At 38.2% G+C, this 50,528-nt stretch overlaps 1 protein-coding gene across 1 annotated transcript; it reads right to left on the reverse strand.

The window, feature by feature from the left end:
- Positions 1-791: 791 nt before the first annotated feature.
- tbx15 (T-box transcription factor 15) lies at positions 792-48,575 on the reverse strand. The gene is made up of 8 exons (XM_047369569.1): positions 48,067-48,575; positions 40,298-40,505; positions 35,001-35,102; positions 25,248-25,419; positions 14,039-14,206; positions 13,724-13,788; positions 8,062-8,159; positions 792-3,941 (listed from the first exon to the last, which is right to left on the reverse strand). Exons 1-8 carry the CDS (start codon positions 48,251-48,253, stop codon positions 3,109-3,111), a joined length of 1,833 nt encoding a protein of 610 aa, XP_047225525.1. The 5' UTR covers positions 48,254-48,575; the 3' UTR covers positions 792-3,108.
- Positions 48,576-50,528: the final 1,953 nt, after the last annotated feature.

The raw sequence follows: 50,528 nt of genomic DNA on the forward strand, positions 1-50,528 counted from the left end.
ATAAGAAAAACTTTTCACTAAACTATCAGTAGAATATACAAATCATGCCCCTGGTGGGTATGAATCGATACATAGTCTGTATGAAATGTCCAGTGGTAGCCTGCACCATTTCATACCAGAAAAAGTCAGGTTTGAAATGAAACTGCAGTTTTCACGCAGTGCACTGCTACGAGGGTAAACATGTGAATGGTAAATGATGTTATTGCTGCTGTGATTCTTCTTCTGAGTTTTAAAAGGAACCAACAAGGCAAGTGAGAGATACATTACTGTCACCAACCGAAGGGAAGTATAGACAGGAATGAACTGTTCTTTGGGTTATGTGAGAGTTTTGTGACATCGTCAAGTCAATACTGGAATATGACAGTTGTCTGCCACATAAAAATATTATGGCTGTATTATTGTGAATAGTTTAATATAGCACTTTTCTGCTGTCTACAGTCAGCTGTCGCACTCCTTAAAGGTTTTCTGATAGCACACATTTTATACTTTATTCAAATAATGATTAGAGACAAGTTCTTTTTATTAATTCATGAGAGAAGCAACCTTTTGTGTTATAAATCCTATGAGCAGCAGTTCCTGCTTTTTTCTGTCTTCTTCTTTTCTCTCCTCAATGTAAACAAGCATGTTTTGCATTTAAACTGCAGTTTGCAACAGTTTCTGCAAATGGCCTATATGTGCAATTTATAACTGCATAGAGAGAAATGTTTCTGTTGGAAAAAAGAGAATAAAGAGACAAATGTTGTGTTTAAGTAAAAATATTCTGCTAACAAATAAGAGAGAAAACCAATCTGTATACATGAAATAAACGTTTATTTGAGTTTCTTCATGTGCTTGGCACTTGTATTTACAAGGAATCCAAAATGCCTCAAAAAAGAATAACTTCGCTAATTCCTGTTTGCACACATTTTAACAACAGATGGGTAAAATTGCTATACTGGTCAACTCTTAAATACACATCTTAGTACACACCACAACATACTTTACTCTCCTATAGTATTGCTTATTGTTCAACATTTCACACAACAACTTTTTTAAGCTTATAATATTGATTGCATTTGCCATCTCCTCTTTTATATATAATACAGTGAAGAAGTATTTATCTCCTGACACATTTTTTCTGTTTTTCCTTTTTTGCCACACTTAAATGTGTCTAATTGTAATTCAGGCCAGTATTTTCTGAGTGAAGGTAAAATGCAGTTTTTCTATGCTTTTCTTCACTAAAACAATAAAAGATATCCATGGGCCTACATGAAAACATAATTGCCCCCTAAACCTAACAACTGTTAATCCACCCCTGGTGGAAACTACTGCCATCAAGCATCAGATAACTGACAATAAGTGTTTTGTATCACTGTAGAGGAGTTTTGGCCCACTCTTCCACACAGAATTGTTTTATTTAGCTACTTTGAAGAGTTTTAAATCAATCTCTTTAGGGTCATGCCACAGCATCTTAATCGAATTTAAGTCCAGGCTTTGACTAGACCACTCCAATACCTTTCCAAGACTAATTGTTTTATGTTGTTTTAAGTCATTCACAGGTGAAATTGATGGTGCGTTTTGGGATACTGGCTTGCTGCATTTTCCAACTGCCCTTAAGCTAAGGTCATAAACTGATCTATGGATGCCATTTTTTCCCAGAATCTTTCTTGTTGTTGAATCATGAACACTGACATTAATTGAGACGAATGAGGCTTGTAGTGCTCTAAATTATGTTCTGAGTGTTCTTGGCAGACTCATCAATGCGCTCTTGGACTAGTCGACCGGTTCCTCCTGGGAAGGTTTACTGGTTTTCCATGTTTTCTCCATGTTTGGATAATGACTCTCATTTATAATCTGCGACCCAAACGCGGGTAAGCGGAAGACTGGATGGATGGATGGATGGATGGATGGATGGATGGATGGATGGCAACTCACTCTAGTTTGTTGGAGTCTCCCAAGGCTTTGTAAACTTTCTCAGACTGATCAATAATTATGTTTTTTATCTGTTCTTAAATTTATTTAGAGCAGGAGATAATCTGTTTCTTTTGGAGATCTTTAGTCTACTTCATGTTGTCAGACAGGTTCTTTTTGAGTCATTTCCTCATTCTATGGATCTGGCAGGAATCCGCCCTGCTGGTGGCTTTGGGAATTCAACCCAGTTGTCATGGTTAATCACAGTTAATTCATGATTTTCACACAGGACCAGGCTGGTTTGGATGCTTTTTTCGCCTAATAATTGAAATCCTAATTTGAACATCTTTTTTGTATTGACTCAGGCTTTCTTTGTCTGATGTGATCTGAAACATTTAGGTGTGATAAAACAGCAAAGCAGAAAGAAATACAAATACTTTTCCACTATATGCATATATATCTCATAAATCCCACAAACAATGGGAAATTTCCAGTTTTTACAGAAAACAGTTAGATGAAGTTGCATGGTGGAGTCCTGTTCTCACATCTACTATACAGTAAACAGAACTGGCTCTGTTTTCCTGGGTAAGCAGCCTCCTCTGCATCCAAGTTCTTCACCTCCTGCATCGACGTGGAGCAATGAGTCATTCACTGATATTGTCCAGTTGACCCTTTCATTCTGTCCAAAACCTCAGACCACGACAGAGTGCCACTGACCCTTTGACATTCCTCAACAAAAATGGCATTGAAGTAAAAACCTCTGGATGTCACTGAGGATTCTTTGGATGCAGCATGGCAGTGCAAACTGATGACCTTTGAGTTCCTACAAATCAAGAATGAGTCAGTCGAAGGAGCTGTTTCTATTATTGCACCATAACATATAAACATCTCTTTTGGACCAGAGCTCCTGGACTCCCTTTTGTTCTTCATACACTAATCCGAATTTGCCATCAAACAGTAAGAACATTGAGCTGCTTTCAATGTGTTTTCTTTATCAATATAAAAATAATTAAATATACGTTTTTACGTGTTATGTATTGCTTTTTGAGTGGTAGGGTGTTTTTTTTTTTTTTTACTAAAAAGTCTTACTCAACTCTGTCTGAACATGTTAATGTAAAAATGGTTAAACCACACCACCAACACTCACTGACTGCAGCTTTTCTTTTCACCTGATATTATTTCAGCAACATGGAACAGATTAAGGGAGGATCAAAGTTTTTACACCATGTGCATGGACATTTGAGAAGAGGAGCTATACTGACGTCCATCGCATGAGCTGCTGCCCTGCTGGCTGCTTGTAGTGTTGCCGATCATGTGCACAGTGTCCATGCTTCCGTTGGGTAGGTACTGGCGCTCAGCAAAGGCCCCTGCAGGAGCGGAGGAGCAGAGCAACCCTCCTTGGGGCTTATCTGGGCTGGCAGCCAGGCGAGGAGAGGTGGGGAAGTTGTATCCATATAGGTTGTAGGGGTTGTGGAGGGAGAAAGCATTGTAAGATCCCTGCTGCACGTGGTGGTGGCTGCCACTGAACATGTGAGTGGAGGAAGAAGACGACCCCGATGAAGAGGATGAGGCAGAACTGGAGCTTCCTCCAGCCTGCATCACATACTGAAGCTGAGAGGCTGGGAAAGAGCCAAGCTGACTGCCATAGGCGTCCATCTTGCCGCTGGTGCTGCTGCCACTTCCACCGCCAGTTAAGGAACCATGAGTGCTGCCCTGCATGCCTGCAGCAATCAGGGAGGAAGTCCTCTGTGGCAAGAAGGAGTCAGATGGCTGGGCAGAAGCCACAGCTCCCCCTGTAGCCTGGAGACGGCCGTAAGAACTGTCAGCCAGGCCACCGTAGCCTTGCAGAGCAGCCATGTTACTACGAGCACAGGCAGGGTACTCTGATAAGCCCAAGTTGCAAAGCTGACTTTCTCTGCAGCCAACATTAAAGGTATTCGGGGCCAGGTGGAAGGCTGGCGGGGAGCAGGATGGGGACAGGAGGTGTGCTGCACTGGATGGAGAAGGTGTTCCCGTGCTGGAGGTGGTGGGAGAAGTCCCTGTGCTGCCACCTGGAAAATAATATGCAGATTGAGTAGCTAGGTGAATGTGTGTTTGTGTATGAGTTTGAATGAAGAACTGGTTAAATTGTCAGAAACAATGAAAAGGGTTCATGAATCTGAACCATGAATCTGGAAGAAATATTATGAGGTCACAACAAATAATAAATGAGACAAACTTTCCAAAAACTCAAACATTATGTAGTTTCCATCTTTAAATCCAAGGTTAAGGAAAATGTAATCATTTTCTGGAAATAAATTAATTGTATGTGACATTTAACATTAAATTCTTGAAGAATGAATGTCTGCTGGCTAGATGTCCATCTTGGCCACTGTCCACCAGACAAGATAAAAGAGAAGATGATGAGCAAAGCAGAAGTGCACAATTAAACTATCATATTCCTTTACTGTATTTGAGTTAGAACAGCAATAACAATTTACGTGCATTTTACAGTAATTTGTGCACACTTTGCTCTCACTGTAAAACAACATTTGCCTACCAAAATAAAAATATTTTACTCACTGTCAAAGTGCCTCACTATGTCCCTCTATAAGTTCTGTATTTTGTCACCAAACTCCTCTAAATATAAACATTAGATCTTTTAACAAAAAGCTTTCGCTAATTTAATCAACCACATTGGTATGATTTGTTTCCAGGCTCTTTGTCTACTACACCATGACTTGCATCTTTCACTTTATGGTTCTCTTCCAAAAGGTGTATTTAAGCATCCATAAGGTTATTCCGATTCATGACACAATCAAGAAGATTTCAAATAATCAGTGTTAGAGTGCCTGACTAAATTCAACTTCCCATCATTGTTGTTAGTCTGCAGACTGTGATTTTTTGTCCAATGCTGCCCAACCAGTGGCTGCATTTTGGGCAGTCAGTTTTTAAAAATCAAGGACTGTCTGTATGTGCAAAGCCTGAATAACCGTCTGTGACAAAACCCAACTTTACAATTATGTTGACAATAAAAGAGAGACTGTATTGCCTTCTGCAGCTTCCTTTTGGCTCTGCAGCCCGCCGCCCCCATTCTTAAAGCAAAGTGCCAAGTTTGTGGAGCAGGGGAACAACTTTTCTGTATGTTTTGTCCAAAAACAATTAAATGGAATAACACTGAAATAAGCCAACTGATCAACAAGTCATATTAAAATAGAGGGGAACATACTACATTAGCCTAGCACTAAGCAAAATCCTCTGGGTGAAAACATTATCAGCAGAAAAAAGACAGGAGTGTGAATACTGTAGCTGTGTGTGCTGAGTCAAGAATATATTTAGAAACCAATGACTGAGATATGCACATCTCAGGAATGCCTTTTTAAAACATTATAGAAGCTTTCTTAAACTAGTTAACCCTGTGTTCGCACAACATATTAACGCTGTTGGACAGAAACTTCAGTTAAGACTAAATACCTGTTGCAATCAGGAAAAATAGATAGGAGACTCCAGCATCATTGGTGAGTACATTTGTAATGTATCCCATGTAATACTGAGGAAATGTAATCTATTATTTTACTTTAAAACTCTTGAGTTTTGAAACCTATACATGGAGTTCAGTTTATTAACTTTATTGTCAGATTGAGATTCTGTATCAGCAAATTCCCAATAAATGACTCAGATCAGAATTTAATAAAAAGAAATCCTGATCAGGACATCCCTAGTTAAAAGCTAGAGGGTATATAATCAGGTCGTACACATGCGCTGAGTCAGACTTATAATGTAAGCTGAACAAACACTGGATCCACCTCCACCTTTTTAAACTTTTCCTCTCAGGCTAACTGCAAGTTTTACTCTTTAAAATTGTCCTTGACACAGGATCACAAACAGGTCTGTATGCTATTTGCCTGGTCAACAGATCTGCTCCATACATATGTAAGATATACATACAGTATAACGCTGTTGGAACAGATGATAACCACAAGCCAAACAATAGCTGTGGGATATCAGTCACATACTTTTCTATTAATGAGACTCTGGCAAACGTTCCTGCTGCTGTCGGAGAAATTCAATTTGAAACTAGAATGAGGAGGAGGCATAACTAAATGATCCAGGAGTTGCTTGGCTGGGATTCTGATTTTGCACCATATGCCTTCGATAATATGACTATCCTGCTTGGCCAAGAGAGAACGATAGCATGGTGATGTCATGTTTTCCTCCAGTTAGCGGGATTCAAGGCGCTTCAGCGCAGGAGGGAGAGCAATTGATTGTTTGAAGGGAAAAGGACAATGTCTGTCGCCAAAAGGGTTGAAGGCTCCACGTGTACACACAGTTATTGCTCTTTAAATTAAAAAAATTTGGTTCTTAAAGGGTGACAAAGAGTTTACTGGCAGAGTAATAAGATTAATTAAATCCTAATTACTGCAGAGGATATTTAAGATGACAAACACATGTTAGCCTGCTCAAAGATGTGGAACATCACGTCATACTGACCTCCAGTGGTAATTTACAAAAGGTCAGTGAGAAAAAAAACAGTTGTTTCACACCGGCAAGGTCTTTGGAATGACCAATTACTAAGTCCAGTTGGCGACACTGGAGAGGTGAGAACATTAGGTGGTGCAATTGACGATGACTTTGAGCTGTCCAAAACTAGTAGTGTAATGATTTCATATAGGAGGCCTACACATGATGTGAAATGTTCAGCAGAGGCAGACAGACCTGCCAAAGAAGCAGCGTATGGCCAAGCTCAAGTGAAGGACCAGCATAGCTGATGCAGTGTGTGGTGATATATGGGGAGAAAATATGCAGAGAAAGTTTATGTTGGGATAGTGAAGTAGAAATAGGTGCATAGTACCTTTCAAAGTATTAATAATACAGTGAAGTAGTTGCGAAATTATTTATACCGACTACAGTTTGTGGTTATAATGTGAAAAAATGTGGAAAATAATAAAATTTGTTCCATGTTACAACCATGAACTTCTATCCGTTGTGTTGGAATTCTGTGTGATAGACCTACACAAAGTGGTGCATAATTATGAAATGGAAGAAAAATTATACATGCTTTTCAATATTTTTACAAATGAATGTGTGACATAGCCAAATCTCCACCTCAAACAAGAGGTATGATAACCATGAATAAAATTTAGTCCAACCATTTGCCTTCAGACGTCACCTGGTAAGGGTCTTCTGGAGGCAGAAGACAAAAATAGAGTCCAACTGTGTGAAGCAGCATTTGATGAAGGCCTCAGAGGTTTGTTTGATAATATTAGTGATCAGCATCACATAGCAGACAGGTCAGAGATAAATATGTGCAGAATTTTAAAGCAGGGTTAGTTTATAAAACAAGATGCCACCGTTTACACATGTCATCTATAGCAGAGACATGGAAAGTGATCAAATTACCCCTGTAAAAATACCCCTGTAAAAAAAAAACTAGAATCAATCTGTTCCAAGAATATTTATGTGTTGGAATGGCCTAGTCAAAGACCAGACTTAAATCCAACAGATTTGAAAATTAATCACAGCATTTTGCAAAGAGGAATGGTCCAAAATGTCCGTGTCAAGATGAGCAAAGCTAGTAAAGACATTTGCCAAACAAATTGCAGCTTTAATTGCAATTAAAAGAGATATGGCTAAATATTGACTAAAGAGAGGCGGAATCCAAATGGTTGTTAGTTGTTAGAAATTTTGAAAACCATGTAACATTTTCCATCAACTTAGCAATTATGCACTACTTTGTTCTGATCTTTCACAAGAAAAATAAAAAAACAAAAAACATTGAAGTTTGTGGTTGTAATGTGAAACATTTTTCAAAGCAAAGCACATAAATCCCAGAATAATAAGCTTCCAGAGAGCAGTACAACTGAAGGGTTCAGTTTACAGTTCAGGTCAGGTCCAACATTGTAGAAACCAACACATTTCTACAGCTCATTCTCTGTCTTGTATCAACTATTTTTTGTTGTTGGACTGAGAAGAGAAAATATAATGACTTATGGTAATATGTCTCATCTGATGGATTTCTGACCTTCACAATAAATCACACATACATCTATTCTTTCTGTTGGAGCTGCCAATGCTCTCCTTTCTGGTTTATCCATGTGGGTAAGGGATCAGATCAAAGTCTGCCATATATTTGCCATAAAATTAAAAGTTAACTGATTTAACTGACAGAGTATTTTCATGAACCCCATATACCTTGTTGTTTTTGCATATTGGTGAAATCTTCAAATGTGAGGGTCCTCACAGGAGGTCTCCAGAAAGCATATGTCTCCATTATCGCTTCCAGGCCAGTTCTGAAAGAAAGAAGTGAAGAGAAAGATGTTTTAGGTCATACGTGTAGAACAATAATCACCTCTGCATATGTGTGATGACCAATGACATGAGAGCAGAGTGGGGGAGATTCGTATTTTTGTTGCACTGGGATTAATTTTAACATTTCATTGCTTTGTATTTACACCTCAGATTACTTTTGCTACCTTTATCATTACTGTCATAGATGGCTTTCTTCTTGCCTTTGTGTGTTCTTTAAAAAATATGCTTTGAGTGAGTTCCATACATACCTGACCACTTTGTGAGCTGTTCTGACAGAATGACATGTTTCTACTGAAGTTGATCAGGCCTTTTAAAATCCAGACGTCCTAAAGTAATAGTTTGAAAGTTTTGAAGAAGGGTTATATGAGAAGGTTATATTAGGTTACCCTCTAACCTGTATTGTAGTTGAAAATTCATTTAACCAACCTAGCTTTAATAAAAACAAAACCGTTTCGACCGTTCCATTGAGCTAATTAGTGAAATGAGTCCAGTGTCAAATATTTCATATGAATGATGTTTCATCATACATTTAGAGCACTGTCATTGAGCTTGCATTACATTGCTATTTACTGAAATGTGTATATTTATTTACAACAAACAACAAGTCACAGACATGTCTGTAATAACATATAGTTACATTGTATCTAGGGTATTTAAAGGGGGTCCTGGTCATTATGCCACTTTATTTTATACCTGACTTTTTTAGGCTGATTAAACTAACTTTCTAAAACATATTTATTATCTGTTTTGTGTACATCTGGCTTTTGTGAGTTAATTATATTTGATCTGGATTCACAATCTCTCTTGTTCTAAGAAAGTCAATGGATCTAAACAGAGTTTAGAACCAAAATATAGAGAATAAAGTGTTTTCAGACAATGAGATGTAATTAAATGAAATTACATGTCACTTGTGAGCATTTATTGACCATTTATTTCTATGATTCATGAAAATACTCGCCTGTAATGCCAAATAAATGGATACACTATGGTTTAAGTGCATGGGTATGAAATGGTTTGTTTACAGATAGAAGTAGGAAGGGATGCATATGTGCAAAATGGGGAGTAATATTTAGCTAAGAGGCAAAGTGACAGCCTTCACTGCAAACAACTATAGACTTCTCAGTAAATAACCATTTTTTAAGGCATTTTTTGCGGAAGCCAGTCAATGAGAACTCAGCCAAGGAAACCAATTAGTTGACCTCATGCCTTTAATTAATCAATAGCAGGTTACAGATTCCATAAAGATCTGGTGGCGACAATGAGAAACAACATTCCTCTAAGATTTATAGAAACACTTCCAGCTCAAACTGTCACACTTACACCCCTCGCGCCCCAGATTTTCTGAAGTCAGAGCCAATGCTATACTTCTGGATCTTACATGTCTGATTTCCTGCAAGACATCAGTCATTAAGTTCGTTGCGATTGCTCAGCCGAACAACATCCATGTCACTACACTAAAGTTATGTTAGTTGAGGCTACCGGCTGTATCTATCTGTCTGATTGATCGGTTGAGTTAACCTTTGCTTTTTGCCTCAGAATGTTGTTTGAGCAACAAAATCTAAACTCATGTAAATTTAATTGGAGTAGAGTTTATATGTTCTCTATGTGCATGCATGGGTTAGCTCCAGGTAGCAAGGTTTTGTTCTATAGTTTATAAAAATGCATGTTAGGTTGGTTTCTGACTTTAAATTGCCCTTAGTTGTGAACCTGTAGGATTGACAGTATGTGAGTGAGATTTTACCAGCTAGAAGCAGCATGGTTCATTGGTGTGATGTGGTTTTATTATTGATTTATTTTGGTCTTTTAAAATTTTTGATTTTATTATAACTTTCTGAAATACATTCGTTTTCAAGTTCATTGTTTGAATATTAATGATATGCACAGTCAGACAGTTAATCATCAGTCCAAAGCAAACACAACTGTTTTGGCAGAAAGATTTATATTTAAATTAATTTTTTAATTAATTTCAACCACAGGTTAAAACAAACAATACAAGTGGTGAGTTTGAACAGCTTTTACAGGTAATCAAATCAGCAAATGACTAATCTAACACAGTGGGTTTGCAGAAGAGGGAGGGCGATTGATGCTGTGTGAGTATTTCACAGAGCGACAGAAAAGTTAGCGGCAGCTGTCTGAGGCCGAAACTAGCAGACGAAGTGCCACAGAGAGGCAGGGAACTGAAGTCTGGTTGGAGGAAACTAGGGCCATTAAAATGGAGGAAGGTTTTTACTGTGCACATAAATCTGAGGTGACATTTCATCTTGAATCCCCACATGCCTCTCTGTCCTGCTTGATTTACCTCCCCCGCACACCGCTCAGCCTCTTCCCGGGGAAACTAGTACCCGTCAGTGTTATTTTAGGCCTACTAACTCTCAGAGCGTGGCAGCTCGTTAGTGCGCCTTGCTAATCTACCCAGCCCTCGCCATCACTGCGATCATTCATGCGCCCCAACTGCAGTGGGACCAAAACACAATAAATGAGCTGTGTCCTCCTGGCAGTCCATGAAACCCTCTCACCAGGACACAAACGAGGACACCTCTATGAGTTACTGTGGAGCCTAGCTTAAATCTATATTAGGATGTAATAAGAAATTCAGAATAATAAAAAACATTGGTGTTTAATGTGATAATTGACTGTGGGGGTTTGCCCGTTTCATTATTATGGAATTTCCACTGGATGCAGGAAAAGTGGGTAGTGTAAATACATGTACAATGATTGTTTATGTAATTCATATCCGATTCTAATATTACCTCATTAAAGTTTTAAAGTAATTTTAACAATAAAATATGTCACAGGCATTTCATGCTTAACTTTTTTCTGATAGTTTCAACTGCTGCCTTCTACTATGATATTTTCTCAGTGTTTAATGAGAGAATATATATCAGGTTCTAAAACAAACATATTGCTTAAAAAGAACAGGCGTGACTGACATTTTTGGCAAGATTGGTAAAGTTTCTTTGCTGCAACAGACTTGGCTTTTAAGCAGATTCTACAAACTTTCAGTGGAGTTGAAGTCAGTGCGTTGGGACGGACATCTAGAAAGCTGACTACAAGTCTTCTAAAACCAGTTTTGTTGTGCTTTGGACCATTGTCCCTTTTCTTGATTCTTTTTCTTTTACAATAAATAATAACCTCTGACAGAATACCTCTTACTGTTAATTAAATTATACTAAAAACAAAATCTAATTATTGAATCAAGTGTGATTCAATCTGGAATGTGCCAATTAACAAAAAAAACTAAATTACAAATCAAAACTAAAGAATAGAGAGGCACGGAGAATCTGCCAATATTCAACACGTAACTCAATTCAGTTCTTGTCCAAATAGTGAATGCACCATACTGATTCCTTTTAGTTCCATCCACGCCGACACTTTAAAATACTGAGGGAAGAAGAGTCAAATTAACTTTTCAGTACTGGCAAGGTGTTTCAAAATTGAGTCAGAGGAAGCAAACTGATGTCAGAAGATATTTAAAGCAAAACTGTCTTCTATGACATGTCAAGAAATGCCTGCACTTCATTCAGGCTGCTAGAGAGCAAGACTTACTGCACATAACTGGAAGGCTGAAAGGAGTACAGCATAACTGTTCTGCTTTAAGCCACTTTTTGTTATGGAAATGTTCACAGCCTTTTAGAAATAGCAATATTAAGTCTAGGATCTACATTCTAGGATGCATCTCTAGGATATAAACACATTGACATTTAAGTAATGCTGGCTGTGTTAACTCCTCTGATATCTAATACACGATGCTAATGATAGAGAAAAATATCAACTCTAGATCATTTTGTCTTTGTTTCAAAGTAGTAAAATCCTGTTTTAGAGCTACAACTTTCTCACACATGAGTTGATGCCTCTCCTCCTAGTTCTTAAAGATAAACTGGAATCAGCTAAAATCAGTAACGGCAGATCAAAGTTTACAAAAAAACGAACACAGACTGATTGGTGCAGCTCCTTAGAGGAAGGAACTCAAGTTCTGAGTTAGACAAGAAGTCAATCATTAAACTTTCTGAGAGGTCTATTTTGAATGGATACTAAACAAATTTACAACATGAAAATAAATTCACTTAATTATGCCAAAACAGCAGCATTAAAATCAACATTTAGAGCCGTACATTATTTGTAATTTTGATGAATAAAATTGTGTATGACTCAGAGGGTTTTTTAAATATAGCAGAAGTAGAGTGATCAGTCTTCGATCGGACAACAAATCCCAGAAGGGCTGCCGACAAGGAATCCAAATCTGCACGTGAGGATGAATTCATTTTCCCTTGCTTTTCTCTATGGACAAATATCTCACTTTCTGTTATCTTTTCATCTGTTGCTTTCCTGCAATAAAACTCTGATGCCAGTTCATAAATCATACAGTCTATTGTTTGAAAAATGAAAAAAGATGTGTCAAATATCTGTGTGCTTAATAATGCAGACCAGATGAAGGAGGCTGCTTTCATGTGAGAAGGGACTGTTGGTTTAACATCCCTCTCATTCCCTTCCTCCTCCATCACAATGATATTTATTGGTATTCAAAGACTGATGGATAACATGGCAAATCAAAAGAAAAAAGGCAGATATAAAAAACAGCGAGTCTTTTGATTTACTGTACAGTCAATATCCTCAGTAATATAATTTGTTCTCTTCTCTCCCTCTATGCTTCATGATAGAGACAATACATAGTGACAAAAACACTGATCATATGGTGTTTGATGAAGGTAGATAAAGACATCCTACACAACAAATAGAGTTTCACAATAATGCACGGCTTTCCAATTAAGTGAATCGTACAGTGTCTGCGAAGTCCAGACAGTGTTAATGTGGTGATTCATGGAAAAAATGTCTAGACGTCGAGGTCAAGGGGGATACAATTCGTTACACAAAGCTGTTGTTCTAAAAGCATTTTATAACCTAATTTTACTCTGAAACGGTTTAGATTTCTTTTTTATTGTTTCCATGAATAAAGGTTTTATAAACTGGCAGGAATTCATGGTTAAACTTTGAGGCAGACAGACTAACAGACCCAGGTGGTTATAGGGCATGGGAATGGTGGAACATCTGCCAATGTTGAACCAGGACCAATAACTTCACCTCAGTGAGCACCTGCTAAAGGGGTACAAATGACAGAGTTTTTCTGAGTGACGGCATAATTATTCTACAACTCGCTCAATTTCCTGATGCCCGTTCCTCCTTTAAACCTGTCTCCTTTTCAGTCAAATAAAGACCGAAAACTGTCGGCACTGAAAGTTTCTATTATTTAAATTACAATGCAAAAATCCATTAAAGCAAGAAAGTGGTGCTTAGTTCAAGAAGACAATATGTGGTTTGGGTTTGAGCAGCAGAACTTAATGGATCAATTTAAGAAAACATTTTTGTAGAATAAAAGGCAGGTTTTTCTTAACTGAACGCATTCCTCAAAAAACCCATTTCTGGCTGATTAAGCTAAGATTATACATATTTTTTTTGGAACATAATGTTAAAACTTTGGTATAATGAATAGGTTAAATTTATGGATGGAAGGAGTTAAAAAAGCACTCTAACAGGATTTTGTCTGTACCTGTTTCGGCCTGAGTCCCGGAATCCTTTGGCAAACGGGTTGCGATCAATCTTTAGTCTGGTGATCTGTATAAATGGCAGACAGAACAATGAATTCTCAAATTGATAAATTGAACTTAAAATTAACTTGCAGCAAGGTTCTTCTTAAGGATACGATGTATTATTAGATACATGTAAAAAATACGTAACACTGACATTTTCTTTTCTTTAAGAAATTAAATAATTAACACTTTTTAAACATATTTTTTTTACAGATCCTTGAATATGCTAAGCAAAAAACAAATTTCTTGAAATAATAAAAAATGGGTCTGTTTACCTGCTGGTTCTGGTAGGCAGTGACGGTTGTAAAGACGGTCTCAGAGAAGCTAAATGTTTTAACTCCCTCTCCACTTGGCACAGGTTTGTTAGCAGACAGTTCACTGCTGAAGTCCTTCCTGATGATGTGAACACGGGGCTGATACTTGTGCATGGAGTGGAGGATGATCTGAATGTGCAAAAAAACAAGGGATTTAAAAGCTGTGTGTTTTTCGTGTCAGCAGAGGTGATGTATTGCAGCGCAATGAATGTCTAGAGGAAATATTTCAGTAAGGGCTGAAGGCCATCTTACAGTGCTGAGAAAAAGTATGTGCTTCCTGTGAAGTTTGTTCATTTTTGTCCCTCTTAAATGTTTAATATCCTCAAATAAATGTCAATATCAGACAGAGGAATACCCTCCCTTGTTCAAAAAAGATTAACCACGTTAATGAGTTAAATCCAGTAGCCGCATCAAGACCTGATTACAGCCAGACCGGTTTAATCAAGAAATCCCTTGCACAGAACCTGTCCACAACTTGGGCTAGGCTACAAATCTCCAAGAAAAACAATCAGATCCTGATCTAAAGAAACTTGGCAACAGATGACAAACAGTCATTGACAGATGTCCATCTTGAAAGAGTTGCAAATCCATTCCAGAGAACTACGGAGTAGCTGGACAACCAACATTACTCAAAGAGCGCATTAATGACCCATTCAGGAGGTCCCAAAAAAACTCAGAAGAACATCTTAAGCACTGGAGGTATCACTAGGCTCAGTTACGGTCAGAGTTCATGATTTAACAATATTAAAGAGCCCGGGCGGAAATGTTATCCATGGAGATTTTCAAGACCAAAATTACTGCTAACAAAAAGAAGAAACAAACATACTGATGATCCCCCAGTTTTTTTTTTTATATTCTGTGGATTGACGAGACATCCTTTTGCATCTGGAAAAAACCTAACACAGCCATACATGCTTCAGGACCCAGAAGACCTGCAATAATTGATGTAACAATGAATTCTGCTTATTACCTGAAAATCCTGATGGAGAATGTCTGAACGTCAAGCACATCAAGGTTAGGTATAGCACACCAACAAGTCCATCCCTGAATGCATGCTTTCCCATCAATCGACAAAATATAACAAATTAAAATGGTTTTAGATTGGCATAGTCAAAGTCCAGACCTAAACCTGACTGTTATGCTGCTGAGCATGACGCTCTAAAACCCTCCAGTTTGGCTAAATTAAAACGATTCTGCAAAGCAGAGTGGACCAATATTCCCTCTTGTTCTTTATTAAGTTTAGGGTGCAATTGCTTTTCACATTATGCCCTGGCTCAACTGGATGGCATTTTTCCATTAGAAAACAAAATAATGAAAACAACCTTTTTTTATTTAATCAGGGTAACTTTGATCTTATAATTTGTTTAATGATCTGAAACATGTAAGTGTGACAAGAAGAAAAAAAAGAAGGAGTAAGAAGAAGTAATGGAGCAAATACTCTTTCACAGCACTTAAAATAACATTTGCCTCAATTTTACATGAAGTCCTGAAGCTCTTTACACACATTCCTTACAAACTCAGCTAGTTGTACGTGACTAAGCTTCACGCTGTCATGAAGCTCACTCGAGGATTATTTCACAGCAGAGCGGAGGCGTCAGACTATGTTGGCCCCAGCCTCGCCTCAGGGCCTCGGTCTGCTCTTGATTAATCTGATTGTGAGAAAACCTCCTCAGAGCCAAACACCCCCAGTTCTTCCCTCATCCTGCTACAATAGAGGGGGTCATTTCAAAGCAGTGCCTCAGGGGGGGAGGAAACACCTCTGAATATCAAAAATACTACACCTCCAGACCTTCAATCACACACACAGACAAACGCAAAAATTAAGACTGGGCAGCGGCACGGAGGCAAACTGATGCAAGCTTTAATCTGCAATCCTTATTTTAAAAATGCGCAGGCCCCTCCGCACTGCTCGGCACTGATTTTGTGGTCTTTTGCCATGCTCTGTCCTTGGATCACCTCTCAATCAAAATGCTGTGGGAGGAGCTGCGTTGTCTTCTTACCCAGCACAGTAGACATCGCAGAAATTGTTTTCCCGAAGAAAGAATTGTCTCCTGACTCCCCGTCTCGACTTTGGTTTCACACCATACAAGACTTTCACTTCTTGCGGACTGCTCGTCTTTGACTTGGCCAAAATTATTTTTGAAAATGGAACTCAATTTAAGTAGTCCCTCAGGAGCAAAAATGGACCTGAAAAGACTTGAGAAGATGGTTTGTTCAGGGTTGTGTGCAGTCTTAATTTTGTGCAGAACATTTAGCAATTTTCCACAGGAAAAAACTCTCGTTCTTGAACCGGTTTGGTTTGTGTGCCTTCAAGTTTTGGTGTTTTGTTGAGCTCCAACGCTTATTTCCACCAATTTTGAGAACCAAGCATGAGTCATCAACAGTGGACTTTAAACAACGTGAGGGAAATCATATTAGTGAGACAGCGGAGCTTGTTGAGCTGCACAATTTTCCTTTCTAATGCAAAAATTGAGCATCCATAAACTACAGTTAATACAGAAAAAGAGACGACGACTTCATGTAAAAACAGTGGTATGAACAAAGTTTTTATGTGCATATGTTCAGCATCTGCAGGTGTAACGGAAACGTGGTTAAACAATGCGTTTACTAATTAGGTAACTTCGGAATGCAATTGACTGCACAGGATTCTGATTACACAGAGGGTGCACACCCTGCTGTTCAGATTTTTATTTGTAAAAGTTTGTCGTTGTAATGTTACAAAATGTGAAAAAAGTTTATGAATACTTTTGCAAAACGCTATTTAGATTTCTTTCTCCCAATGACACTCAGCTTAAAAGACACAATTAGAAAAAAACCAATGAAAAAAAATCTAAACAAGAAACCAGTTTAATAAATGAGGTGAAATGGAGTAAAAGCAGATGACACACTATCTGAACTCTAAACAAATGACTCAGGGAGCAGCCAGGGGACGAAAGGCTGACAGTTGTTCAAATTAAATTAAATTAAATTAGGAAGACATGTTTTCATTTTCAGTGGAGATAATCATGTCCCTTCAGTACCCTTTAAAAAGCATTGGGGAATTAAGAACATGCATGTTCATAGAATATATTATAGTTAAAAGCAGCTAAATGACCTCAAAGATCAGTAATTAAATGAATAAATTACAGACTTTAGATGGACTGATTTAAGTTCAGCTCAGACAAGCAAAAACGTATACCATGATAATGAGGGGTATGAGTAAATTAAAGAACAAAACATGCACCAGACATCATACTGCAGAAAAACAGAAAAATGTTGCACTTCTCACAGGCCAATTACATGATTTTAAGGGGCATGGGCAGATGTTCAAAGCAGACTTTGCAGAAATATTTACTGTGCAGTTTTAAACAGTCTCACAAAACACTGCATATATGTTACAATGCAATGCATCATTAACTGTAAAGAACAAAAGAAAGCAAAAAAAGTTAAAAAGATATTGGTTAAAGTCCGGCCTGCTCCAAAGTTTTACTAGATTTTCCCATACAGCAGAGAGGCAGGAAGTATGTGACAGATGAGAGAGACAGCCATGAGGGTGATCAGTGCATTCAAGGACAAAATTTGCTTTTGGAATTAGAAAACACTAAATTAAAACTCCTGTCTGTTTAGGGTGTTTTATCTGGTAAACCACACTTACTGTTGGAATGACATAAATCCAAATCAAATGTTTTTAGTTCTAGATAAACCTTTATGATATTTTATTGCTGGCCATTTTACACACACTTTACACTACAGGAATGCATGAAACTCTTTTCACAGTTTATTGTATAGCTAAATTATAACAAGATGTTTCATACAAATATGTGAAATAAATGTTAAATTTCTGGTTCCCAACTAAAATTTATTACCATGCAGTCAGAATATTTCTAAGCATACGCACTACTGCCAAGCAGATGTTTAGAACAGTGGAAAAAACATTTTTACTCTTTGTAAATTTTTCGGAACCAAACATGACCTTATGCCCAATACCAAGCGTTGATGATAGTACCACAAAGAATGACCATTTTTCTCAGAGTTTCTCAGGATTTCCTCAGAATCCTTTCACATTTCAGGCATTTCAAAGCAATGGTTGCAATCCTCCAATCAATATGCAAACTATTTCAAAGAAGGATTCACATTAAAAAAACAAAAGTTGAATACATCTTGAAGTGCTTTTTTCTAACAGAAATCCTGCTCAACTTGCTAATCCTAAAGCTACCCAAACCAAAAACATAAACTTTTTTCAAGGATATTATTGGCTACTAGATTTATTAATTAAAATATTGGCAACTAAAATTGCCTCATTTGAAAAGATGAGCAGATTACCCTATTGGCTAACATCAATAGCTCAATTTAAAAAATTTGGTAATCAACTGATTACATTCAATATATGCACTACATGAGTCAGTAGTCTGTTGAAATTTACTGACATACTTGAAATATTAACTTTTATGTAACTGTAATAAAATTCATATCTCTATTGCACTCCCCTTCCTAATACTGTATGTATTTTGGGATCAACAGTGTTGAATTCACAGTGTTCTGATGCGTATGATTGTGTACGTTACTTGTTCTACGTCACTGTTCACTTTTTTGAATTATCAACTGACCATTCAGGAATAAAATGTTTGTGCTCTAACCAGGTCACCGAGCAGTCAAATAATTATTGGCCAAATAAATCAGAAAATAGGTCATGCTTTCAGTTTCACTTTCAGTTTCAAGTGTCCAGTCTTCTGAGATGAGTCAACCATCTGCAACGTATAGTGTGAGATTAAGTAATGGTATTATTAGGTCATTGCTGCGATATTTGAGTCAGAGTTTTGTTGTTTCTCTGGTAGTAGTGCACATGTGCTATATACTGCAGTTCATGTCAAAAGTAATAATAATGCTGAAATAATATTAATCTAATCTGTAGGTGTCCATACTGTTTTATTGCTTTTACATAAATTATGTAACTGTGTTTTTAAAATAGACTTACAGCTATTTTATACCGCACATTAAATCACAAAATTAATTATCATTATTGTGTCATATTTTAAAAACAAATAATTTTAAGCAAATTGATCGGCCAGAAAGAAAATGGCATAATAGTTGAAAGAATTTGGTGCAGTTATTTCTGCATTAATATTAAAAACAGTTATTTCAGAGTATTTTGTATCTTTGGAATTATGTTGTGAGAAAAATAGGTTGAGTCTCTTTTTTTTAAAAGTATGCGGTACAGCTGTAGTCAGTGGTTAAACTTTCAAATCTTTTTATAAAATCCCAAACTAAAGGAGACATTGTTTGACAATTTGCCTGCCAGGACATCTACAGTCATTTCTCCCCACAGACTCTGCCGTTGCAATGTCTGATGATTTATGATTTATGAAATTTACTGTATGTTGTCTGTTTCTTATGATGCAGACTTTTTATGGAACCACAATTCACAAAGAAAAGTTGAACAAGAAGTTGTGGGACTTCCCACACAGGGGGCTTCCAAATAAATTTCCTTTGGCCCCTAAACACCCACCAGGAAAAAAGAGAGTTTAAACGGAACACTGGGAGAGGAAAAGACACAGTTCTCACCCGCGACCACATGTTATATGTGATCATCTGCAGACACATGACAGAGTCAGTACCTTCTGGGAACACATAAAGCTGGGTGCTGCCATTTTGTCGCAGCGCTGGAAATGTCAGCTCATGGCGGCGTCAGAAAATAGTGTTTACCATCACTGCAGTTCCCACTAAATTATTTCCGAGACAGGGCTACATGTAGCACAGTGTACACATTTACAGTCTCTTTTACAGATGGTTTAGAACAGAATCCTTAGAGTCTAGAAAAACCTCCATTTATGTGACTTAAGTCATCATAAGTAATGTCTTTGTGCTTCTTTCCTGTCTGTCATGCCAGACAGACATGTTATAACTGATTTAATTAAAATGTATTGAAAAAGAAATCAACAATAATAATCAAGTATATCTTTACAGTCTTTAGGATACTAGTTAAAATTGCTGTAATACCTACACTACACCAGAAGGTGTCTAGAACATTGACTCTAACAACAACACCATTTAAAAGAAGCAGATCCTAAGCATGGTTAAAGCTTTGCTGGGCTAAAGATTCTCCCAAAACAGTAGTAGCTCAACTTTTCTCTGACACTTTACCATTTCCTCTCATTTACTCTTCAGCTTTCCTAAGAACCTTAATAGAAACGGAGTAAGGATAATGTGAGACATGATGAAATAGACATAAAAAATAGCTCCATTATGATTGTTGTGGTTTCTAATGGAATGCAGCAATAGGCATGTGCAAAGTGGGCATGTATGTAATAATTTTCAATCATCTCTACACGTATACACCACAAACAGTTTTCATTTATCTCCACCTTCAAATCGGTCTCATCACCAAAAAGTCAATGCAGCAGAAAATCTCCAAAATATCTGTGTTAGTGTGTACAGGGATTTAATGCACTTAGGGTAAGAGAATGATATTTGTTATTGTTTTTAGAAAAACAGTGGTTCTGAAACAATATTTTTCAGAAAAAGTCCCCAGTTAAAAGAAAATCTTGAAACAACACCCTTTTCTTTTCATGCTGTCAACCAGTACACTAAGATAATGTCATATTCCCAGCTTTATGTTTATCATCCATTCCTTCTTCTTTGTTATGTGCACCTTACCACCTACAGACCTGGCACACGTACTACAGGGTTGTGTATCACCCAGCTTCATGCAGACACTTTAGCTTCACCTAAGGTAAATTTACAAATGCAATTCACAACAAATTTAATCTCAGTGCACCCCACAAGACAAAAAGATCCAGTTCATTTTTATCCAATTCCACCCAAATTTAACTCGAATCAATGCAATTAATTTGATTACAAATCCAATCATACTAGCAAGGAAGTGGGCTCCGGGGTTTAATTCCTATTGTAGTACGTAACCGAAGTCTGATCGTATGGGGTCAGGATTTGGTGTTTCTTCAATTTGGGGAGGCACCAAATCCCTGTTACAAACACACATCTTCTGCATCGTCCATTTGTGATACAACCAACATGCATATTAATACCTAGTTAGGACAGCTTTTTAAATGACCAAGATACTGCATAATACACCGTGTTTTTAATTAGTGAAAGTCATAAAATCAAGTGAGAACTGCACTTTGACTGAGCCATTTGTTCCTTTATTACATTCTCAAGGATTGGTGTGTTTCATTATAATGCATTTCTGTGAAGTGGGCTTTTCCTGTATTTAAGGAGAGGAAGAAACCCTCCTGTTTGAAACTCCACAGCTTGAGTGCAGTCATGTCTGGTCAGTATGTGCTCCTATAATTTGGCCCAGGACTCGTTTGCATTCTGACTGCCGGAGCTTAATGTGGACACTAATGTAGCAGACCGCTTCTGAATGTAGGCGGGTCTCTCTGCTCCGACCAGACTCAGTTCGCCCACAGCTGTGTCTAGTACTACTTACTTTTAATCAGATCACAGAGGATCCTGGTATATATAAAATGTGAACAGGACCCTAATTGTCTTGGGTAACAGAGCCGTAAACTTCTGAGTTTTGCCTGATTTGACATATGAAGGCAGTAAATCAAAAAGATGATGATTTTACTTGGTGCATTACAGTTAAATACTGCACCTATGAAACCCACATTAGCCATTTAGAGCAGCCAAGAGCCACTAAGAAATGTATTTCATATGACCACCTTTGTTACTTACTCACTGCAAGCGAGGCAGTAAATCAGGCATATTGCGGTCAGACTTCAAGTTTTAGCTGTGTTGCTGCTTAAGTGAAATACAAATCAACTTCAGCTATTAATTGCCTTTACCCAAACCATTTTCTAACAAAATTATTGTGCTGTGAAGGAAATAAATACTATGTATTAAATTCTGCACACTGGTTCAAATTCCAGACTTCTAATATGTTTCCCGTATAATATGTAGACTTCAAAAAGACAGAGTGTGGGAGGGCAATATGTGGTACAGAAGAGAGAAAATCGATTTTGAACGAGTCTCATGGCTGCGTGAGTCATGAAAGCATCAAGTTCATGAAGATCCCTTTCAACTTTCCTTTCATGCAAATGCATCAAAAAAACATTTCCATCCAAGAATGGCAACACAGCTCCAGAAGAATTTCATTGCTCCAGCACCATGAAGGGATGTCAAGCTCAAAGGAAGAAAATGACAATCACAGCTTGAACATTCAAGCGCAAAGTATCTTGGGTAAAATTGGATGCTGTGGTTGACTTGGTAAAATTTTATGTAATGCTCCAAAGGTATTGAAGCCATGACATTCTTTTCCCCCCACTGGGACAGTGAATTATATTTTAACTAAACCAGAATCTGACGATTTTAACCTTAAGCTTGACCTGTCTGTCTAAAAGTCAAAAATCCTATCTTTTTACATTCACTGAGCACATAATACATAAATGTCTTCCAAATATATTCAAACTCAAGTTAGCTATTTCCACTGTGACTTGAAAGCACAGAGATATAAGAAAGTATTGAAAGTAAACTTTTTTTTGTATGACATGTTGAGACGGTCTACGATTCATTTAGAGTACGAGAGAGCGAGAGAGAGAGAACAAGACTTTAAGCAGATAACAGGAAGACTGAACAGGGTACAGCAAAGTAGCTGTAATATACGTTTTCTAACTTTTAACCCTATCGGTCATGGAACATGTTGGTTTTAAGTTGACATGTTGCAAAGCATCAATCATTCATTACAATCTCTATGGGAATACTAGCCATGTTGACTTTGCTAATCAATAATATAGGTTCCTGGACAGTTTAAAATGTCTACTTTGGAATCATTGTCTTTGGTTTAAAACATAGAAAAACTTTTTTACACCCTCTTCCTCTATTACACGTTGTGTGACTTTCCCTCTGCTCCTAGTAAATAAACCCCATGTCAGCATCATGCAGATAGAAGACATAAAAACTTGGATGACTTTAAATTTTCTGCTTCTAAATTCAAACAAGACAGAAGTTGTTTAAAGTTGTCTTTAAAAAAGAAACAGCTTAGTCAATCACTTAACCTGGATGGCATTAAATTGACCTCCGGTAATAAAGTAAAAAACCTTGGTGTTATTTTTGACCAGGACATGTCATTTAAATCCCATATTAAACAGGTTTCTTGGATTTCCTTCTTTCACCTCCGGAACATTGCCAAAATTAGAAATATCCTATCCAGGAGTGACGCTGAAAAACTAGTCCATGCATTTGTTACTTCAAGGCTGGACTATTGTAATTCTTTACTATCAGGATGTCCACAAAATGCAGTTAAAAGCCTTCAGCTGATTCAAAATGCTGCAGCAAGAGTTCTGATGAAAATTAAAAAGAGAGATCATATTTCTCCTATTTTAGCTTCTCTTCATTGGCTCCCTGTTAAATCTAGAATAGAATTTAAAATTCTCCTCCTCACATATAAAGCCCTTAATGATCTAGCTCCATCATACATCAGAGATCTGATTGTTCCATATGTTCCTAACAGAGCACTTTGTTCTCAGACTGCAGGTTTACTGGTGGTTCCTAGAGTCTCTAGAAGTAGAATGGGAGGCAGATCCTTTAGTTATCAGGCTCCTCTCCTGTGGAACCAGCTCCCACTTTTAGTCCATGAGGCAGACACCCTGTCTACTTTTAAGGCTAGGCTTAAAACTTTCTTTTTTGATAAAGCTTATAGTTAGAGTGGCTTAGGTTATCCTGAGCTATCTCTGTAGTTATGCTGCTATAGGCTTAGGCTGCTGGAGGACATAATGACCACTTTCACCCTCTTCGCTACATTCTCACACGACTCTCTAATTTTGTATTATTTGCTGTTATTTCAGCTTTAAATTTATGTTCTCTCTCTTTTCTCTTCCTAGAAGCTACACCTGGCCTGACTCTGTGTCTACCTGTGACACCTTTCTGGAGAGGGGAATCATCCAAGCTTCTTCTGGCAACAACTTAATGTTCACCTTCTACCGATGATCCACATGGCCCTGTCTTTCAGTGTTTAACCCTGTCTGTCTCCTAGACATAGCAATTGACTGAGCTTTTACTGTGACTAACTCTATATGATCTCTCTCATATTCTAAACTTGAGAACTGGCTCAGAGTTTATCTGTTTTTTCTTCCTAGATAAAACCACTAAAGGAGCTACATCCATTAAGGTTTTACTTTTCCTTCCCATAGAAAGTACTCCGGTCGTGGCAGATGGCTGCTCACGCTGAGCCTGGTTCTGTTGGAGGCTTCTTCCTGTTAAAAGGGAGTTCTTCCTCTCCACTGTCGCTACATGCATGCTCAGTATGAGGGATTACTGCAAAGTCAACGCCAGGGACTGTCCACTGTCTCTACATGCTCATCCAATAGGGGTGACTGCAACAAGTCACTGACTCATTGCAATCTGCTGGGTTTCCTTAAATAGAAATCTTTTTCAACCAATCTGAATAAATAACTGAATCTGACTGCACTGTTCTATAGTTAGGAATTAATTGGAATGTATGTACCTGAGTTGAAATCTACATGATTCGATTTCATTGACTTTGTGAAGTGCCTTGAGACGACATCTGTTGTGAATTTGTGTTGTGAAAGGAAACCTAACTTGCGACATTGCTTGGAATGTACAGGAATATGAAAAATACATAATTTTCTGAATTTTAAAGTAAAATACCTCCAATAGAAAATTAACATGGAGGGAAAAGGACTTTGAACAAAATCTGCACTTCTTGTAAAGAAAAAAAGCATTTAACATAAATTGTTCTTTTATTGCTATAATATAATCTCACACTGCAAAAGTTGCTGCAGTTTTCAAATGGTGCACTATGTTTAATTTGTGTGTAGTAGCAAGATAAAATATAGTTCCATGTCCTGACGAAGATTATCACACATCATCAAAGGAAATAGGAAGTCACAGATTATTTACTGGAGTTACTAGAGACTCTGATTAACTTGAAAAACTCAATTATGAATTAAAACTGTTTTAATTACTTTATAGTTATGGAAATTCTTTGTAAAAAAATAGTTTAAAAAAAGCAAAAACAAACTAAATATATTATTAAATAAATATACTCAAATTGTTGGTTGATTTTTTTTCCCCAAATTTGAAGCTTTTTGCACATCTTTACAAGGAGTGCCTATAAATGTGAGGGTAGCGGTACCAAAGCGATAATTCATAAATCATTATGTAAGACTAACCAGCAGATGACCTGTGAAGGTAAAAGAGAAAGCAGTTTTCTTACATGGCCCTGATCGTCCAGCTCGTTGTTGGTGAGTTTGAGCTTGTCGAAGCTGACCACCTGCCTCATCCAGGTGTCCCCTGAGGCCAGAGAGTCCGGGTGGATGTAGACCCGCGGGGGCACCGGGGAGTCAGCGTTTCCTGCTACCATCCACTTGGAGCTATGATACACATACCTGCATGAAAAACAGGAGAACCCCACTTTGAGCACCTGCATAATGACTCTGATACTAGGGACCCTGAGAAGTCTTACATCTTATTGTATTTATGTAGATGTGTGGCATAATTTTACATGAAATAAAAATCAATACAGAAAATGGATAAATCCAAAACCTTTTATATATTTTGTTGAGATATATAAAATGGTAAATAACACTCTACAACTCTTCCCATCTTCCTGTTATTCTTGTTTCTGATTATTTCAGATGATTCTCCTAATGATGTTTATGTCTCACAGAAACTTTGTGGGGGTCTAAAGCTGCCTCATCACTTCACGATTTTCAGGACTCATTTGGGGTCACTTCATGGTTGATCAGGTCCTTATGATACTTACTTTGATTGAGAAGGGCTGAAAGGCCTTTAAGCTTTTTCTTCTCAGCTAAGAAACAAACTCCAAACACTGAGTTGTGTTGCCACAATACCAACTGCAAAAACTCATCTGCTGTTTCTTCAGTCCACTTAAAATTTCCAACAAGGCCAAGATAAAGTGTCCCACATGCAGTCACACGCTCAGCTGCATAGTTTAAATTAAGCATAGCCATAATATTTGATGATGTTGTGCATGGGTTTTGGTACAATGGGGAGTTTCACCCATTAAACAGCAGGAAGAGGGAAGAAAAAAGCAGAGAGAAATATAAAAGAATGTTTTGTTAGCATTAGTTTTGCAAAAACAAAGGATTAAGGCTTTGGTTAATCCCTTCATGCAGAGGAAAATAACAAAAAAAGGAAGACAGAAAAAAGAAGCAACTAAAATGAAAAGTAAATGAATGGTAACGGAAAGCAAGCAAACAAAGGCAGCAGCGTGTCAAGAGAGAAACTCAAAGAGGTAAATACAGCAGGTAGAGAGGTAGAACAAATAAAAGGGAAAAAAAGAAGAATGGCAGAGTATGGCTGGAAATAAGTGTGGGGAGAAAGAGAGATTGAGGCGGACAGCTGTTTGCTTTTAGTTCTGGCCCTTGAGGGTGTTTTATCTGCAGCGTCTCTGCCAAAGTCATCACTCATTCCTGAAACATGGACAAGACTCTCATTTGGTCTTTTTGTAATAGCTTTCGAAGAGCAATCATGAATGTCAATGTATTTCACTCAGAATTTCTGTAATAGACCAAAACAAAGTAGTGCATAATTGTGAAGGTGAAGGAAAACGACAAACGAAAAAAAACAACAAACGAAGTTTTGAAAATCTTTTTTTACAAACAAAAACTTGAAACATGTGGCTATGGACCAAGGAATGTACCAGACAGGTCAAGGATAAAGTTGTGGAAACATTTTAGGCACAGTTATGTTATAGAACAATATCCCAATATTTGGGCATATGTGTGCTGTTCAATCCATCATCTAAACATGTAAAGTGCATGGCGCAACCTAAACATGAACATCCCCCTAAAAGCTGACAGGCCAAGCAAGGACAGAATTAATGAGAGAAGCAGCCGTGAAATCCATCATATCTCTGGAGGAGCTGTAATCATCCACAGATCTGGTGGAAAAATCTGTTTACAAGAAAACTATTATCTGTTCACTCTACAAATCTGTCCTTAATGGGGATAATACAAAGAAAGCTGTTGTTAAAAGAAAGTCAAAAAGTCCGGTTTGCAGTTTTGCACAAGTCGTGTAGGGGGCACAGCAAATATGTGGAACAAAGTACTTTGCTCAGATGAGACCAAATCTGAACTTTTAAAAACGAACCCACATGGAAAATGAAATGTGTTGCATAACACTGCACTCTCAATGAATGCAGTATCCCCATGGTGAAACAGTGGAGGCAGCATCATGTTGTGGGGATGCCTTTCTTCAGCAGAGAGAGGGAAGCTGGTCAGAGTTAAAAGGAAGATGAATGGAGCTTAATACAGGACAATCCTGCAAGAAAACCTGTTAAAAGCCACAAAGACATGAAACTGGGACAGAGGTTCACCTTCCATTAGGACAAATTGATTTTCACAAATGTTTTCCATCCAGTCTTACAGAGCGCGAGCTGTTTCTTGAGATGCAACGCTTGTGGAGCCATCCATCACACCCACCCAACCAACTAAACACCCATCCATCCATCCATTTGGGTAAAATCAAAGGATATCTTTGCAAAGCACTCTACCTACAAAATCAGTTAAGGTGGTACAACAAAAAACAAACCAGACATTTTCCAAAAGGTAGACCAGACAGTATTTTTGTGATGTGCAAATTTTCTACACATCTCACAACATTTCTCCATCAACAAATTCTGATGTATGCTTTACACCACTCAAAGACAAACATAAATGGGCGTAAACATGAGGTACATATAACCCGTGGCGACTCAGGACTGACCTCTGAGACAAAGGTTCCATTATAGCAGAACTATTTTCTCTGAGCTTCCTTTTACAGAAAGTGTTTTCGTTTTTTAGTTGCTTTTTTTGTGCTGTTTGACAAGGACTTGGGAGCAAAAGCTAAACGGATAAAGTTAGCAGTAGATCACGCTTCTGGTTTTAGATCCTTCCATTTATTTATCCATTTATGACATAATGGAAGAGCAAGCTAGCAAAAATCAATATTTAAAAAGCAATGGACGGACCATCCTGCAGATAGTGGCAGTATACAACTAATAGCTCACACAAATTTTAATTAACTGCAACACTGAGTACTGAATACAATCATTACATTTATTTCTCCCAACATGGCTATGCCATGGCAAAGGAAACGACATACAATCCACAATCCCTCTGAGTATTTCCCTCTTGCAGCAGTGGCTCATGGGAATTTAAAGGGGAAAGCCTGTTGAGTCAAGTGATGCCTTTAACACACAATGGGATTGTCATGGTGAAGTCTACTAGGACAGAACAGACTCCTTCATTTCAGCTGTGGATAGTTTTACCAGAAGCTTCAACTTCAACTGGTTCAAAAAAGCAACACTGAACGCTGCACCATGGAGCATCAGCAGCTGACCAGACTTCACTGGTTCAGGTTTTTTAATAGAAAATAATAAGGCCTTGTTTTGTTGTTTTTTGCTCATCTGACACCACTGGTGGGTGTTGCACTTCAAAGTCTTACTCTTTGAACATCCAGCAGCACCTAGCTGTGCTGCATTGCTAGCTTCTATGTAAACAAACAAGTAGATTCAATCTCCACTTTATCTTTATTTCTGTCTTTAATTGCTACAAATCTCAATTTTATTAGCATCTTTGCTTATAAAAAAATGTAGAGTTTCTCTTGTTTTAAGATGCTGAACACTTTACCTGCCACTGATAGCTCTGTAGTAATTAGTTATTAGTTATAACTAAACAAATGTGTACAGTTGTTGTCTCGAGTTGTTTTGTGAAAACAATGTGAAAAAGGTGTAGCCAGTCAGCTAAAGAATGAGCATGAGCGTCTTGCAATGATCTGCAGAGCTGAGAGCATCCACAGATGTTTGTTAATAACTAGGCTATAGTGGTGACATTATGACCCCTAGTTACCTCTTTCAAACAGTTACCAACATACATAAATCAATTTCAGAGCTTTCAATGAAACCCAAAAGCTAGGATTTACAATTTATACAAACAATCCTTTACACTTAGAATTGTTTGGTGAATTATGCAAAACAGATATGCATCCAAAATAAATCATTTCAGCTTACTCTCTTATCTGGACAGTAAACATTTAGCTTGTATGTTTTCACTGTAATGCCACACTGCTCTCTGTGACTTTTGACCTTAACACCCTTTCACAGATGCACAGACCTCAACAAAGGGTGCCAGGCGTTTCTGTAATTTCCTGTTTTGAGCGCTGTTTAGGGTTACGCTCTGCGTAGCAGGGAAAGTGTTAAGGAACGAGGAAACCCTAGCCCCAAACAGGACTGGAAATCTGATTAGTCCGCTCGCTTTCATCTTTCATATATCTGCCATCTGGCACCGGCACGATCAATAAAGATTGGACTTTATGTGACACTCTTACTGGACAGATGGGGATGAGAGAAGGAGGGGGGGGGCTTTACGACTTTTCAGCCAACACCAAACCATACAGCTGACAAAACTAAACTGAAACGCATGCTCAGATTCTCTCCCTATTACATTACCACACACACACACACACACACACACAGAAATACACACGTGTAGTTGCAACAAGTAATTGGTAAAAGCGTGTATTTGTAACACAGTTAGCCTGGCATACACTCTGGGCCAAGTTCAACCTGTTTATTGAGTTACTGTACTGACAGAGTGAGCATTCTGGGTTGAATGTTTCGCTCGGTCTCGTAAAAAAAGCCATAAAGCTTTGAGGGAACACATGTGTCAAACAATGAAGACCAACTATCCTCAATATGTTTCAGCTTTCACTTCTCACTCTCAAACCATTCTAGGCTACCACTGATATGACTAACATGAAAATTAGGTCTAAATCAGTCTTTCATTTTGGGCAATAAATTTCTCCAGGCTTCTGTATAATAATCAATTTAAAAATAAATGATCAATTTGAAATGCTTTAATGTTGGCTGATAAGTGCCAGTAGTACAAATGTAATCTGACAAATAATATTAAGGAAGGGGAGATTCACACAAACTGGATTAAAATCAATCTTTGCTAATACTTTGGATGATATGAATATTCTGATTCAATTCAATTTAATTCAAAGATACTTTATTGATCCCCGAGGGAAATTAGAATAAAGTCAGAAGAAGATGCATAAAAACAGAATCCTTGCAATGTTTTGAACTTTATTTTTACAATTCAGGGCTGTAAACCCTGACAGTCGGGATGGGAAAACCTGCTTCAGGGGGCATTCTTGTTTTTCCAACTAGGAGCTTACAAAAAGAATGCACCATTAGCCATAAGGTCTGTATAGGCAGTTAATATTAAGTGTTAAAATATATTCAGTATGAATTTTGAATTAGAAATATTGTTATTCAGATTGAATTGTCACAAATATTAATTATTCAGTAGTTCAGGTTATCCTTTTTAACCCACTCTCTGGTCTTAATGTTAGACATGAGTCACTTTAACCATTTCTTCTGGTTGAAAACCTAATCCATTATGTTGGTTCCATAATTGACCCTGTTTCATTAAATCAAACCATGCCTGGATCTGTCCCACTGTGACTCAGAGCCAGGTGGGCAAAATAACCCAAACTAGATTGTTTTTAACCCAGCAGATTTTTTAATGGTGAGAGACCTTCCAGATAAATGACATCATGGTAATAGTTTTAGTGAAAGAGTGTGTCCAGTAACACAGACTAAATTCCTGAAGAGCTGTTAATGTGTTTCCAAATGAAATAAACAACCTGTGTTTGAAAGCGTGGCTGTGATATGCTTTGTCACACACACGATTCAAGGAACTAAAATCACTGACATTTAACAATCCCAATCATATTATTCTGTATGTAAAAATAACTAATATAGGCATCTCATATGTGGTACCATGAGGCACTCCTAAAGGCAGACCATTCAAAGGGGGCCGATCCCCAATAAAGCCCAAAGACTGTGAGACACACCAGAGCCCAGCTCAGTCTTGTGGTAAATTCCCCAGCCAGGAAGAAAATCCTATTTAATTTTACAAGACCTTCCTGGCCTCTAAAAATCCTCCAAGATGTCTTGGTTTGCTGGTGGGAGAACGGGGAGCAGCGGCAGAGCAGAACGCATGCTGAACGCTCCGATGGAAACTTTGTATTTTTAAACAATGGTATGAAATAAAGGCTATAGGAGGATCAAATCAAATGATCTGATCGCAGAACTGACAGTATTATAATATCTCATGTGTTTTTAATAAGGCTTTCATTTCTGCGTGATTACTTTAAGTAAATTTGCTCTGTAGGCGACAGTAAATAAACTTTACTGTCGCACAGCAACACATGAAACAAAACCAGCTAGCTTCAGTTCCATTCTGCTGACACTTTGTTTTCCCCCCAAAACATATTTTTAAGGTTATTCGGACTAAATTACTGGTTTGGAATTTCCATCATTTTCTTAATTTAGACTTTTTCAGTTGATCCTTGAAACATTAGCTTCAGTTTTCTAAAACAACATGTAATTCCCTGTGTTTTAGAGGTAAATATAGGAATGTCAGCAATGTTCGATGACTGGCAGATCAACCAATGAAAAATCCGATTTTGTTTTCTAATTCACTAAACGCATCATTTAGTCTGTAAAGACACCAACAGCATGGATTTTAATGTTGTTTTTAAGAATATTCAAAGTTTAGGTACATCTGCTTTGATGCATACATTGAAATATCTTGTAATTGTAACCTTTATGCTTTACTAAAATAAACACAGAATGGCTCCAATTGGGGCCTCATAAGGAAGATGTAATCCAGGGCATAAGCAGTATGAATCGGCCTCAATTTTTTTTCTACTTAAGGGATGGAGGACACACCATTTAAAAGCTGTTCTTTTGAAAACTTCAAAATCTAAATCTTTCTGAAATAAAAGCTACAAAGTAAGCTACAAAGTCCTGATTGGAAACATCACCTCACAGTTTTATCAGTTCTATTAATATGCAACAGATGAAATATTCCCTTCACTTTTGCGCAGAGTTGAATTATTATCCCTGTCCAATTTTTGCATGTGTGGCGGCCCAGCATGCCAGGTATGTTTGTAATTATGGTCCTGTTTGAGTTGTTTTTGGAGCTAATGCTTTTGGCGTAGTGACCGTCCAACACAGAGACAAACCACCACAGACGTACACACTAACACTTTTGGACAGTCTAGAGAGACCAGTTAACCTAACAGTCATCTTTCTGGACTGTGGGAGGAAGCTGGAGTTCCAGGATTCAAACCGGGGACCTTTGTGCTGCAAGACAACAGTGCACATCAATCCAGCCCTTTTTTTAAAACATGAAAAATGCTACTGTAATGCTACACATTTTGGTTTGTTTTCTTATAATTTTCTGTAAATAGAGAGTGGCATTTCTTAGTAAGTCACTGAGTTTAAGACTGAGTAGCATAGAGTGCCTCTACAGTGATATCTTGTTATCACAAGACTCCGCTCCTTGCTGCAGTTCTTTGACAGTGAGTTGAACAGTTTAAAAAAGTTAGTGTTTCCTCTTCGATTTTCCATCATGCCATTCCCACAATTTAAAGACATTTTAATGAGATGCCAAAGAGAATGCTCGAGTTATTTGGGTAATTTGTTGTTCCACACTGCTGATCAGCTTGCTGAAGGAAAGCTACTATTCTTCTCCTGTCGCTTACAAGAAAGACAAACAGGGCTGTTGTGTGGAAACTACACGAGCTCCTCTAATAACGAAGGCAATGCTGGTCTAAAACTAATGTTGGGAACCTACGAGGAGCCTGTCTCTATAGTAACCGATGGCAGGGCTGAGTTAACAGCCTGACTTATTGGTCTATTAAAGTCAGCTCGTCGTACTTGTGTTACTCTATAATGGGTAGAATGAGAAAAAGGTGCAGTGATTTGTGTAATAAGCATGATTGAGCTCTTATTTAATGAAATGGATGTTTATTCTTGTGCTTGTGTCTACACTTCACAGTAGTCTATATATTTAATCAATTTAAAAGCATTATGAATAACTAGTGTTCTTTTCATATATCACCTTTTTGTTTTACATTTCTATGTAATACAATCATATATGTATTACATAGAAATGTAAAACAAAAAGGTGATATATGAAAAAGAACACTAGTTATATGTAATGCAATCATATAGGCTGCACGGTGGCGCAGTGGCTGCACGGTGGCGCAGTTGGTAGCACTGTTGCCTTGCAGTTGGTAGCACTGTTGCCTTGCAGTTGGTAGCACTGTTGCCTTGCAGTTGGTAGCACTGTTGCCTTGCAGCAAGAAGGTTCTGGGTTCAATTCCCGGCCAGGGATCTTTCTGCATGGAGTTTGCATGTTCTCCCCGTGCATGCGTGGGTTCTCACCGGGTACTCTGGCTTCCTCCCACAGTCCAAAGACATGCCTGTTAGGTTAATTGGTCACTCTAAATTGCCCTTAGGTGTGTGAACGAGTGTCTGCTTGGTTGTTTGTGTGTTGCCCTGCGTTGGACTGGCGACCTGTCCAGGGTGTACCCCGCCTCTCGCCCATAGACTGCTGGAGATAGGCACCAGCTCCCCTGCGACCCACTATGGAATAAGCGGTAGAAAATGACTGACTGACTGACAATCATATAATCAAACCTTTAATGGTATTTTCACTTCTAAAATGAAAATTTCATGCTGGCTCATGCATAACGAAGATAAAAATGGGTCCATGTCCTGCTTTGTTTTTGCACAGTTTCTGTTGATTTCAACATTTTCAATTATTGCTTCACTTACTTAGTAGTTAATATGGTTATTTGTGTATATGGACTTTTAGCTGTGTGTTGGCACTTATGATTTAATGAAAATGTAAAAAATATATATTTTTTCTATTTTCCTAGAAGTCAGGGTGTTCCAAATGTTATACCACTGCAATAAAAGAGTAAAAACAATGTTTTTTTTGTAAAAATCTTTACAAGGGATGACAATAAATGTGAAGGCAGCTGTAAACATCAGTTCAGTTGCTGTATTCAGTTAATTTGGGTTGGGGTTTTCCAGCATCTCAGAAAAATCTTTAACTAATCCATCAGTAAACTTTTGCATGTGCCTGTTTTACTTTACTTACTGCATAGAAAGTCTTTAAAAGCTATAAAAGAGAACCATGTCACCTCATGTGCTGGTGAAGTTCTTAGATTTTTCTCAGTATCGTCATTTGATCAATAAGTGCTGACTTATAACTCAACAGCAACAGCCTAAATCCGCCTCTACAGACATGAATGTTAAGAGTTATGCTGTTTGCAGGCAGCCTCTGGTTCTCCCGCTCTTCTCTGTGGGATGATGAATACATTTCAATCTCTCGTCTCTGGCTCTGACTTCAGGGAGCATTGCTGTGAGCCAAGATATCAGTCTTATAGCTTATCCAGAGAGATCCATCACACACAAGCCATTATCCAATACACACACTCTTTCACTTCACCTCACGGATGCAAATGACCATGGTGACCTCTTTCCCATTAGAACAGTAGTGAGGGGAAAAAAACCTGAAATATCTTTGTTTCATCCAAATAACGTTACGAATAACTGACATGATAAATGGTCTAAATGAGACGTGCATAACAAGGGCAGAGTGTTTGCGCTAGGACCGATGTTTTGAAAGTCATCCAGGAAAAAATCGTTGTGTGTCCAGTTATAACAGCAGCAGGGTGCAGCTCTCACCACAGAGACATGGCTGTGCAAGACGTGCATTTAATAAAACTGAAGGCTGAACTGACTAACAGACTGAAGCTGACCTGATTTTCTGCTGATCAGCAGCATCTGCAGCTCTGATGACTTTTTATGCATTAAAAATGTTTTGGGTACAGATTAATTCTGGTTGTAGCCAAAAAGCATGTGTGACAACATTAGGACCATCAATCATGGGACTCCACACTAAAGCCTAAAAGAATAAAATCTCTTTCAATGGAACAGTTGTTTGGTTGAGAAAATATCTGGTAGATTTATGAATTTAAATTTCTAGCATCATAAAGAACAATATAATTTTATGGCAGGTTTATCTCTGTGAGGTGCTGCTGTTTGGGGTGATGCTCAACAGCTCCTAATAATTGTATTTGTGCATGAGGAAGGCACCTGTATCTCTTGTTGTCCACAGGCACGATGTCCATAGCGATGTAATACTGCTGATGGGGGTCCAGGCCTGCAATTTTTACTCTCATGGCCGGAAACATCCTCCTGATGGTTACAGAAAACAACAAAGATGTCAGATGTTGTGAGGCTCACTGGCCTTAAAAGAACCTGCCACTAAAAACCAGACACAGCATGTGAAATCTGACACATTAAAAATCAAATTAAATCTAGCCTTTATTAGATGCAAACAGGGCTGAGCTTGGAAAAGCCACAACTAGATTTGTTGTCCACTCAAGTTTCTATTGCTCCTCCAAAAACCAGGACTTACTGTATGTCTTGTCCAAATGGAGATCAGCCTTACTATGCATCACTGAAAATCTATAAATACAGTCAAATCCTACATGTTCTGGGACGGAGTTTTTTCTACTGGTAAACGAATTACAGCATATCTCCTATAGAAATGATTATAGATCACAAACTGTTTTCCATTTCCATATTTAAGCATGTAATGCGTACCATATCACAAGGTTTTACATTTCTGACCACAGGGTAATTTCATGATTAACAACAGTTGTGTCGAGATCAATATCTGAGAAGAAAAAGCTTTTTTTACTTGTTAGATTGCTAAATCTTTCAATCAGAGTAGTGTTAAGCAGCTTTCTGATCAATAATCAGTTATTTACATTAGAATAAACAGCAGAATTATTGAATGATTTTGGTGCGTGTCACTAAAACTAATCACCCAAAATGTTACAGTAACTACACCAGCCTGTATGTGGGGATGTAATGCAGGCACTAAAGTAGACCAAAAAGCAAAAGACGAAGACATGGAGCTGCTCACATTGGCATGGTTAGGGTTGAGAATTAGGTTTAAAGGTGTGTCTGTGACATGATCATTTTTACATAGCTGATTGATTGATTGATTGATTGATTGATTGATTGATTGATTGATTGATTGATTGATTGATTGATTGATTGATTGATTGATTGATTGATTGATCTATAGCTCTATAGATATAAAGAACAATAAAAAAATCAGACATCATGCCACTTCATGATCACAGGTGAACAATTTTACTGTTCCAAGCATTTTCTGAAATATTCAGCTACTCCATCAGACTTTTCTCTGTTCATTAGAGATCTAACCTGATATTCACAAATTTGATACCTCACAGTAAGCATACAGAGATTATTATTGGGTACAAGATTTGGTGCAGCACATCCAGTTTTCTGTATTGTTCATCTGTTTACAGCAAAACGTTCCAGTTCTTGAAGAAAAATGCAAAAACATCATCAATTCATAGGTTAAAGAAAGTTTCAAAACTTGGATCTCAAGAGAGGAACTAGGAGATTCCAATTGGAGAAAAATAATGAGCCTTTTTTTGCAGACTTCAATGCTAAATTCATACATAAGCTTTTTATTGTATTAAACATTAAATGACAGAACACTACAGTAAAAAACAATACATAAAACAAATCTGACAAAAAAGTAAAAACTGAAAAGTATACTTCTTTTGGCATGCCTGTAAATAGACAGAATTCATTTGATTTCCATGGTTTAACTCAAAACAGTCAACGTGCAGGTGTGAGATCTATGAATCCAGAGGTTACACACCGGTATGTGTTCAACACTGAAAAAACATACTCAAATTTATTGGCACATAAAAATACAGAAGAAGCTTTAATGCAAATAATTATCTATTGCAGTAGCATAATCTTACACTATAAACTTGCAGAAAATTGCATTTATTTACATGTAAAAAAATAATTGTTTTTAACAAAATTAATTATTGGCACAATAATTGGTACCACTGCTGTCAATACTCTGTACAGCCCGCTTTTCCCAATAGGACAGCGCCTAATTGCCTTGTACCACATTTTACAAGGTGGGACCATATTGAGACAGTGATCTTTGACTGTTCCTCTCTACAAAATCTCTTTAAATGGTCCGAAGTCTGAATTCTATCTTACGCTCGACTCTCTTCAGCTCAGGCCACGGGTTTCTATCGGTTTTAGTTCTAGGTAGTGACGGTGGCTAAATAAAGCATGTCTTCTTCTTTCTAAAGGAGCAAACCACTGGAGAATGTGTGCTGTTATCAATACAGCTTGGGGACCAATTTAAATGCAGTGATGTTTAGCAAAAAGCACACATATGTGTGTGCGTATCGGGAATAAGCCATTTAATTCCCCTCCGACATTATTCTTTGAATATTCTGGATAGTTAGGCAATTAAAAAATATTTTATTTCCATTATTATTATTACTTTTATTATATTACCTTTCCGTGCTATTCCTTTCACAAGGTGTCTTACAGCTTTATATTTTAAAATTTCTGATGCATATTAATTAAAAAATAAATTTAAATTTGTTTTTATGTGCTTGTAATAATATAATATAATATAATATAATATAATATAATATAATATAATATAATATAATTTTTAAAAAATTCACTAAAAGAGGTAAAAGACAAATACTATCTGGGCATTTTCACCTTCTGTTGCGTTCTGAGATCAGGAAAGCTTTATAGAGATGTTCTGGCAATTATATCTAAAACAAAATGAAAATAATGTTTAGAACTTTGCCTGAGGAGCTGGTTATTAAATATATGATGGAAGGTGACTGTTGTGATCATCAAGGGAAACACATTTTTGCTGTAAAATCTGGACTTAACTGGAGCTGGCCCCCCAAAACTCTGCTTAGGGCCACATATAGCCTTGAGACGCCTCTGCCTTTACATTTCCGAATTTTTGAAAATTGTCTGAATGTAGATCCGCAAATTAATATTACTTCTTGATAATGCTGCACGATAAGCTCCTCTACTAAAAAGGAAAGCCATTAAAAAATAAATAAATAAATGAATAAAAACAGTCTGTGCGCCCAAAGGAAGTCAGTTCTTCTTCACTGTGTTTGCGCTTGAAATGCTGCTTTTCCCCCTTTTCATTTAAGGCTCGTAAATCGGGGCCTCCCTAACAAGAAAAAGAAAGCCGTTTTTTCCTCGCCCTCTCTGTCCTTGCCTCCTCTCTCTGCTGGATTTATGGCCTTATTATGAGCAGGCCGTGAAATACGCAGGGCAATGGTCGTGTCCGCCTCATTCACTCTGCTTCAGCGCAAACTGATTGCTGCGCTATTTATGAGCTGATTACCAATTTAATCCTAATTTATACCAGCGGCCCACGGCACTTTGTATACCACAAGCAGACACAAGTCGGGGCGTAATTTAACCCTGAGGGGCTGCAGCAGGGAGGAAGGAACAGCTTCATTTTGGTTCAACGCGGGAAAAAGACGCAGGCAGCATGGAAAAGGGGCTGATTTACAGTTATAAATTCCCTGTTACTATTACAAAGAGAGGAAACCAAATATTTATTTAAACCAGACTGGGGATGTATGCAATGCAATAAAGCCTAAAAAAAAATGAATGTTAATTCTGTAAGAATTTTAGTCTTTTTGCACAAAACCAAGCACTCTAAGAGAGCAAACAGTGTGTAGGAACAATGAGCAGAGATAAAATAGCAAACAAATAATACAGATTTTTCTTAGTAATAACATGTCAAACCGGATCTTATAAAATTTACTTTTTTCCTTCGAATTCAATTTCGCTATAAATTTTTTTAAATAATTTTTGTCAATCATATGCCAACGTTTTTACTAAAACATTTTTCCTTATGCAAGCAAACTGTTAGATATATGATAGAGAGACATCTAAAGTGATCGGTGCGCATGCAGAGAAGAGGAAATGCGCAGCGCAGCGGACACGAGGAGCGGAACGCACTGCGGGGAAAGGTCCTTCCTCCGGGGCTCGCAGGTCAACTCCTGTTCTTGCTAGGGGTATTTGGGCCGTGCGTTCAAGAGAGCGAGAACCCCCCAGAGCATGTAACCGAGTGATTCATGAAAAGCAGCTCGTTCTGCGCTCCGACTTTAAACTGCAGTGCGCACGAAGGCCCGAACAGAGAGGAGGCGAACCGCATGTGTAACACATTAACACCCAGCAGCAGAGCTCAGAGGTGACTGCGTGAGCGTCCCTTAGAAAAACAATAAAAGAAATATTAAAATACAGGGCGTGCTTGAAGTCACATCTCATGAACTTCATTATGTTTGCCAAGAACAAATAAAATAAATAACACAAAACTGTGCGTACTCGCAGTGGTGATTTTTGCATAAATGGCGCCCTGGGCTAGCCCCATTCTGTCAAATATTAAAATCTACATTTTATTGTGATATATCGATAAACTTTACAAACTAAAGAAAATGGATCTGATTTGTGTTGAGTTAGATATTTAACGATAGATTTAAACAATATTTTGAGAATACCAAGAATCCTTTTTTTTAGAAGAAAAAGCTTTAAAAATCACAAACTGTCTATTGAAGCATCTCTTGTCGGTGCAGTATAATTAACCCCACACTGTACTATGGTGCATTTTGTGCTTTTCTCATCAGTCTTATTTGGTCACAAGCACACAAAGATACTAAAAATGAGTTTTTCTTTGTTTTTGTCTGTGTTTTCACAATTGTGTTTTAAATCATATTTGTCTAGTGTGTAATCCAGCTCTGGTCTAATTACTCGGATTGGTCAAAAGCAATCACAGCTCCTTAAAAACACCAAAATAACCCTTTAATTAATGCTTTGAATGAGACACAAACTTCAGCGTCATCAGTCACCCATGGTGTACAGCCATATTTTCTTATATTGTTTACAGCATTAGAAAAATCGTGCAAAAGGCAAATAAAAAATGTATAGCTTTTTGGCACCCCTCTACTGTAGCAGCTGTTGGCAGAAAGCAATAATCCCCAAATCAAAAACTCCCACTGCAGCTTGTCTGCATTTTCTCAGTATTTCAAACAATCAGTGTCCGCATCACAAAACCTGTCATAGTTCACTGCACCAAATACGGTCAGAATTTGTATACCACTCTTAAACCAATGGCAGCAGGTAAAGTTTTGTTCCTCCTATGTAATGAAGCTGGGGGAAGGATAAGCAGTTCCCTCTTGTATCTGCAGTGACAGCAGAGCTAAGCTACTTCTTCCACAAATCAACTAAAAGAACATCAATTTGTTGTTACAAAAAAGTAAAAGGAAAACACTCAACATTTCTGTTTAATTTGTGTTAGAAAAGTAAGTCTAGGTAGATAACCAGTACCCCATGTTTTCTACAAATCAGAACATTAAGCATGGCATTAAATTATGCTTGTGTGATATAAAAATTTACTTGTTTCTGGGCTGGTCTGTGTTAGGCCCCAAGTGCTTTAAGACCCTGACAACACCCCAGGCTTTGCCATATTCAGCAGGTGAACTTCTGCCTACCTGCCCGCCTTGGTGATGATCATCTCAGTGCCGATGTCGTGGAAGCGTTTCCAGAGGTCCGCACACTGCAGCTCCACCTGAATCTCCTCCATGGAAGCCGATGGAGAGGTGTTGCAGGTGCCTGCGGCCAGGTCGGCATGTGAGCCAAAGGAGCATGACGTCCTCTCGGCCAGACCCTCTCCATCTGAGCCGGGACTCGCCTCTGAGTCTGAAAAGGAAAAAAGTAGAAAAATGATGAGGAAGGAGGCTCTGAAGCAGGGGAAATGAAAGGTTTTGCAGAGGAAACTTGGCACATGTGAGTGTGTGCTGCAGTGTTCCTCCTCAGAGTCCTCATCACCTGCAGCTCAGAGAGAAGCGGCCAAGCTTGGCTTGCTGTCTCATGGAGCGTTGATGTGGAGTCAGATGCAGAATGAATGTTGCAATAAGCTTCTGCAGTCTATGAAGAAAATTGTTATGCTTTCATTTTGGCCACACAATGAATTATTCCTATGGGGAAAGTCTGGCATATGAAATTTCCCAATGAGCGATCACTGAGGGAGAAGATTAATGAACTGACCACTTAAAAATGATCAAATGGGTAAATCAGATAAAACCTAATTTTGTAAAGACAAAGCCAGACCTACAGGAGTAGTTTCAGCCTAGCCTGCAAGGTCAATGAATAACACAGTTATCAGTCACACTGTAAAAATTATTATGGAAGGAGTTGCATAAATTCCTTATGTGTAGATGCACAGTTATGTGTTGACAGTGTGAACAACAGTGGATCGACCACACAACCTTGAGGAGACCCATCATTAAATTATGCCCTGTTTTTAAAATTCAGGAATTTTACAGTGAGTCATGTTAATCTCCTCTTAAGTCTCAGCATGAACGTCATATTACTGCTATTCCCAAAAATTTACAAATTAGTTTAAATAAAATAAAGTATGCCCGGATTAAGTTGTTATAATTATTTTGAATTAAACACTAGGTGCTTAAAATAACTTAATCTCACTATAAATCCATGCTCAAAAATTAGATATCCCAATATGCTCTACATATTCCACTACAAATGAAAGGCAGATTTCGTTCCTGCCAAAAATGGCTCTTTTTGAATGAATTTCATTTAGTAACCCTTATATATGATCTTCTTTCAAATTTAAAGCCTTATGGAGCTGAATCCCAAAATGCATCATGATTTTTCCAGCTGGGACATCAAACCTTTCCATGCACACAATATCCTCATTTGACCACCACATGCTTCATCTCATTTCACTTTTCGGAGAAATCTTTTACAACAGCTTCGCTCGTACCCAAAAAAATGAAGAGAAATGTAATAATGTATTATTTATTGCTGGTCCTGACATACAGAGGTTGGCTTGGCAGGCTGAGGAGGGTGCACACAAATACAGTCATGCAAATGCAGGAGCTGCCGAGAGACTGGACACCGTCCCGGGCGAAACCGCTGCAGTGCAGCCAAGCCCGCTGGAAAGGAGAGAAGGAAGGAAGGGAGGAGATGAAGATGAAGATGAGGGCGAGAAGAAAACAAGGAGGCGAGAAGTGGTGAGGGGTGTAATGAGCCCAGAGAGACAGGGGGGAGTCTTTCCATCATCTTCTTGTGAGCTCCTTCTTGTGTCACTGCAGCCATGGCGGACTGTCACACATGATTAGTGTCCTCTTATCTCTTTCAACTGTTCACACTCAGGCAGACAGACACTCAGCTGCCCTCCTAACACTTTGTAAACACATTTTGCTTGAGTAAAAGAGGAGGAAGGCTCTGATTCCTAAAAGTCAAGTGTACTACAGAGATGAACTCACTAGAATCCATTATTCAAACAGAGGGTCCTGTTTTAAATAGATTTGGAAGTATTTATGGGTGAGTTAAATATCTAATACGTTCTTGCATTATTTTTGTATTTATAACAACACAGAAGCAATGGCAGTTTTATAAAGTCAGAATATCTGCAGCTCGACAGCATCTACTGATGCATTTTTCTGATGAAATCATCTATAAAAAAAGTTTGTGTTTGAGTTCCATCCTTTCTTTCTGCACTGCCATGTTCTGCAGTTGCTATTATTTCTGTTCATTTCAGGTTGATAAGATTAACCATTCATTCTTGCGTTTAGATTCCTGTGTCAGATATTTTAGTTTCCTGGTGGGTCTGTTCCTACCCGTTATTCCCCTGAAGTCCTTGCTCATCTGTGTTAATCAACCTCCCTCCATCAGTTACCCTGCCCATGTTCCAAGTCATGCCCTTTTTGTAAGTCTCTTTATTATTATTATTATTATTATTATTAATAATAATAAAAACAACTCTTCTATTCACCATGCAGCTCCCTCGCTCTGCTCTGCACCTTGGTCCAACCCAAAACCAGCATTTTATGCCACCAATAGTATCTCACATTTGTCAGACACCATATGACATATCTTCAGAAGATTAGGACTCTTAGTTTGGGTTCAGTTTAAATTTAGGAACTCATAACCGAATATATACATTAAGAGATTGGAAAATTCTGGCTTTGAAATTGAATTTAATTGATTAAGTCCTCAAAGAAAAATATATAACATGTCACATGTTTCAAAGGCTGTAATATTTACCAGTGAAGAGATGAAAACAAAAAAGGATCCTTAATGGGTTTGGTTTCAGCTGAGATATGGGGTCTTAAATTGATTATAAACACTAAGAAATTCTAACATTTTAGTCAAGTCAAACATCCAGAAAAAAGGCATATCACACGCAGGAGACCTAAAATAACAATCCTTAGGAGATTAGGCTAGAATTACTCTGTAAAAAATGTTTGTTGCTTTAACTCTAAAATGGCTGTATTTGGAGCCGTTATTCAGTGTTGAACTGAAAGGGACTGGCGTCACTTTTTTTAGTGAAACTGTTTTTATTGTTTACTGTATATCCTGTTTACAGGATGCTTACCAATGCATTCTTGGAAATCTATAAATAGAACTATAACATGAGTTACAGTAATACTTTATAGCAGTTTATACTTCATTTTAATCAACAGTTAGCTTGTAAATTACTGCTGTTAGTTGAACAGTACTGATGCCTGACTGCACCTTAGTTTAACAGTAGTTTTATTTTAAAACTATAACGCCAGATCACAACAACAAACAATATACAGTTTGGTTTAGTTTCAGCCAGGCCTTCTATCAACGTGCACCTCCTTTATTTTGTAACTTTATATAAATTAGGATAATAGAAAACGTTGGCTTGAAAACAGTTTCAACAGAAAATGCAACCCTGTATGAACTGATATCTAAAGCTGGTTAAAAGAAAGTTGCTCAGGGGAATCAGCTGCACTGCAGGCTGTCAAAGAAGAATGGAGTAAATGAAGAGATTAGGCTGGAATGCCTCTTAGATACAAAGGAGAAAAGGGAGCAGGTAAAAAAGGAGCCTGATGGCTGTCCGGTCACCCTGTCATCAGGCTGGAGGACCTGTCCAAAGACACTCAGCAGCCACACGCACACAGAGATCCAAACCAAACGTCAGCCCAGCAGAGAGACAAACGTGGCTGCAGATGCATCTGTTTCACAATGCTTCAGGTTGAGCATCTGATCTGAAGTCAGTCAGTTCATTTTCACTCTACTATCACCCAGCATCCAGTTTCAGGTTTAGCTTTCATTTTGCGTGCTGAAAAGATGTCCGTTAATGAGGGAAAATGTGTCTAAGTCGGACAGCACTTTCCAAACGGTTGCTGTAGTTAATTTCTCTCTGTCGCATGCACACAGTAACTCAGCGCATTCACACACACATACATACACACACACACACACACACCCACACACACACACACACAAACACACACACACAGTGAGTCTGTGCCTTGCAGCTCTAATGGGCCCATGCCTGGCCTCTTAAAAATGAGACAAACATCCATAGTTGACCACTGCTGAGTCTGAATGTAATCAGCTTGGCACTGCATATCATTCTGTCCTCCGTCTTCACATTTGGACACTTTCACATCAGCTACAGAGATGGCGCACTAAACACTGGACATCTGTGAAGATCCCTGTATGCCTGCTGAAAAATGTGGTCCATACCTCCTGTCCAAAATTAACTGTACATATGCAAATATGTTGTCATATTTATTGTTAATCTTTAACAAAAACAGATTATCACAACTAAAAACAAGTTGATATGAGTTCATTCATAAAACTGAAATCAATAAAGCCGTCTCTGTGTTTCAGGTTATGTTTTTTGGCATTTCTGTATAATTTCCAGACGTGGCTTGTGGTCCTTATGATTTTGTATTGATAGTATGGGTTAAATATCTGGACTTATAGGGCTAAAGCTGCTTGGTCTAACTATGATCTGAATGAATGTAAAATACATAGTCTAAATCAGGCCTAAATGTATAGACCTAACCCTACCTCAGTCTAACTAAGGCCTACACAGGGAGCCTTCGCTCTGTTGCTCAGTGGGAAATAACATCTTGTTAAACACTTGATTTTCCTTATTTACATTTGCAATTATTATGCCCTGTGATGGACTGGCGATCTGTTCAGGGTGTACCCTGCCTCTCGCCCATAGACTGCTGGAGATAGGCACCAGCTCCCCCGTGACCCACTATGGAATAAGCGGTAGAAAATGACTGACTGACTGACATTTGCAATTAAATATATTTTTCACATGTATTGATTTTATTTTCATCAGTCTGATTTTAAAAGATATTAGGTTGTGAACATTTTATATCCTTTTTCAGATGCCACTGACCCTAACCTATTTTAAATCTTTATAAACCTAAGTGACGTTCAAATCTAAATTAAATCTTAATTAATTAAAAGGTTAAATTACAAAACAATGACTTTTCAAACTACTTCAGCTTAAATTTTCCAGATAAAATTAGTTTGGATGATCTGGTTCTTTAAACAAAAGGCTCTTATCTTGGATTTGGATATTTAAACGTTTACATTTAAACATTTAATTTAAAACCAGAGAAGACAGCAACATTGGGAGATTAGTGGTAAATAAAGATGTCTGCTACTGAATAATGTGAGTTCCAAATTTAGGCTGAGTGGCTGGGTCTTTTATAAACTTATCAATTATTTAGGGAGCACCTGGACGCTCATTTAGAGCAACTTAAAAGTAATACATCCACGTTATTATGTGGTCTGGTCATCAGAGTGTAATGATTAGACAGGCCAGGACAGTGTGTGTTTTTTAGGAATTGTTTCTGTACATAAAAGCTGAGCCTCGGGTTTATAACAGATGTAGATTATCTTGTTAATTGCCGCTTTAACGGATCCATATTAGCGCTGTGTGGAGGTAGAAACTTTGTGAGGTCTCACAAAACAAGCTTTTTTCTTCGCTAACGGGCCTGTAGAGCTCCTCCGGTCAGCCTGTAAAACCTGCTGCAGACTCAGTCCTGCTCTCTGTCTCTGAGGCTAATAAACGTGTTATACGACCGGTCGGCTTCCAGCCTAAGCCTGCTGGAGCTGAGTAAAAAAAATCAAATAGGTCCGCTAAGGATCCCTCTAAACCACATAATGTGACCACAGAGACTCGCTGTGTTCGGTCACCGATGCCTGATGTTCCACAGCGGAGGACTTTAAGGTCCGGAGCAGGACCCTGCCAGGAACCCGCCGGCTAAAGGACTAGGTGGGGTTGTGGTGGGATTAGCCAGGATAAAACCTGAGAAAGAGAAAAGTGCTTCTTATTCAGGCCCAACAGGACTGAAACGACCCCTGAGTTAAAAAAAAACAAAGAAAAAAAAACACTTTAAGTTAGATTTTTTCCCCCCATTTCATCCTTGCCCTTTTAGAGCACACAAAAACACGCAGCTTTTAATTAGCGGTCCCTCATTTAACCACAGCGCAGATAGCGCTGTACTTCAACAACAACAACACGTTTCCTGTGAAAGTTCAGGGGACAAAACTCCATTCTTCGGGCTGTTTGCGAAGTCCTGTTTTTCGGAGCGAAGAGGCTCTGGTCTCAGGCGGTGAGGAGCTGCGCCTGCCTCCTTGTTCCCACATAAAGCTCAGCTTAATTCTTTATGAGATGTAAAATGAGGCAATCAACACGAATAATGAAAAATATGTGTTTATGTTTAAAAAAGATTATCCAGCTTTTAACCATCAAATAGATCATATAACCTGTGCTTTAAAACCTTGTGTATATATAAAGGATCTCAGTGTGATGGCCAGCTTCTTGTACCATATAAGCCTACACTTGCAGCCAGAAGGACATATGTCTGAAGCCAAAGCAAAAAGTTGGGTCTGAAAATGTGCAGAGGCCTGACACTGAGGCTGTTATTCAGCGCAGCCAGCGGCAGGAGTGTTTCACAACAAGACAAGTTAAGTCACACTGCTATTCCTAATACTGCTTATGGCAAAGCTCAGTGGTGTGGATATCTTGGAAATAAATAATTGCGCAACTGGGATGAGAATTAAAAGCAAGGGTCGTATATTAAGCAGTTCATACACTGTAAGAATTATAACAGTATACATATTTTATTTGAGTAGATTTTTGTCAATACTTGTAGAGTATGAGTAGAAATGATGTACATTCAACAGCTTAAAGACACGCAAATGAACTCCAACCAACTTTTCTACTTGCTGACTCAGCAATACATTTGTTATATTCTAACTCATTACTGAGATGGTTTGGCTCATCTGGTTTGTCCTCCAATCTTAACGAGGAGATACAAGAAGAAGAAAAAACTGCACACAAATTAATATTAAAAAAATGTAAACTATTTTAAACATTTTCTCTGACAGTCACAGGATGTATCGTTCACTGCCTCAGAGTGAAGCAGCTTTATTGTAACTAAGCTTTCTGAAGCTGGACACAAGCGTCTGAGAAGAGTTTTTTTTACTTTCGCTAAACTTGAACTAAATTAGAATATTATCTGACTGGTCGTCACTGTTAGATATGCTTGATTAAAATGTAAATATTTGTAATGGTTAATAATGATCACTTTTAAAAATTACTTTCATTGTGGATTTACGCTGTAGCTGCTGCAAAAAAAAAATTTAAATAGATAAATACAGCAATCAAAAATATGAATAAATAAAATCACGGCTGCATGCATCTTTTCAGGATATAATTCCACGGTTCGTTACTCATTTTTGTTTAATTTAAAACTGTTCATATTCTTATTTGTTTCTGATACATGCTATTAATAAAATGTATCTGTTCATGTTGTATTGCAATGCTGCATGGCGCTGGCATTCTCATTACATTTCCCTTAACCGCCCTGATTTTGTCTTCTTCAAGCGGCCTTCTACCTGACTTGTTCTGAATGTTTTGCGCAGGATAATGGCATTATTTTCAGAGGACACTTCTCCCAATAATATAATTTTCAATTCATGAATTCACCTGCTGTTTAATAGTGAAACGCAACAGATGAAGTCACTTATTCGTGCGTGATGCACCTTCGTGCTATGTAGCCGAAGCTGAAAACAGTTTGATGTGTTTTTTCGCATCAAAATACTCTGAGGTATCTGTTACCGTGTGCGTCATTGTACGCTCCATGTGTCCGGAGTGCAATCGGACTCTTTTAATTCAAATAAACATATTCTGGGTCATAGATCTGTGCGGAAGATTAAAGCAGGACTCCTCGGACTTCCTCTCTTCCCTGTTTATAAACTACACCAGTGTTCTCTGTTTTGTTGTGTTGGAACGCAGCTGCAGAGCGGATGTATTTCTCTGGGTTAGGCTCTGGAACATATGCGCCCTTTGTCGGGCTGGGACCATAAACGTGGAGCCATGTTTTGACTTGCAGAGATCTAACGGAACTTCTGCGGTGTTTATACATTTATGTGTGTGCGCACTGACCCGGGTCCATATCCAGACAGTGCGCTGGATCCTCTCCGTCCGTGGCGAGGCTCTCCATGGACAACTCCATCTCTTTCTCCTCCCAGCCCCGGAGCTTCCTCTTCTTGTTGGAGCCGATCAGGGCTTCCACGGAAAAAGCGTGGGCTCTAGAGCTCAGAGCTGCGGCCGATCGCCTCCTCTCACTCATTTCTCTCAAATCCACCCGAAGTTGGGGAGGAGGAGGAGGAGAACGCAGCGAAAACAGCAAAAAAACAAAAAACAAACACTCCGTCCGTCCAAAGCAGCGAAGCAAAACAATGAAAAAAAGAAGAAAAACTGCACACGTCAGTGTTTACAGCAGGGCGCAAACTCACCAAGTGTCCAAAGTAATCCCAGTAAACTGTGACTAGAAACGTAGAGTGGAGCTTTTGAGGGCGGACGTTGCCATCGTGGCTGCGCACGGATTGATAGTTTGGATGCGGTCAGCCGCTTTGCGCACCCCTCTCTGTGTCCTCCTTTTTCTCTTTGTGTCCCACTAACTTCTCTCTGATTGATACTCACTTCTGGGGGATTTTTTTTTTTTTTTCAGGCGCAAGGAGGGGCGGCGTCCCTTCTCTCTGTCAAAAACCTGCCTCCAATGAGGAGTTAGAACAGAAAACTAGATGGAGAGTTCTGTCCAATGGCAGCACAGCGGAGACGTGTGTTCTGGAATGGACTGAAGACAGTTCAGCTGACTCCGCAATGAAACAAACAATAGCATCTTATGCAATAGAGGGAATTTCAATTTTACTCCACAATAACCTCATCCAATAAAAAAAAATGTACTTTTCAGTTCCAACTCCCCCCAGCATCACTGCTTCCTCTAAAAGATCCCGCAGCATCTCCTCTGAGTGTCCAGCATCGGGGTTGATGGTTTCAGCTGAGGCCTCAGTATTCCCGTTTCTGCTCCTGTGCGTCTGAGCCGCTCATGGTGTTGCGCCAAAACTTGCATTACAGCTTCACTCGGAAAGGCTCATCCAGGACTTAGACACAACCACAAAGATTTTACTGATTTTCCTCGGGTTTTCTACCTGCAGAGCGTTTAATTCAGCGCACAAGCAGGCCGGTTGAACGAAAAATAATCCTCAGGTTGTAGTTACAATACCATTCTTGATTCGGATCATTTACATTTAGTGATCCGATGGTTTTAGGACGACGTCTACCGCCATTCTTTAAAATGTAATCATTAAATGCGTTTTATGGGCCAACTGTTTAATATTGGCCCAATAACTGGATTTCCAACTGGAATTGAACACACAGCGGATTTAAATGAGCCTCAGTATAATGATACAGCCCTTTGTTGATTATTCAGATTTTAGTTTACAACAAAAATGCAAATAAAAAAATAATAATAATAAAAACCGAACTTATTACGAAAGTAATAGCTATATAGCGGATTTACATTTGAATATTAAAATGTTAATGCAGTCGACATGCCAGAGAAAATGTATAGCAATACCTGCGCAATGATAACATGATAATACAAACAATTAAAAATCAGGAATACAGAATATTTACATATGTAGAATAAAAATATGTAGAATCATACACAGAGGGGGAAACAAATGATGAACAGCGGATAAAGACTTTTCTGTGACTGAGTGTGAATATATATATATATATATATATATATATATATATTCAGCGCGCAGGACTTTTATGACGGCTTCATCTGATGTCGGGCGGTGGGTGCATCAGGGGTAGGGATCACTGATAATTAAGTGGTACGTGCTATTAAGCACAAAAAACAGACATACGTGTAAATACTATCACTACTACTATTATTAATATTAATAATAAACCTAAAAACAGCAACAATATTAACTTATTATTATTTGCCCTGCGGTGGACTGGTGACCTGTCCATAGACTGCTGGAGAAAGGCACCAGCATTCCCACTATGGAAGAAGCGGTAGAGATAGATAGATAGATAGATAGATAGATAGATAGATAGATAGATAGATAGATAGATAGATAGATAGATAGATAGATAGATAGATAGATAGATAGATAGATAGATAGATAGATAGATAGATAGATAGATAGATAGATAGATAGATAGATAGATAGATAGATAGATAGATAGATAGATAGATAGATAGATAGATAGATAGATAGATAGATAGATAGATAGATAGATAGATAGATAGATAGATAGATAGATAGATAGATAGATAGATAGATAGATAGATAGATAGATAGATAGATAGATAGATAGATAGATAGATAGATAGATTTGCGCACAGGCCTGTATATGACTGCACTGCTTGATTTCATGCAACGGGCCGTTAACCGTTTCTTTCATTTACAAGGAAGCGCTTGACCCGGTAGGACCGACGGTGTGTGCAGCAAGCAGCCAGCCATGCGGCAGCACTGGGGTTATTTCGGCCCGTTTCGCCTGAGCCCGCAGACTGTTCGTCAGGGCCAAATGCACCGTGAAGGAAT

The sequence above is a fragment of the Girardinichthys multiradiatus genome, chromosome 7, assembly GCF_021462225.1.
Source record: "Girardinichthys multiradiatus isolate DD_20200921_A chromosome 7, DD_fGirMul_XY1, whole genome shotgun sequence".
Lineage (NCBI taxonomy): Eukaryota > Metazoa > Chordata > Actinopteri > Cyprinodontiformes > Goodeidae > Girardinichthys > Girardinichthys multiradiatus.

Coding starts and splice junctions, on each gene's coding strand:
- tbx15 (XM_047369569.1), bottom strand. CDS start 48,253: ATGAGTGAGAGGAGGCGATCGGCCGCAGCTCTGAGCTCTAGAGCCCAC. Junction 35,103..40,297: donor ATCATCACCAAGGCGGGCAG/GTAGGCAGAAGT, acceptor TGTAACCATCAG/GAGGATGTTTCCGGCCATGA. Junction 13,789..14,038: donor CTGCCTACCAGAACCAGCAG/GTAAACAGACCC, acceptor CCATTTATACAG/ATCACCAGACTAAAGATTGA.